This window comes from Chelonus insularis, unplaced genomic scaffold, assembly GCF_013357705.1.
Source record: "Chelonus insularis isolate UGA/USDA-ARS -01 unplaced genomic scaffold, ASM1335770v1 contig_30_pilon, whole genome shotgun sequence".
NCBI classification, from domain to species: domain Eukaryota; kingdom Metazoa; phylum Arthropoda; class Insecta; order Hymenoptera; family Braconidae; genus Chelonus; species Chelonus insularis.
Genome location: NW_023276482.1, coordinates 162,845 through 234,933, shown reverse-complemented (window position 1 = coordinate 234,933; position 72,089 = coordinate 162,845). Strand labels below are relative to the sequence as shown.

Here is a 72,089-nt window from a genome sequence, read left to right as displayed (position 1 = left end):
CCGGGATTGGTCACCTTTCTGAGTCGTCATTGGGTAGTTGAGCGGGCAGTCATGTATCTCCACATGACTGTCTCCCGATTAGGAAAAAATTCAAAGTTTTCAAGGAGATTGAAACTGTACTAAGTTTCAACAGAGACAGTTTCACTGTGCAGATAAATTTGGTTTATTTCGCAGATATGAATGCATTTGATTGTCATATAATTTTTCTATACAATAATACGAATTATTAGAGTAGATTTTGAATATAAAACTATACAAATTGCCTTAGAAGTATCATAATGAAGATAAATCTAGTTTATTTATCCTTTAAAAAGTAAATTTCTAATTTCTTTAAAGACGAAAAATTACCGATAATGAATCGCCAACTTGTAGAGTCATCAATATACATTGATTGATATACATATTTTTAAAGAATAATTCTGGCTTTATTGTATGTTCTATAATTTTATGAAGTAAGTAAAATTATAGAAAATCTGATACTTACACCCAATCATTGAATTGCGCTTATCTGTAATGTTATTTGTGTGAATAAAAAAACTTCTTCTATTGTAATATAGTTATAATTGTAACAAATACACCAATAATTAATATTATGATATAAAATTCATAATGCCATTAATTTATAGGTAAATATATGATAAAAATATATTTCTATCACAACATTATAGTATTTTTAAAATTTAAAAACTTTGGTTAAAAAAATTTGATTCGTTAGTTTCTAGCTTTAGAATGTTATTCTCTGTAGAGAAAAATTTTTGAATAAGCTTATTGAAATGCTTGAATTATAGTACAAAAATTGTTATTTTCGGTGGGTATTTCATTCATTCGCTGTAAATAATGCCATCAGGGTCACCTATCAACAAACTAACACACTAGTTTGAACTTTTTTCTCTTTTATCGAAGCGAGATAATTTATCATTGTTGCAACTGCTGAAAGTCATCATGCTTGCAGAAAAGTGGGAGCATAACTATTGTTAGGAAATAAAATATTTGAATAGAAGTTAAATGTTTGACAATAATAAACATTTATTATGAAGTATAATAAAAAATATAATAGATTTTTAAACGGATACAAATTAATGTAGAAATGCAAAAAGGCAGTATATTATAGAGTTTCAGCATAAATGATTTAGATTCTATATTTATTGGTTAAAATTGATCTGACGAGAGAATTGCTCTTGAGTGACATTAATTTGGGGATGGATGTCCCTCTCCCGTTTTTACGACAACTACAACTGAGCGTCGGTGATCGCCATTAGCAACTAAACGGCTATCGAGCTGCATCGGAAAAGTCCTAAGTTGTAAAGCCCGAGAGTTGGCGTCGTTGACGGGCTCTAATTGGTCCAAGTAATAAGTGATTTGATCGGTTACCGGTAGGGTGACCAGATTTAAATTTTTTAATTGAGTAAGGTTAACTAGTCGGTAATTAATTACTGAACAGATTTTACATATTTCTATGAACCTACTATGATGAAAAATTCGTGAGAATTTTATAGGTAATTGTTAATTTAAGATTTCATGATTCAGTTTCTTTTAGAAATAGCATATAAGGCATTTATGTAAACTATACTCGTCCGTGTACAAATTCAAGGTTAAAAATCTTTTCAGGTAAAATAGAACAATTTTTTATGTACATGAAATGAACGAATGTTGTTAATTGAGCTTTGATTAAAAAAAAAGAAAGAACATAAGAAACAAAAAAACTATATTACTTATGCATCAATATTTACATAACTTCACTATTATTGTCAGGTCAGCTACATTGATAGTTATAAAACAGCTAGTGATATTAAATATACTTATAAAACAATTACTGAAAGTAATAATAAACTTCGTTAACATATACATTGATCCATTTATTATTTACCCTGTGAGTGTCGAATAGTTACAAGTATTCTCTGTATACCCTGGTGGAATTATATCTACAACTTTTTATGCGACTCGACAACAAATTACAAATTTCTACAACATTTTGCGTAGTTGTAGAAAATTGTAGCTCATTACTACAATATTTTACGACATTCAACGTCTCACTGAAACTTATTCGATTTTCTTATGTAATAAATTATAACAAGTTGTGAAGCACTACAAATTTTTACAACGTGTTACTCTAAGACAATTGGGACTTGATAGAATGATTTCTAGTAAAACACGGCTCGCGTAATTTGTAGTAGTATTTCATGAAATACTACAACATTCTACAACTTCTCATGTCGTGTCCTAAAATTTAGAAGATAGCCTTCAAGTGTCTAGCGCGTAGTTTGGTATTGTATCTTGTAGAATACTACAAAATTCTACCACATTCTACAAGTTTTTATAACTTATCTAAAAATTTTCTCGGAATAACTACTTCGAAGGGTAATGGAATGGTTATATTTATTTAATCACTCAAACACCCAAACGGTATAGTATATATTCCTTTTTTTACGATGAATTTTAATTAATGCACAAGTTCAAATTAAATCACGTGGTTCATACATGTATATCGTTCTATTTGTCGCATTACACTCCTTAATGTGATTGAGCATAACATGAGCAGGAGATAAATTCGATTGCCGTAATTGAAAAATCTCAACCATCAAAATAATTTTTCGAAGACTTAACGTTTCAATTAAATATATTTTATTAATTCGTCCGATTTTACCATCATTAAATTCTACTATTATATCGTTAATTCTTTCACACTTTGTTTGTTGATAGAATGAAGTTGTGTATCTAACACCTTCATGTATTATTTTATCATACGATACACAAAGTTTTACAGATTCATCAAATAACAGTAACGTTTCATTTTCAACAGAAAGCATTGTACCATATCCTAACAACATAGTGTTCGAAATTGTAGTAACTAATTTTAATTCATTACCAATAATTGAACTACGAAAATGTTGTGTACTATTACTTATTGTAGCTTTATCGGAAAAACATGCCATATTTTGAACTGCTAATTTTTTTTCCGTAAATTGCTGTACAATACGAGCTGAGCTGTGATTATATTTTACTAACATTCTATTTTCGTTCTCAAAAGAAAATGTGTTATGAGCCCATAAAGGGCCATCACTTCTACAAAAATGCAAAATCAAATGGATATTATAGTTCATATTAGTTTTACTGTAGAGTGTTTGAAATTCTGTAGCAAATTCAATTAGTAAAGTTTCAGCATAATTCAATGAGTTCATTGCTATTGAATCCTGTAATAATATGTTCATTGCAACAACAAATATGGACCAATGATGTAAATATTTATCTGGAAGGACACCTCGTAGACATGGAAGAAAATAAAATTGTTGCCACGATCTATACTCTGAAGCTTTCCATAATGCTCGATCGGTCAAACTTCTTATCGTTCTAGTAATAACTATAGGTGTTGATATTGATAATAGTCGAGTATTAATTATTTGCAGATTCTGGATTACCAACATAATATTCTGTTCCAGTAGAAGTTAAAATCATATCAGTAAATTGACGTGTCACCTCAAGTAACATTGAATGCACTTAGTCGGGGGACAAACTCCCAACTATATCAAAATAATTAAAAATCATAAGAAATGATGGCCCTTTTACACCAAGAATATCGTTTACATTTAAAACATCACTCCTAAATAATTGTATCATACTTTTTTTGATACCATCACTTGTTGCATTTCAGGAACTCTAATATAAATAGGATGTTTCCGAACGCCGTTTATCGATTCAGTTGGATGTAGACAATATGTACACCCATACCGACCATTAAATTGGTTCATATTGAGTATTTTACAACGTGCAACGTAATCAACAGGAGCACGTATGGGAAAGAGACAAGTATTTATTGTTCCGTTATTAAGAGTCCATGTTATTCCTGAACTTGATAATTTATTCGCTTGGTTGACAAAAAAACGTCCAAACATATTCATATGTGGTTGGGATGAATCAACCCATAAACTTACAGGTATGATATATTTAAAACGCATTTTAGGCGGTAATTCGTTAATCATAACGTAAATTGGCGACAAGGCTGTATTCGAAGATTTTGCTAATTGACAGCCATCAATATTAGAATTATAAGACAAATTCCAGTTCTCTTTTAAAAAAGGATTTCTTTGATATTGTTCCCATCATAAATATCACGAATAAGATCACTGTGCCCTCTTTCAGTCTTATAATTTAAATTTTTCACCACAACATCATTCTTCAATAGTTTCTTCACTCCCTCCTCGAAATAAAATTCAACAAAAAAGGAGGTTTCTGCCCTATTACCATTTCTACTCCCACAAACACAATTCGAATTATTAACAGCAGAATTCTGAATGCCTATATACTGTGTACATCTCGAACAATACAAATGATAAGTTGCTGATTGGATATCTGAATGAAAATATTTACGAAGGAGATATTTCGTGTCAGGTACTACTCGCTTTTCAAATATCACGTTTATCATGTTCAATATGTCAACAATTGCGATCCAAGGTAAAGAGTGTCGTAGGCCGATTGTCATAGACATTAGTAACACTTCACCTATTGTTTTTGAGGTACACTCGCACAATCTCTCGTTCAAATATGGATCTTGAGTATTATTAATATTCATTTGTTCTAAAAAACGAAAATATATATTATAAAATAAAATTGAAATTTCGAAACTAATTAGGATTTAAAATGAAAAATGAATATGCAGAGATATGAATATGCTAATGTGAGTTCTATTGTGTTCTCCATTCAGGAAAATTTGAAATAACTGTAATTATAAACTGTTGATATTTTCTATTTCAAGGGAATACGTATATTTTTTACTTATTGAATCTTTTAGTTGATTTATTTACCATATCAGCTTTAATGTTTATGATTCCTTCTTTATCTCCTAAATTTATTTTCACTAATAACGTCATCATAATCAATTTCTTCTAAATGTGCAATTTCATTATCTATTAAGTAAAAATTTCATTTTTTCCGTACCACAGAATCTGTTGAAATTCATTATCATTAATTGGAATAATCGGATGATGATTTTGATTGAAAGTATTTTCACTATCATGAATTTCATTGTCTACACTTGCATCTACCTTCATGTCAACATTAGGAACATTCTCAGCCAAGTCCAAATGCTGAGAATCATCAATACCACCTTGAGAAGATACCTATAAAAGAGAACCAAATGAAACAATTAATAAAGAGATGTTATCAATATTTACAAGCTATCAATTGGCGTTAATTCCATTGCATTTTTAAGTCATTTCGTGCTCATATGATAGAAAATAGAACTTCATCAATGACATAAACTAAAAAAATTGGTTCAGCAAAGTGTAATTTTTTCCTTTTGAATCTAGATAAATAGTTTCAATGTAATCTTATTTAAATATACAAAATATAGCAATAATTGAGGTTATACTACCACTTGTTGATGATGAACACGTACAATTCTTTTTCGATGTTGGGTAGAGCGTGGGATTTTTTCAGTTAAGTTAGGTGTGAACACCTGTGATAAGGTCCTCGTTTTATTATAAAAAAATTTTCAATATTACAAATCGATATTATTTACACAATAAATAGTATTAATTTGTCACTAAGCTCAGCCATTTCTGTAAATTAAATGTTAAATAAACACTAATTCGTACAAAGGAATTGTATATAACTAATGAAGAATGAATTTTTTATGGTGATTATATTATAACACAAAGAAAGTTTTTATCAATTAATTAACGAACCTCAACCTCCAAAGTTGAACGCCTTTTCTAATTAAAAAACAAGCACGATGAGCAGGTACAACAAGTGACAACTGTTTTTACTGTTTTGCGCCGCGAGTAATAGCGATAAATTCAATTTGAAGTCCAATTTGCATACTGTCATCCAGCAATTTTATTCAGAAAAAATAGGAAGTTATACGTATTATTGATACAGCCGTACAATTGTAATTAAGATTTTTCATGTTTTCCAAATATAATTTTTAAATAATAGCATGTAATTCAATCTTTTATTTGAATTCGGCGCGATTACATGTGCTGCAAAATGGCGAATACGACACGTTCTGCACTCTGCTTGAAAGCCGAGTGACGTCACGTTGTTTAAACTGTAGACCTGTTGCTACAAATGCGGCCATTTTGCTGTATTAATGAGTTGGGTCACTTATGTACTATAAATAAAATACAAGAATGTGGGCTTTTATATACTATTTACAATCAAAAACTAGAAAGATTTGCGAAGCCGGTAACATTTTACGATTTTCTGTCGATGAACATGAAAATCACAAGGATCACTATCTAAAGAATCTATTTTTCACACGATGGCCAAATCAAGACCCGGCAAGTGAACAAGTTCCTATTTATGTACTTATTGTTGAAGGTATGTTAAAAATTCAATTGTCATCATTGTAGTTGTGAATTGATTAACTAGTTTGTTTTACTGAAATTTCTTTTAACTTATCCTTTTGACTCAAAGAAGACCATGGTAGTAGTCGTTACAATTTTGATTTGAAGTTGATTATCAGTAATAAATTGCAATCTTCAATAATTTTTCTAGAATATTTTTTATTACGAAACTGTTTCGAAACATCTCATACATTTCCACAGAAGCTTTAGAAACCATAATCAAACGGGAAAGACCAAAAATTCCTAAAATAAGACATTCTGCTCAATATGCAAAATACGAATCATCAGACGATGAAGATGATGATTTTTAAGACACAAGTAAACAAGTATGAAATTTATTTTTATTCAGTTAATTATCCGCAGTGTATTTAAATATAAAATTTACTTTTGCAATTTGTCATTGTGAAGAAGGAACGAAAGAAAGTAGCTGCTCAAAAAATAGAGAAGGCTGCTTTTATCGAAGCACATCTTAAATCCAAAAGAAATGATGTAAGATATCAATTCATACTATTTTATATCAAATGTGAAGACATAATTTATGATTATATATATTAGTACATACTAATAGTCTAACATTCGAAATTGTGATAATTTATGTATAATTTACTATGCTGTGTTCTGTATATTTTCGTGATGTTTTTTTTACATTTCAAATTATGTTAAAAAATTGACAGTCTAAACTCATATATAATTTTATGTTGATAAACAATTTACAATTTGTTGTAAACAATTGCTAGAATTTCCCATCAAAAATTAAAGCTTTGCAGTTCACGAAATGATTAAACAAAACAGATATCAGTAATTTTTAATTTATAAGACAGATATATCTAAAATATTTTTTTTTCTTTTCGCAGGGAACTTTTATTATCACAAATTAAACTGAATCGTTTACTTGATTCTTTTCTTTTAGCCATCACCACAAAAATCCTACAAAAAGGCAAACGTGAAGAATTCAGAAAAACACACTTCTAGCTCTAAGAGAGAGGTATGTAGAAGATAGTATTTTTTAGTGCATGTTAAAGAAAAGTTTCTAAAAACTCTATAATTTTGATTCTCATCAGTTAATATCTAATTATTCAATAAAAATAATTTTTATTGTTAATTCCTGAAGTAGACCATTTTTTTTGAATAAAGCAAATTTTTTAGCTACTGATGTCGATTTCATCAGAAACAATGAGCGGAGAATTGGAGGAAATTCTCGAGAAGTTGGAAAAAGCTAATAATGAATAAATCGTTAGAGACTGAAAATTTTATATTGAAAAAAAGGTAAACGACCAAACCACTTACTGAAAAGAGTCCAGTAGTTGTACAGTTACTAGAAAAAGTTAAGGAGATGCACAATTACTTCTTCAATAGTAAAATAATATTTACTTCAAGCAATATATATTCACATTATTAATTGTATTGAAATTATCTCCTCCCGAAGAATTGAAAAGAAAAGAACATATAAATAAAAGATCTACAAAGCTCGAAAAATTTACAAGTGATTGTGAGGCAAGTAATAATGGAACAAGTGATAAGGGGCTTGACTCGCATGATAAAGCCAATAAGTAACTTTTAATAACATATAAGTTTTATGCAAGTTTTTTTTTATAAATGAGCACTGTTAAATATTTATGTCTCATGCAGCAAAAATTCAAAATAATTGCAAGAATGTAGTAATTTCAAAAGTGTCAAAGTTAGTCATACTTTATCATTTATTTCACAGCTTATTATTGGACGAAAGGGTCTAAATTCATTAGAAATAATGAATTGTGACGTATATTATTACCACTAATCTAATAAAAACTAAAAAATTTAGTTTTTCAAATTATCTTTGTGATGCTTCATACATATATACTTAACAGCGTTCAGATAATAAGTGTGCCAAAAATTATTATAAAATTTTATAAAGTTATTTAAAAAAAGTATTATAAATGTTACAAAGTTTATTATTCGATGCGTTAAAAATCATAAGTGTAACGAAAGTATTATGTAACCAAAATAAGCAAAAGTTGTGCAAAAAAAAAATCTAATTAAGGATTCTTGAAATGCTGTATTCTTCATATAAAGAAAAAGAAAATTATTTTTTATCTCTTTGTTTTACCGTTTTTCATCTACAAGATTGTTGTACGATTGTACAACAATTTTGATTAAAATTACAGTGACCAGACAAAGAGTAGATTGATTTTGTTGTGAAAAGTTGTAGGAAATCGAAGTGACTAAATGAAGAGGAGGTTGACTTCATTGCAGAAAGTTGTAGAGAATTGTAGTGCCTATAGCATAGAATGTTGTAATATCTTTGAACATAACGTAGTTTGATCCCGTATAGTATTTACAACTTTTTACAACTATACACGAAATTATAAAATACTGTCCCAATCCGCGTACTTGATTATAGAAATTTGTTGAAATTAAACACAGTGAAGATAGGGTTAAGTAGTAGAAAGTTGTTAAATGTTGTAGCAATATATTGTAGAGAATTGTAGTTCGTTGTAGATATATTTTCACCGGGGTTTCTGAATCCACTTGTCAACAATATAACAATACCATTTTTTTTACGAATTTTTTTTTTTTGTTTATCCTCACGATTCTTTAATTTGAGGTAATATGAAGATTTTTTATTAATATCATATTGCTTGAATACTTCGAAATATGCGCAATGTCTTCAATTGTGAACTAAAAAAGCATCATCTCGAATATAATTTACGTATTCAACGTTATTTGCATTCACAATTATATTAATCAATTACTAGTTATGCCATCATGATTATTTATTGACATTTCAATATCTCATAATACTTCGTTGTCAATTACATTCTTTGTATATGTGTTCGAATTATGGCCGATAAATGATAAAAAGTCAGAAATATTTAGCAGTGATAATTTATATACTATAACTTAGTCATCTACCTTTATAAATAACATATAAAGCACGCGTAGATCGCCTGGTGACATTTACAGTTGTTAAGCTGGAATATTTTCAAAATAGATTATGTCCACGTATTTCAATGTTATCTAAAATGGAAAACAAAATAAAAAGAGTGATATTAATACAATATCTTTCTCTAGAACATTGTACTCAAAACTATTATAACCTGTTAAGGTCAAAATTGATGAATATACTCCTAGTTTAGAAGTCAAGACTCGTTTGTGACCTTCAGCAAGAATATTCATCCTAAATAACATATCAAATATAATAAAACGTTCAGGTCGGGTATCAATGATCAATTGTCACTGATAATAAGAGGTACATGTTTCAAAAATCAATGTAATGGGCTCTGAAATATGATTTACCAGCAATTGAAAATCTTCTCGAATCTCTTAAAGTAAAAGTAATGGTGATGCTATGAATTTCTTTACAATTATTTTACTAAACTTCTACTATTTTATGACAAATAATGTCAGTCGAATAAAAACGAAGAATTGACGAATAGAAATCAATGATTATGTGACTTTATTGATAAGTTTCAAATTAAATAATACATATACGTATATACTCTGCTTAAACTCGTCTTTTAAAAAAGTGACAATCTTATGGAAGATTCATCAAATCTGAATGAAAAAAGAGAAATGTTTACATAAAAAGCTGAGGAATTTTTGAATTTCGAAGAATGATTGATAAGGAGATCAGTAATTAATCATATTTCTTTGTAGAAGGGTGGCGACCTCTATTTGTCAGGCGAAAGTTATGAAAAACTTCTGCTTTTAAGGAACACATTCCGACCGTTACAGTCCTGAGCATTACTTTGCTATCCATCAGTGGATGCACTACAATGGGTAACTCTACTTCCATGTTTATCCGCAGCCACATCTGCTATACCATCACAAGCTTGGGAGCGAGTGGCGCAATAGCTAGGTAAGAGGCGGATCCTCTCAGAGGAGGAGGGGATGCTGGCTTCGAGGTACAAGAGCGTCGTGCCGCCAACCGAGCAGTGAGTTGGGCGACAGCCGCCATAAGTGTACGACGTGCACTTCAGAACGTTGATTATTAGTATTAGTCGAAAATTTCGACAGTATTAAAATTCCATTTAGTATTGTTTAGTCTTATTGCAAAATCGAGAAGGATTCGCTATTATTCATATATTCATTTTTATTGAAAATTCTGACATTGTTAAACTCCTATTAAAATAAGATTAAAATTGTTAAAAAGTCCAATAATATCCCATATTATTCAACAGAAAATTTTAGTATCTAGGCAATTCTCATAAAAATATAGCCAATCCCAGAGTTATGCCCTATAAGGCAAGGTACTCCAATATAATGTCATTCCCAGGACCGGGAAACAAGGAGCTACCTAGTGGCGTGTGCACGGATAAGATCAGCTATGATCGGACTATAACTATATATATATATATATATATATATGTAGATCCGCTCGTTTACAGTCAATCAAGTACCTGAAATAAATATCTTGTAAGGGAATATCTCTCATAACTCAGACATTTTTGAAGAAATTTTAGATTTGAATATATAGTAAATCTGGGTTTCTCCTGAGATTTCTAAAAAAATGTATAAAATTGTTGTATCGAAACGTCGGTTTTTTACTGAAAATTCCATCTATTCCTTACATCAAATACTTGAATTAATAATTATAGAAATAATCAAATTTTTTTACATGAAAAATTTATACAAACTCAGTTTTAGGAACTGTAATCACTATAATTTATATAAGAAGAACGTTGCTTAACTACATATATTTAGTACATGCATTATAAAAAATTATCATTGTGTTTTTTATTGCAAATAAATTGCCTGAGATAATTTCGGTTTTATTTAATGATTTTTAGGCTAAGAATAATGATAGCAGATGAGCTACGCCGTAGGCTGTGGTCAGAAAAGATGCACACACACAAAAGACACTTTTATTGAGCTTTATGATTGTTTTATTATAGAAATAGATTTTTTTTTAAGTTAACAATAACTTATTAACAATGTTAGAGCTCAACTGAACGTTGTTGAGCCTGAATAGAAGTTATCACGAGCTTAAAACAATTAGTTTATGCGAAAATAGAAAGAGCGGTAATCGAAGACGTGTACTTCAGTGTCGCGTGAGCGTTAATGGCTGCAAACACGTTTTGGACACCTATCATTGGCTAGGTTAAAGAGGACGAGCTGTGATTAGTTGAGCGCTACAGGAAGAGGTAGGATAGGGCGAGCTCGACTGAGCACGAGCTGGGACAGTCCGGCTTGTCCCGGACCTGTCCCGCTGACAGGTTGCGATTAACTTCTCGCAACATACTTCCCGTCTACCCCAACGTCCTTGCGGTACTCGTCTATTGGTAGAACAATGAGCTTGGTGATTGCTCTGGTAAGGGTGGTTTTTGTAGTCTTGAATGAGTCCATCCTGTCCTTCCTCCTCAAATGCCGGTTTAATTCTTGCTGGTAGCAGTTTTTGAAATAGCTTGGAAATACTGGGCGACAGACTAATTAGTCTGCATAAAGTTACCTCAATTAATGGTTTCCCTGGTTTAGCTATCATGATAATCTGCGCCGTCTTCAAATGATTTGGTCCGTATGACATCCCAATTACTGCATTAAACGAAGAGATTATATATACTGTAAAATAAGATCAAATAACAACTTCGGAAAATTATTAAATAAAAAAAAATGTTTATTAAAGAATGACACTAGCACTAGTGATTGACTCAAAAAGGAAAGATCTTAGAGAAAAGAATTAGAATAGCGTGTACATGTAAATGAGAACAGAAAAAGAATGGTGACAGGAACTTCATTGGTCAAGATGGACACTGAAAATTAGTCAAATAAGTGACTAGAAGAGCCCTATCTGACTCCCCCACTTTTTTTAAAATCTATAGATGCGCTTTTATCTTTATTTTCATATTTATTATAAAATTAAAATAAAAAACACAATTTTCATCAATAATTCTGAATTATTATTCAATACTTAGACCATTTGCATGGAAAAATACTAATTTCAAGAGGGCAAGCAACCCTCTTATTTAACTTAAATATGAGTTTGTGTTACATCTTATTGAATGTATCACAGCGTAATGGGTGGCCTGCCAGCCCTACGTCTGAAGGGTCACGGGTTCGATTCTCGTCGTATACATTTTTTTTTTTGTTATATTATTTTCTTTAGTGTTTTTTTCACCGAATCTCTATATTTAATTTCAGAATGGAAGAACAATTACTTATTTTTCAACATCAATATTGAGAAAATCGACAAGGTTCACAATCATTTTGATTTTCGACCAATATTTTATTCCTAAAATAAATTTAATAATAACTAAACAATCTTTAAATAAAAAAATTAGATGTTGTTAATAATTAAATACTAAGTTTATTTATTTTTTTATGAATTACAAAACATAAACTCATATTACATACTAACAAATTACAATTACTCATGATTAATAAATTACTCACTACAATCCATAAGATAAAGGAAAATAATATCACAATACAACAATATATCATTGGGCATAATTTTTAATAACAACGTGTTGTTATGATTATTGTAAAACCCTCCACATCAAAATAAAATTCAATATATTTTATAGCAAACTATAACTGCCTAAGTGCACATTATATTACTATAATTTTCTCATAGACATAAGATACTTTACTTTAAGGGTTATATTATAGTCCGTCAGCAAGACGTTGGGAGCTACAGGCTACTCAACGAGCAATTTAGTGTAAAGTTTTCAGATTAAATCTAGACTTGAAAGGAGCAACATCTCTGTATTTTTACTTCTACAAATATTCAATAAATCACTCAAATAAACCCAACTTCACAGTGTCGAAAATTGATTCATTACAATTGGTGTCAGAAGTGGGATCGCTCGAAGATAATACGAAAGTTAATCGAGCAATCGAATTTAATTTCGAATCAAGAAAACAGTGACAAGTTGTTGTACTTCAAGAGAATTCAGTGCGACTTATCAACTATATACTTCACTAAACCAACAGAACTGAAAGAAAATTGTTCAGCCTTACTAATTCCTAATCAGTGTAAAGATAAGCGCTGGTGCTGTGCAGTAAACATCAACCTTTGAAGCAGACAGCTGTAACAATATAACTTCTTGCTGTTAACCAGCCATCGAGTTGATAAAACCCTTCAACTCATCACCAGCCAAATTTTACACACGCATCATCCAGCCGTCGCACTATCCAACCTTCGCATTATCCAGTCTTCGCATCATTCAGTCTTCGCATCATCCAGCCTTCGCATCATCCAAACCTTACACAACTGAACCACCGTATCACCTACATCTGGACATCAAGAGCGAAGGATGATCAGCATCATCTTCCTGTAAGCTAACTTAATTGCCTATAGTTAATTTCACAAGTATCAAAAATAATATAACCTTCTTACAATCAAACTAAATTTAAATTAATCAAAATGGTCTCGATCGAACTCGCCGCGAAATTACTTACTACATTTAAAGGAGAAAAATCAACACTATTTGAATTCTGCGACAATTGTGACAAAGCAATAGAAATTACCGAGACAGAGGACCACGATTTCCTTTTTAAAATAATTCAAACCAAAATATCTGGGAATGCGCGAGCACTTATTTGTAATCGCACCTTCACTGATTGGGAATCCTTAAAATCTTATCTCATAGAAGCGTACTCTGAAAAACGATCTCACGCACAATGGCAACTCGAACTATCGTCATGCAGGCAAGGCCCAAAAGAGGACGTTTTATCCTTCCACGAAGGTTGAAAATTGTCTAATTAAACACACTGATAGTCTTGACCAAAGCCTGTCTACGACGGATCGAGCTGCTTGCGTTAAATTAATACAGAATAAAGCTATGAATGTATTCATCTTAGGATTGAATAGGGATCTTTCATTAGTTGTAAAAACTCAAAAACCTACTCCTTTGGAGGACGCAGTGCAATATGCTCTGGCGGAAGAAAGCGAACAGAAATCGCGTGAAGAAATGTCAAAATTTCATAACCTTAGTTTAGAAGAAACTCGATATTGTGAAAATTGTAATCGCGGGGGACATACTACCCTCCAATGTTTTCAACTCAAACCTCAGACAACATCAACACGATCTGAAACGCAAGTTAGACAAGTTCAAGCGCAAGTTGAAGGCGAAGCTAAATTTTGTAGATACTGTAAAAGAAGCGGACACGACATCTCCGAATGCCGTAAAAGGATGTATAATCATTCTAGAAGAGCTCAAAACCCACATAATAATACTAACCCCAATCAAAACCAAAGAATTAATAGTTTGAATACTAATAACGAACCTAACGCCATCAATTCCGAACCTTTAAACTTCGATACTACTCCGGTAGCTGCCGTACCGCGGAGTATAGACAATATCCAGGCAGAACAGTAAAAATAAACTATTTAATGAGTGTCACAATCTCCGTCAATCTTAAAATTATCCAAGCAAAAGAAAATCCACTCGAAATGCTTCTCGATAGTGGGGCTACCGTCTCAGTTATAAAACTCTTAAAACTACGCGGAGACACACCCTGTTATGATAACATAAAATTAACCATCAATGGACTTTCGAATGAAAATATAGAAACTCTAGGTTATTGTCACCTGGAGCTAACTATAGAAAACTCGAAATATCCAGTCGTTTTCTACGTAGTGAAAGACTCTTTTCCGATACCATTTGCTGGTATTCTCGGAAATGATATCCTCACTCAATTTAATACAAACGTTGATAACGCGCAAAACCAACTACGTTTTGCAAACGGCTCAATTCCTTTGATACATCATCCACAAAATCTAACTCCTCAATCCAACACTCAAATATCTCAAAATCCTTCAACTCAATCTCAAAAGAATCCGACTCTTCAATCAAATCCGCAAATATCACAAAATCCTCTAATTCAATCTCAGAAGAACCTAATTCCTCAATCAACCCACATTCACAGAATCAAAGCTAGAACGGAAACCATAGTTTCTTGAAAGTGAAAAATCAGGACGTCACAGGGGGTATAATCGACAGAAAAGAAATTCGCAACGGCGTTTACCTCTCTGGCAGTTTAGTTAGAGTCGATAAAAACGGATTCGCGAAAACCACTATTCTCAATACAACTGATACTGACTGTGAAATCAATATCCCGGAAACGGATATTAACCCAATGTCCGAGTATGATATAAGAATAATGAAACTACAATACCAAACCAACTCATCCATTAATCACGAATCTTCTCGACTATCTGCACTCATAGAAAGCATCCGTGTTGCTCACCTCAATCATGAGGAAATAGCTCACCTATTACCAATTTGTACTGATTTCAATCATTTATTCTGCCTAAAAGGAGATATACTCACAAACACTGATTCTTCAGACCATAAAATCCTGACAACTGACGACACACCAATAAACGAAAAAATGCACCGACTCCCCGAAGCTTTCAAAGATGAAGTAGCTAGACAGATCTCAGAGATGAAAAACGACGGCAGAGTAAGAAATTCTGAGTCTCCGTGGAAGGCACCGGTGTAAGTTGTGCCAAAAAAAAAAGGACACTTCTGGTGAACAAAAATGGCGTGTTGTTATTGACTACCGGAAATTAAATGACAAAACTATTGGCGACGCGTACCCGTTACCTAATATAACCGACATCCTTGACCAGCTAGGCGGGTCTAAATATTTCACAACACTAGATTTAGCTTCTGGATTCCATCAAATCCCTATTCGAGAACAAGATATAGCAAAAACAGCATTTTCGACCCCACAAGGTCATTACGAATTCACCAGAATGCCTTTTAGGCTAAAAAATGCCCCTGCAACCTTCCAGAGACTAATGAATATAGTTTTAGCTGGAATCCAAGGTCTCCGATGTCTAGTGTACCTCGACGATATAATCATTTTTGCTGACTCTTTGGAAACACACGGGAAACGATTACGAGAAGTATTTGAACGACTCTCACAACACAATCTAAAAATTCAACTTGATAAATGCGAATTTTTAAGACGCGAGGTAATGTATCTGGGACATAAAATATCCGAATCAGGCGTGCAACCCGATCCCGCTAAAGTTATAGCTGTTTTAAGATTTCCGGTCCCTAAAATACGTGAAGAAATTCAATCATTTCTCGGGCTTGCTGGTTACTACAGACGTTGTATAGAAAGCTTTAGTGATATAGTTAAACCGATGACTAGTTTATTAAAGAAAAACGCTAACTTTAAATGTACAAGCACACAACAAAAATCGTTCGAGATAATAAAGAATAAACTTACCTCCGAACCAATCCTCATATATCCAGACTTCACAAAAGAATTTATTCTCTCTACTGATGCGAGCAATTTTGCAATCGGTGCAGTATTATCCCAAGTACGTGGTGTCACCGACAAAGATAAAGAAATCCAAACCGATTTACCTATTGCTTATGCCAGTAGAACCCTAAACACTGCGGAGACAAACTATTCCACTATAGAGCGTGAATTACTAGCTATAGTTTGGGCTGTCAAACATTTTCGTTCTTATCTTCTAGGCAGAAAGTTTCGAATAGTCACCGATCACCAACCTCTGACTTGGCTATTTGGAGTCAAAGACCCTAGCTCTAGATTACTCAGATGGAGACTGAAACTAGAGGAGTATGATTATGAAATTCAATACTCAAGTAAATATTCACCAGATCCAATCGGATGGTTCGTACGAAGATTTTCTAGCATGTTTAGAATCGACAATTATCACTAATAACCAAGTAGAAGAATACGACGAAATTCTAAAATCATGGGACGACAACCGCGTAATACTTATCTCCGAAGATTTAAATTTCAATGACAACAATGTCGACGTTAGAACGCATTTCGAAGAATTAAAAGAAATAAATCCTAAAATACACGATGTGGTTTCATTACCATTAACGAAAATAAAATTATACTACGCTGTAATTAAATCGAATTCTTGGGATAAACCTACCCTAAAGGACATTTTTCTTACTCTTCTTAATCTGAAAAATCAATTATTAAAAGAAAACCAAACTTCCATTAATATTTCAAAACCAGCTAGTGAGTTTAAAACTCTTCGCTGGAACAAAATCCGCGCATTAATCAGATTTATTTTTAGACACTCTAACGTTCGAGTAAAATTATTTTCAAACAATTTCATAGAACCAAATCCTGACGAAATAAAAAATATTCTGGAGGAACACCATTCCACTCCAGCGGCAGGTCATACCGGTCGTCTAAAAACTTATAAAAGAATAAAAAAGTTATATAAATGGCCTAATATGAAGCAGGATATAAAAAACTTCGTAAACTCATGCGACTCATGTCAGAGAAACAAATTAAATCGAAGGAAAAACAAAAACCCAATGATAATCACGACAACTTCGGCTAAACCTTTTCAAAAAATTGCACTAGATATTGTAGGACCGTTGACACTCACAGAATCAGGAAATAAATACATTCTAACCCTTCAGGATGATCTAAGCAAGTTTTCTCAGGCGTATGCTATTCCTTACCAAGATTCAATAACCATCGCTCACGAAATAACTAGACAATTTATCTGTAAATTCGGACTACCAGAAGGAATACTAACCGATCAGGGAAAGGATTTTACCTCATCTTTACTAAAGGAAGTTGCAAAATTGTTTAAAATAAAACAAATTCAAACAACGGCTTACCACCCTCAATCGAACGGTGCACTAGAGAGAAGTCATGCCACCCTTGCTGACTACCTCAAACATTTCATAAATAGTAACCAAACAGACTGGGATAAATGGATAGATTTTGCAATGTTTGCTTATAACACTGCCGACCATTCGTCCACAAACTTCTCGCCCTATGAATTAATCTTTGGGCATCGCGCCATTTTACCAAGCGCTATTACCAAACCTGTCTTTAAGACTATTACAGGGAACCTCGACAACGACGACGCACGACGTTATGACTCGATGATATCTCGACTACAAAAAGACGAACACGAATTAGCTATAATACTCCTCTAGCACGTGATACGCTGTTTATTTTATACAATCTCATACCTTTTCCTTCACTACGTAATTCGAGCCAGTACGTTTTTATCCAGCCATCACACGAATATTTACTTGTCTCCGAAACAAAAAATCAGTACTCATGGATCGAAGACATATCACATTGTGAAAGCTCTGACCCAGATTTTTATATATGTAAATTATCATATCTAATCTACTCATTTTTCCCACCTCTTCCTTGCGAAATGGAATTATTATCAGTGAAAAAGAATATTCCAAAAAGTTGCGATTCTAGAATCGTACAAATTACCGATGAAAAATGGTATAAACTGAAGAATAAAAATATTTGGATCTATATATCACCATTACCAATTTCTGTTACTATTTCATGTGTATCATCCGAAGTAATTAACACTCGCCTTCAAGGAACTGGAATTTTTGAGTTGAAACCACATTGTAAAGCTTATACGCCAGTAACGTTACTTGCTGCGGAAAGCTCTTTCACGAGTAATTATACTATAAAAACCCTTCCTTTTAACATCACTCAAGACGACTGTTGCGATATAAAAAATTCTATCCCTTTCAGTATACCTGTAATGCAACAACTACCTAAAACAGATGTTTATTTAGATAATTTAAATATTGCTAGCCATAAGTTAACCGTAATATCAAACATGATAGACGACTTGGAGAAACAAAGTATGTTAGATTATAAGGTATCAGTTTTCACGTACATTGGTTATGTTGTATGTATTATGATTATCTTATATATTGTTCTTAGATGTTGCGGCTGCTGTAGAAAATATAACCTTTATCCATTTAATCGTAGACATAGTGATGAAAACCCAAACGAATGCTCTAAATTTGTAAACTGCCTTACTTTTAATATTTGTAACACTTCTAAAAAAGGAAGGAAACCTAGCTCTGTAGATGTACCATTAGAGCCTTTACCAGGTCGATCTTCTGAATTTGGTCCTGTACCAGAACCACGAAGACCTTTACGCTCTATTGGTGTAATTAAAGATAAGTTCTAATATAAAACATTACCTTTAACTTGAGGAGGGAGGTGTTATGATTATTGTAAAACCCTTCACATCGAAATAAAATTCAATCTATTTTATAGCAAACTATAACTGCCTAAGTGCACATATTATATTACTATAATTTTCTCATAGACATAAGATACTTTATTTTAAGGATTATATTGTAGTCCGTCAGCAAGACGTTGGGAGCTACAGGCTACTCAACGAGCAATTTAGTGTAAAGTTGTCAGATTAAATCTAGACTTAAAAGGAGCAACATCTCTGTATTTTTACTTCTACAAATATTCAATAAATCATATCAATAAACCCAACTTCACAGTGTCGAAAATTGATTCATTACAGTGTCATATATATATACTGTGTTTTTTTGATTGTGATTGTTTGTTATAAATAATTGAATCATCCGATAATAATAAAAATTATTTATGTTTTTGTGGAGTAGTAAACAAAGATGTAAATATTAATGATACAGTGATATAAAATTATTGAGTATCTCTTTAGTTAATTTATTTGAATTAATAGTGGATAACATGTATAGCCGGCGTATTTTATCACTGTGTTTGCATCAAGAAATTAATACAATAAAAAAGCAATTTTGATTTATTCGTCTCTATAGCTATGATCTCTTGAATTCCGTTCAATTAGGAATGTAAAAGTACCTAATTCTGCATACGTTCATTTTCTATTTAACATTTTATTTTGTCTATTATTTAATTATTTTTATATGCCTACACTATTGTAATTTATCTTATTCATTTACCCAATGAACGCAAAGCCATATTTTGGATTTTTTTTGCCTTTTTATCTGATCACGGTAACGCAGTGTTCTTTTCATTCTCTCTGTTTTACCTCTGTTTATTTTGCCCCGCCTACTTTCTCGACTCGAGCAAATAGTGCCTTCCCATTTGTTAACTTTCAATTGTTTATAAGTTAAAAAGTATTTGTTTAAGAAAATTTTCCTCTCGGAAATCGATTTATTTCATCGTTCTGAATATCTGATTTTTGGGAAATAAATATATCGTATGTCACCCTGTATATATATATATGTATGCCTAACGCATAGTTCAAGAACTCTTCCTAGTTCTAACGCATACACTGGAGACATTCTGATACTTTGAAGACAGGTCCAAAGTGTTCATGTGTTCAACGCATAGTTTGGAGACATTGGAGAAAACTATGTCTATCGCATATTTTTGGACTCTTTCTGTGTCATAATGTGTCATATAAAAGCATCATCAAGTATAAATAACGTATACTCCTGAATAATTACTGAGCATAGCAACAAAAATCTGTAGTGGTGATAGTTTAGGACATAGTTAATACAAGATGGTTGTAATGTATCGTCTGAGTATAAATGTCGTCCTGTCGCATATCGCGACTGTTTTGCAGTCCAGCATTTTAAGAACGCTGATATAATTCTATTTTTCAATAATAAATTACAAGTCGATAGCAGTTGACTAGAAACTTTAGGCTTATACTAATTTGTTTATTGAATAATTGAAATTCATATAAATCCAGTAAAACACAGTCTGACTATTATTTGTTAGAGGAATTAATTGTTTAAACGTTGACAGACTAGCATTTTAAGAACGCTGATGTAATTCTATTCTTTAATAATAAATTACAATTCGATGGCAGTTGATGCAAATATCATACTTACACCATCGTTTTCTTTGCAAAATTTTCGATCTAATGATCTATAAATCATTACTTTGGCCTTCGCAAATAAAAATTATCCTGTTTTCCTCATTTTGCTAGACTATTAGTACCTGAGCGACCTTTTTTTATTTTTCGCTGTGGACAATACAACTCTTATTGTAACAGCAATTTCAATTTCTTGAACAATGGAGACACCTGAAAGTCCCATCTTCTGTAGTGAGTGAAAGTGAGACCACTAAGAAAATAGTTTATTTTCTCTGTTGTGTAGGGTAAGCCCACCTTACCTAACCAATGAAATATTTGTTTAAAGTTAGAAGCACAAATAGTCTTGAAGATCTCTTTGAAGAACCAATAATAATCATCCTTTGGCAGGTCAACTTTTAAGGTAATGAGCTGTTGAACTTGCTAACAAAAATGACGTGCATCAGTCTTCTGTCGAATTTGACACTGTACTTATCTATACTGATCGAATCGTGAATTTATTAAAGAGTTATTGTGAAAATTCAAAAAATGCCGCAAAAAATTGTAATAACCATGGATGAGTTGGTAGAAACCCTGTTCCATACGTCTGGACATCAATCATCAAGTGATATTATAAAAAATTATTTAAGTTCATACAGAGTAAAAAAGTGTGCGCTTGAATATGTTTGCCGGGAAATTTAAAAAAAAACATAATCATAATAGTCCTTATCGCGAAACGCTGCAGCAATACACAACTAGATGCTACAGATTGTGGTATGACCGTCAAAAGAAATTCAAAGACTGTAATGATTTTTTTTTTTTAATATTAACATGAACAACAACAGGCCGCATAATGAAGGAGAAAATATCTCAAGTAACTGCAGTATTAACGGAGGAAATGATATTATAATTATTGATGATGATTACTCAATTGAAAATAGCAGTGAATTAGTGATATCTACACCAGCTGTTATATCACAACCTATCGAAGAATTGGAATTATCATTCGGAGAAAACACTTATCCATTAGATTTTCCGAATATCGAGAAGAAGGAGTATGTTGTGCAGAGAGAATTCCTCAACCTTTGAAGAGGGAAAAGAGTTAGATAACAACATAATGAACTTCACCTTTGGATTATTCGAAAATATGGAAAGAAAAACTGGCATGAAAATACTGACATTCCAGACATTCTATGCTTCGGATTTCATTCAATACGAAACGATTAAAGGTGGATTTCGGAAGTGGACGAAAGCAGTTAATGTCAACAATTTTGATATTTGGGTAATTCCAATAAACTACTCGAGACACTGGATACTTCTGATCATAATAAAAAAACACAAAATTATGATGTATATGGATTCGTTAAGCGTTCAAATACCGCCTCACGTTATAAGCGGATTTCAACAAATTATAGAAATCTATAACCCAAGTGCAGAACCAATCCAGTGGCACGAGTGGAGGCTGTACCGTCTACGAGACATACCACAGCAAAAATCGACTAATCGTCCAACAGCGAACAACTGCGAAGTGCATGTCATTACATGGGCATATTTGCTTGTGAAAGGCGTGAATAGAGAATTTACTGAAGACCAGATGTACGACATTAGAAAAGGCATAGCCAACTTATTAAGGAATACAACAACAACAGGAAGTGTAAAGTCAACAACAAAACATCTCAAAAGAACTACCTTAAAGAATATAAAGGCGAATAAAACAGAAAATGGGAGAGAAATGAAAATATCATGTGATATACCAAATGAAAATTTGCGTACATTTAATTACATGGTCCTATGCGTTTTGATCCGCAGACAAAATATCTAAGACAAAATTTCCTCGGACAAAATATCCTAGGATAAAATATTCCCAGAACAGAATATCCTTAAGAGAAAATATCCACCGACAAAATATATTCGCAAGAAATATCCGATAATGATAATAATTTTCCCAAAAAAAGTACATACAAAAAATTTTCTTAACTGTCCTACAAATAATAATCAAATGAATTGAGTTTCAAAAATTATAAAAAATTAATAAACAAAAAAAAAAAGATATCATACAATGACTACTTTTATTACAGCAATTTCAACATGGGAATTTTTGACACATCAACTTACATCTTTTTTTAATTAAACAGCATATACATATTTATCCATTAATTAACTCATCATAGTATTAATTAAACTTAAGTTATTCCAATTGACGTCAGGTACAAAAATATATATCTACGTTAGTATTTAAATTAATTATAATTGATATCGTAATATTTATTTTGAATAATTACTCACATATAGAATATTATTTTTATAATGAATATTTTCACAGTCATGTTGTCAATACTTTTATACTTTTAATATTTTGTTAAATATCTATGATTTTTCAACAACTTAACTTGATTAAAATCTACTTAAATTGCATATTTTTACAATCACAATAAGAAATAATATCAATATTAACTTTAACGATGAGCGTCAAAATTAGTATGTGTCAAGTATTTGATGGTCAAAAAATATCAACACAAAACAAAATTAATGATCAATATAACATAAAAATGTATCTCTAATATCAAAAAATAATAATAATTGCAATTGTAACATCAACGCCTGGCATTGATGGATATTATTTTGGCAATGCTTCTCAAGTATCCTAATTTATCGCTAGAATCATAATTCATGACAACCTTCTTCAGTCGAACATTGTAATCTCGATAAGTCTTAGGCTGAGTGACAACGTTCAACCCGGTATCTATTTGCGATATTAACGCTTCATTACGAGACTGCTCATCTTTTAGTTTATTTAAAAACAATCCAATTGAAGCATGTGAAACACCCACACGTCGATTAAAACCACTGTGCCATCCTTCGATTGGATTATTTGATCGTAAAAGATCATTAATCACGGCTTGATAGCAATTCAACATACTGATATCAAATAATGGCTTCTTACGTTTTTTTTTATTATGGCATAATTGACCAATCCAAGTCATTTCGAAGTAGGCAAGTAAATCTTCCAAATCGTCGCTATTGCATTTATAAAAATCACAACCAACAATCAATTCATAGCCTTCAATCACATCCTTTGGTGGAATAAACGCAAGCGCCATGAGTAGACGTAAATTAGCAGCAAAAATGACATCTTGATTATATCGGCTTTGAAGACCGCAGGACTGAATCCGACGCCGAAAGCATTGGTTAAAATGAAAATTACAACCGGTAATTTTAGTGCTTTTAAATACTTCTCGAAAAGCCTCAATAAATGCTGGCTCAAAGTCTACCATGATTAAACTAGGAGAAAAATTTGGCATATTTTGTCTCAGAACGGTCAAGAATTGTAAATATATTTTTTTAGATTTATTAGGTAATAACGCATACACAAGTGGAATGGATTTGCCGTCAATAAAGCCATGCACAGTATATAACTGTGAAAATATACTTGGCACAGCATTAAATGTGCCATCGCTCAACCATTGCTGACATTTCTTCAAAACGTCTAAGTTTTTTGGAGTGGAAAATACCAAAAACCGTTTTTTATTGCCACCGCTGTCATGCAGTAAAAACATATCACCCTTGTGTGTTTGTTTCCATTCACCCCTCAATTCCAATTGGCTCCGTGATGGTGGATCCAGTAATTGCGGATTATTTTTACATCGAATACGGTTCACAGTTCGAGTCATAGATGCGAGCTTAGGTAATAATGCAGAAACAGGTGATAAAACACCACGTAATACACTTGATATGATAATACTCGGCTTTGCATCATTCCGTTTAGCCTTTTTTACAACTTTTGCTTTTATGATTTTAGATTGCACGGCAGCAATATCACCAGCATGTTCATGCCTCGGGATTACACCAACTATATTTCCTATATAACGAATTACTTAATTAATACTTTAAAAAAAATTGAAGAAAAAAAAAACCAAATTGAATAAATACCAGTTTTTGTATCTGTATCCGTATGAATTAAAACACTGCAATTCACATTAGACGTACAACGCCATGTAATAGTATTTTTATTAATTGTTTTTTTGGAATACAAATATCCCTCATGGAGCAGTAATTTTTTACCTTTTTGTGATGGCACAAAAGACAACGGCATCATAAATAATGAATAAAAAACTTTAACATTAGTAACTATATTTAAAATTAATTAATACTGAATATTACAAAAATGATGCTCCAGATATTACAAAGCACAAATGGCGTGGATAATTAAACATTAGTAATTCAACATGGATAATAAGATCAACAAGTAACCAAAACACACACATTTAATATACTTTGTCTTTGATTAACAATTGCAGATTGGGCACTCGTTTATGCCCACCAACTTATAGGCTCCGAAGCGCCGTCTAGCAACTTTAATTGTAAACTAGTAGTAACAGTACCATCATATGTAATTCTTAGCGGCAGAATACAAAATATATTAATATGTAAACAGAACTTACTTCATTTTACAACTATTTTATAAAAAAAATATTTTGTCTACGTATATTTTATCGCAAAGATATTTCATCTAAGGTTATTTTATCCAGAGATATTCTGCCTCGCGGATATGTTTTCCGGGGATATTTCGTCGAGGATATTTTGTCCGCGGACCAAAACGCCTATTACATACCATCATCAAAACATTTGCAATAAATGATACTTCAACATGTAAAAACATTGTAAATAAAATAAATATTGTGTGTTGATTGTAAATAAATTTATTGTGTAGATTATTAATAATAAAATGAAAGAAAAAACGAAATTCTCAAATGTTTCATGATTATTTTTTTCCAGTTACAACTGAGTCTGATTAATTATTGTAAGAAAGAAGAATTAGTGAACTTCAACAGACAAGATTAATTCATACGTTAATCTAATTTTATCTTTCATTAGCAAATTACAAGTAAGTAGCAATTGACTGAAAATGTTAAGTTTATACTAATATGTTCATTTTATAATTTAAATGTATACATATAAATCACCTCACAAGTCCGTCTGATAATTTTTTATAGCCGAAATTGATTGTTTAAACGTCGATAGACTAGCATTTCAAGAACGCTGATATAATTCTATTTTTCAATAATAAATTACAAGTCGATGGCAGTTGATAAAAAATATCAGGCTAATACTAATTTGTTTATTTATTTATTGAAATTAATATAAATTCAGTTACAACTCAGTCTGACTATTACTTGTTATAAAAATTGATTGAATAAACGTCGACCGACTGGACTTATCAGTACATTAATGAAATACAATTTTTCAATTGTAAATTACAAGTCAATGGCAGTTGACTGAAAATATCAGGCTGATACTAAATTTGTTTATTGAATGATAAAAATTTATATAAACCCAGTTACAACTCAGTCTGACTAAAAGGACTTTAAGAGGACTCATATATATATAGATGGGGTTCCTATTTTCATTGTTAATAATAATTTAAAACTTATTTTTTTAATATTTCTATGATCAATAATTACTTGTTAGTAACAATGTTCAATTGTTATGAACACAATTCCATATTATTGACAATTATTATTGACTATTATAGCGTCTTTAATGCTGTTTTCTCAATCCTGACACGAGTTTAAAATTCTTTCAGTGCTGATTTTGTTTTTTAAAATTTTTTTTTTTCGATGAAATATTGTCATCATATTTTCATACAAGTATTCTAATTATTTAACATTCATATTTTTTTAAAGATTTTGAAATTTTGTCTAAAAAATGGTATAATTTATAAGTTGAGAAATTCAGGTCATTTTCCGTTTTTGCTAGTTTTTTGCTTCTGCAAAAAAATGGCTCGACCGATTTTGTTGAAAATTTAATTGGTTCTAAGTTACATAATTACGCGTCGAATGCAATTGGTCCCACATCGATATCATTTTTTGTTCTCGAGATGATCGAGGCGAAAAATAATTCCAAACGCACATACGTACATACACACACACAGACGTCCACTGGAAAACGATCGTATTCGACTCTGGGGACCTTAAAACGTGGAGATATGTCAAAAATCGGGATTCGCAAAATCGGACCCATTACTGTAACTTCTTACTGGGAAGTTAATTAAATATGTAAAGTACTTATTTTGGAACTTCTTGATAACTATATAGAGTGGGAAATTATTTAGTGAAGGAATTTAGAGGATGATGAGAGGTCATGAAATGAAGAGTTAGAGAAAAGTTGAGTTCAAATGATGAATGAAGATGTGAGAGAATAAAAAATTTATGACAAAGGATAATAAAAAATTTATGAATAAACTCATTGTTCTTTTGAAGAATATTATCTGAATTAATTTTTTATAACATTATATACTGTATTATGACGTTCTATCTATAACTCACAGTATATATATTCCATTTTACAACTCATATTTATTACTGATACGAAAAATAGGAAAAACAAAAAGATCAATCATAGCTTTGAGAATAAGTTTAGTTTTATAATAATAATCACAATCATATTTTTAAAATTTTATAATTTTTGATTTAATTGCATGAAGTATTACTGATAATATTTAAAATCATTTTCAGACTGAAGATGGTAAAGAACTGTAAATAATTTTACAAGTAAAATTAAGAGAAAAGTTTAATTATTTAGAAAATCACATGATTGCGTGAAAAATTTAAGTATTTATAAGATCATGAAGTGTAGAGATAAAAGAAAAATCTTCTTACAACGAAAAATCGTTAAGACTATCAGACTGTCTTATACATTTTTTATAAAATAATTTTACCCACGAAAGAAAAATATTCTCTTATCACAACAGATCAAAGATCACTTTTCCACGTATACGGATAATGATTGGTAGTCGAAATATACTATTATAGTTATAGGAATACTCATTATTATTATTAATTAAAAAAAAAAATTTTTTTTGTTTTATGTTTATTCTTTTTCTACGTTATTATTTTTTTTTTTAATTTTTATATCTAATCACTGAAGAATTTCATTTTGGAGAATTTCTACTTCGATGTTAATTAAGTTGAATCTTCTAATAATGGACAATAGGAGCAAAATTGGATATTTGAAACAGCTAAAAATTCATTTACTTCATTACTGAAATTAATTGAAAATTGCAAAATTTTTAAGGTTTGACATTAAGTTATCCAACATGTTATATAATAATTATTAATAGTTTGAAATACCAATAGAACTTCAATATCATTGTGATAGTGAATAATTACTGAATATTCAAACACTTCGTCATTGCGTCGATAGTTCGATATATAAAATAAGTATTGATGGTTGTATAGCAGATAGTAATCTGTTAAACATATGGCCGGAAGTGCAGAGCATGTAAATTTTGGCCTTTTCCTTTTTACGCATATATTTTATAAACTATTTGCTGAAGATGTAAGGAAAAAATAATACTAATGAATGATTTTTATACCCGACAATGTCTTATAAATTTTCATTCACGTATCACGAATGCAGTGACTGCTAGATTTAGTAAATGATAAGTAGATATTTTCAACAGTTCGTTGTGAAATAAAAACATTCAAGTTGATTTACCAATCATACAGTTATTTAAGTGAGCTTAAATAAGCACGACTGTACAATATTCACACTGAACCGTTTGATAAATTAACCACGGCAGACCCCGATCACGCGACAGTAGTATGAGCACGTGCTTCGTGTTATAATAACGTCGATACTCATCCGCGGAATTCCATCTATATTGTAGCAATGTAAAATGAATAATCGCAACGGGGCCATCTGACTTACAACCTAAGATTATTCTGATTTACAAACTGAAACAATTCAATAGATTTTATAAAACAGCTGCTTTTAATTTTCCTTATTCAAGTAAATCAGAAAATGTACAAGAACAAGATCAAAAAAATTTGCATCAGTCAAGAAATAAAATAAAAAATTAATTCTACTGAATTAATAGAACAAGTGTTAATATTCATTCTAGTAGTGTTGTTTTCTGGGATGATTGATTTTTTAAATGTACTTATAATAAATATATTATTCAGACAATTCATCGTCGAGTGTGATGTAAATATGAATGCAATGAATGTTTTATACACAGGAAAATTCTTCATATCATTTTGTATGTTTTAAGACTCTGGTATGATGCCGAAAAATTGGCGACAAGCATTCTCTTCTTTTTTCCAGCTCTTTGATAAAGCTTGTCTACTCAATAGCATATTTTTGTTTGAAATAAAAAATTATTCCCTGTATCCTATACATATTTATAATTAGAAGTAGATGACATACTTGTTGCTTCATGATTTGGTATGAAACTTTTCAAAAAGAAAATCAATGTCATGACCTTAGTAAATGAAAAAAAATATTGTGGTTTAGCAATCATTTTGAGGTTTATTCTAACAATAGATGTGACGGTACGGTTAATAACCAGAATAACATGATGTGTCCTAAAAGAGAATACTATTTTCACACTTGACAAATGATTCTGAAATAGTAGGCAATAAATTAGATCTTTTCTATTTTTTTTAGAAAAGACTGTTTATTCTGGACTAATCTAGTTTTTATTATATATCTTCACGTCATCGTATGACTATATTAAGAAAAACAGCATTGTAAAGAGAGAGATTCAATACTTACATCAATAGATGGGAATTCTTGTCACAGTGTTGTCTGGCAAAGCTTGTGACAAAGATGGGGGCGGTCTCCTATTTCTTTGCAAGTACTAGCAGGACGTTCTCATTCAATATCTATTATTCATTTTGAACCGCAGCGTCTCCGTCAAATAGACACACCGTGTAGATGTGCCTTGGTCGGCGTCCTGGTGCCGAGAAGAATTATTATTATTATTATATTATATGGCGTCGAAGGGTTCGCTTTGTACAGCCGTAACTCCCTGGTGGAAAATTTCGTGATTTGTAAGTAGTCGACTGAACAATAAATGGTCCAGAACCTTATCGATTGTTGAGGAAGATTTTATAATTAAAGTTTACAAATTTTAAAGTAGTTACAGATGGTTTGGATTAAGCGTGGAGCGGGATATTTGAAGAGCTGATGAATGTCACAAGGGAACTTGAAGGTGGTCTTGGAGAGAGCGTTGAGCAAATGTTGACGTTGAGAGGTGTATAGAGAGCGATCACATAAGGTATGTCTTAAATCTTGCTGAAGGTGGCCACATGAGCATCCGGGGTGAGCGGTCAGGTTCTTTCGATGAAGGGAGTCGTTGAGGTTATAATGGTTGCTGCGGATTCTGTTGATGGACACTATCTCTTTTCTCTCCAGCCTTTTGTGGAACCACGGTTTAGGAGAGTCTTGGTAGTAGTGCTTAAAGAGACGGTGCCTTTGCGTAGTCGTTGGGTGCAGAGTAATGATTTGGGTTTTTGAAGAGTTCTTGACTTGAGGTGGGTGTAGAAGTCGGTATGAGGTATTTCACACTGAATTCTTGTACCGGAGCTTCTCGCTGCGTTGGCTAGATCGTCCACTGTTTCGTAACCGGCAATGTTGGAGTGACCGGGGATCCAGATTAGTCTAACGTTAAAAGATGAGTTAAGTAGTTCATGTAAGGTGTGAACGACCAGGTAAGCAAAAGGTGAAGACTGCGTTGGGTTAATGTAAAGCAAGGATTGAAGGCAACTTTTGAAGTCGGATGGTATAAGGGCCATTTCCATTTATGATGGAAATTTCCAAGGATAGGCCTGCGCTTAGATCTTCATCCGATAGGTCTGAAGGTATATTATTATTTTCTTTCTGGACAAAAATCAATCATATGTTAATCCATCCTTAGGATAGAGCGCCTTCTTGGATAACAATAATAAAAATTATATACTATATATGCACGTTCTCAGCCTTAAATATTTTAATATATTACAAGAAGTCGTTTAGTATATGAAAAATTATTCAACATGTTTGCACATTTTGCATTAACAATTTGTATGCTATAAATCTTGTATGTTAAAACTAAGAATTAACATTTTGTTTTTATCATAATTGTTGCTTTCTTTTTTACACAATTAAGAGCATTCTTTATCGGTTGTTGAACTGTCCGATAAACATATTTTATTTAAAGTGGACCATATCTGTGTGTCGGACAAGGGATGATATAGTGCTATATTTTCTAGTCCTACATATACCGCAATAATAAAAATGTTTATGATTATGATACGAATGATCAGCCGCTTTCGGAATGATGTAAGTTGTAAAGTTACAATTTTCTGATTTACATTTATAGCGACTCAAACGACGCCTTCCACAGTTGTTAAACGGATAAAGCATCCGATGCTTAATATAACTCGAGTGAACATATATTTCATATACATTACCGTTATCGTAAGTATATATATCTCGTACATAATCGACTTTAACGATAGAAACTTAAGATTGATCATCCGCAGAAAGGTCTTCTACAATTTAGAAAATATTTTTTAGCACGCAAAGATAGATAAATTATATGAAAAACAGGGTCTAAGAGTGACTAAGTTTTTTTTCTCATTTGCGGCCGTTACCTCGATTGTCAACCAGATAAGGTTGAGAAGGATCCGAAAGCGTTGAGACGGGTGACAGCGGCAGAGGGTATGCCGCTGCTGTTTCCTCGACACGAGCTATTAATTGATCATGATACACATCATCATCACCGGTCAAATCAACTATTGAGACGATGACGTCTGGTCTTTGTTCTACAATTTTGAAAACGTTTATGTGAGATATGTTAATAACAGGATCTAAAAGTAAATTTTTCTTTTATATAGTCAATCTGAGAAAAGTAGCAATTTTCATTTACATTGATTTTGCATGAATGAGGTCATTTTCAGTTTTAAAAAAGGTTTTAGTATTTGAATTATTTATTATAAATCGTAATTCGTAAGATAAGTAACTATTAAGTAAAATAGTTATATATGGCTTTATTAAGTTATTATTTCCATTAAAATACAATTTTATTCTTACTCAAACATATTCGATCAAATTGAAGCCCTTCCCCCATAAATGTATTTTTATTGAATTTTAAGCGTTTCTTTTTCATAAAGTTCTTATAATATTCACTTACAATTTCATTTTTTTCGAAATATTTTCAACTAAAGCAAGATAACAAGCCGCTGAGTGGATAATTAATAGATATAGCATGCAAAAACATGATACAATATTGACCGCAAACTTGAGAATCTTCCTGTTATAGATATTTGACGGAGCAGCGGGAGTATCGACAACTCTCTCGAAGTCTCTTAAGGTGTTCTGGAATAATTGTTGGTAGTCCAGAGCTGTCGAACTAGTAGCCGGTGTCATCTCGATTGACGTACATGGCAACCCAATATTGCCCTGGTTGTTTGTGACTATCGGTATTAACTACAAATGCTGTCGGTTTCGTCCACACCTTTGGAATTTTTTCTGCTGGATATACGCTTATTGAATGAGCCGGGATGTACTGAAGAGCTTCTATTAGCCACAGTTAGAGTGGCTGAAGATTTAAGGCGCATTGATGAATTTTTTTGTAGCCAACTACGGTAACAATAAGCAGCTGACATTGAACAGCCTATAAACACGTACGTCAGAGCAGAGTAATATAAACAAACGATCTCTACGGTTGACGGACAGTAAATGACGGTCTATCAAACTTGTCGTTGATATTCATAATTTTTTTTTACACAACCGTTTCTAATGGGCGTTTTTGTATGAAGCCTCGTGTATAAATCTGCTCAGCATTTTGTGTAATAGACCGTAAATTAGTATATACAGCTTTCATTGTTAAAGAGCCTTCATACCATGGAATACCATGTTGTGATGTCAATAAAATATGTGCTTGTTGTTTTGATTCCGATAATATTGAATAAGAAAGATCAGGAGCAATTATCCAATGGCCAATAATATTAGCTTCTAAAAAAATCAGGGCAATTTCTTTTGGTAGAAAATCAGCGTCGTTCATGAAAAAGCCTTGTATATCAATTACAAACTTCATCTTGAGTAAAAATGACGCTTACTACTTGAAACGTGTTACACAACCGACGGTTAGCTCAATACTGAGCTCTTTGTTGAACAACATGTCTCTACTTTATGAAAAATATACTTCTCCAGCAAAATCCACAATAGTTTGCCGCGATGCACCAATTTCAAGTATATTTTCATATTCAGCATAAATAATACAATTTAGAGTTGAAACTAAAGCGTCATTAAAGCGTACTTCTAAATGTACACTACCATGTTTGATCAAATTCCAGTATGTATTGCTATTTGCAGAAAGATCAGATCTCGAATCAAAAGCACATAAGCAGTGGATATTTGGATAGTCCGTGCGATTAATGTCGTTTCCTTCATTAAGAAAATGCCTGTTCCTGAGAATAACGTGTGATAACAATCAACATACAAAGAATTCTCAGTAAACTCTGGTTGGAGTGATTTCGAAGGAATTTGACGGCCGTCGACATATAAGGACATATAATCAATTTTATAATGATGAAAATTAAAAGGATTCAATTTCGTATCGTCGTTAAAAGCTTTGTTATCAACAAAACTTATAATTATTTGGCGTGGTAATTGCCTTGAAATAACATTGTCAATAGTTTTACCATGAACACTACCATGTATAGAAACAGCCTTAACTTCCGCGCGTATTAAAGGATATTTAGCGGTAATTTTCGTAAGGACTCGAGCATGTGAAAGCAGAGTACTCGGGGATATTTTCATACGTCACATTATCAAAGAGGCTTCAATTATTTCAACTTTGCATTTAACAGTTAAATTATTTATTAAACAAAATGAATCTCGAGATTTTGTTAAACGTAACCGTGTTTCAACACCGTTTATCAAAAAACGCTCTTGATTAAATACATTACAATGTAGATAGCCAAGTAAATCAAAGGTTTTTCCATATAGTAAATATTGATACCGTTTTTTCAAGCCTTCATTTTCACCTATAAGACTATCCATTCTATCAGCTGTGTCTTGAGACCAGCCAACAGTACTGAGATAAGAATTTTTTGCATCGCGACCATAATTTGAGTGTTTTTAAGTGTTTCAATGTATGTTCTAAAAGCGTATAAATGATTAGGCGGTGACACACATTTTTGATGGGAATAGACATCAACTTAATTGAACATAGAATGCATAAAATTATATTTAGGGCCAACATTAATATCTGGCGTCGTTTTTAGATCAGCCTGTAAAGCCACTCGAGATGTAATTTTGACTTTTAAATTCAACATAGTATGTGCAAGATCAAAATATTTATTGCATTGTCCTTGTAAAACAAATTCGATAGGTGAATTATCTGTTAATGATGAAATCGGTTTACAAAATACCCATTGAGAGCCTTCAAGTGTTGTTTGTGTAGGTGGAACAGAAAATAATTCTAATTCTGTTTTTGGACACTTACTAGAATGAACATGAAGAAAAGCCATTATGATTATTTAAATATATTTGCTATAGATCATAATTTCTTACACGAGTGTTTCGTGGTCTTTTTTGTCTTCTTCGTCTTATTTCTTTTTACCTTTAGGACTTCACTCTACTTCTTTTTTCCTTTAGGAATCTGTTCTTTTGCTTTTTTGACTTGTCTTACAGAGCGTTTTTTTCTCTTTTGAGAACTGATGTTCTCTGCACGGCTGTCAAGGGACAACTGTTGATTTAGCGATGAACCTAGTGGTATATAGCCCGAGCCGCTCATTAAGCAATTAATGTTTTTAGAGGCTTTTCGTTTTGTATTTCGTCCAGACTTTCGTAAACGAGCTCGAGCAGATTCTATGAATGATACGCCATCATCAAGGACATCATCGGCAATATTCGAATCTGACTTCAAAGCTTCTTTACCTATAATTTGTGCACCACTTTTCAGAAAAGGCAGTACAGATCTGAATAAGCCTCCTAAAAAATTTGACTAATACTACTGTATCCACCACGCCCAAACCCGTCTTGTAGAATATTATAGACAATTTTTTGATACATGTTTATTTTAATTTTTTGGAATGTAACGTTACAATTAACGTGCCGTTTTCCAATGGTATAGCTTGGCCAAATTCATCTCTTGTATCTACTTCTATGGTACGAATATCTGCCTTCAGGAGAGGGATATAGTGCATTGTTGAAAACGATTATATTCGCATTGAACCATGTGTATAATTATGCATGTCAAGGGGCACAATGCGTAATAATGGTATCTGTACGTCACCTGTTACATAATTCTCACAAATATCTGTGTGAACAAATAAGCTACACGGGATAGACGCATATATGTTTGCTGGCTGGGTGCTTTTTAGAAGCGGCAATAATACAGGTTCATCTTCAGCTAAAAATCCAAGAATCTGTTGGAGATATGGTGCTAACTGAACTAGTAAAGCTTTTGCTTTCCTGACACGAACGAGATCACCAACACTATATTTAGGCTTTTTGGATGATTTTTTACAGCCCTTATTGTACTCATATTTATACTGTTAACTCATTGTTGAAATCAATTTTAACGGGCGTAAGTTTTGTAGCACTATGTTTAGTATCATTGTAAGCGGAGACAATTTTTTGTAGAACGTCGATAAATCGTTTCGTATGTGTGTATGTAAAATAACGCCAGATTCGTTTTTTTGAAGTAAGATTGAATCGTCAACAACAGCCGCTTCGACATGTGGATTTCTTACAGTTCTAGAAATAATTTCTTTTTTAATCAAAATTTTTTTTAAATCAGAGCCCAAAAATTCTCTACCACGATCTGTCTGTAGTATGCGTGGTAATCTTTTATTACTCCGTCTAAAAATACGCCCCATTGCCTGAGCAACACTAAAACTTGTTTCGTTAAGTAATGGCTTAACCCATACAAATTTACACAAAACATCAAAAACAATTAATAAATATCAGTGCTCTGCAGTGGTCCGGGTAAAACCCGAAAGGTCCACACAAACAACTTACCAGTAGAAAAAATGAAAAAACACCTCGGAAAAACTCGATTCCAATTGTTTATAACAGATATAATTGTGATAAATAGAAAAAGTAAGTTCCTATTTATTTCATAAGGTTGGTAGCTTTTTTTTAGTAAAAGAAAAAATTACGCGTCGGAAGAATTGAAATGTATCGCATGGATCTCTTTTTTCATCATTTATAATAAATTTCATGGTTATGAACAAAGATGCATGTTTTATTTAGGTCATACAGCTAGTGACTTTTTTTCAGTAAAAAAAAATTACACGTTGGAAGTACTCATATATATAGCATAAATCCCTAATTTTATTGTTTATAACAATTCAAAACTTTTTATTTAAATATTACTTTGATTTTCTATTTAAAATCACTGTGATCAATAATCATTTGTTAGTAACAATGTTCGATTGTTATAGACACAATTCCATATTATTTACATCTATTATTGACTATTATAGCGTCTTTAATGCTGTGTTCTCAATCCTGACACGAGTTTAAAATTCTTTCATTGCTGATTTTGTTTTTAAAAATTTTTTTTTTCGATGAGATATTGTCAACTTATTTTTATGCAAGTATTATAATCATTTGATATTCATATTTTTTCTAAGATTTCGAAATTTTGTCTAAAAAATGGTATAATTTATAAATTAAGAAATTCAGGTCATTTTCTATTTTTGTTAGTTTTTTGGTTCTGCAAAAAAAATGGCTGAACCGATTTTGCTGAAAATCTAATTAGTTTTAAGTTACATAATTACGCGTTAAAGGCGTTTGGTCTCAAATCGATATGGTTTTTTGTTCTCGAGATAATCGACCAGGAAAATTCCGAACGAACGTACGCACATACATACATACACACAGACAGACGTCCACTGGAAACGATCCTATTCGACTCTAGAGACCTTAAAACGTGGAGATATGTCAAAATTCGAGATTCGCAAAATCGGACCCATTACTATAAATTCCCACTCGGCAGTTAAATATGTAATGTTATCATTATAAGTATCAATATTACGTAGATCAACTGAATTTGCTTCCCATACATCGTCAACATGTGAAACATTATATGTGCGCCTTAAAAAATGCCGCCTCGTTGGACGGTGTAACGCGTAAGCATCTTGATTTTCTAGCCTTCTATCCCCATTATCCCTGTGTATATTTCCTGTATAATTTAGGAATTGGTTTGGACTAGCAAAACCTGCCGGATGTTCAGGACTGTAACATATCTTTTTAAGAGCAGCAATCACTCAATCGAAAATTTTAGCCATTTATCTTTACACTTTTGCTTTGAAACTCCAGAGCCTATTTGAGATTTATTGCTACTAGCACTCAAAAAATCAACAGCATCAGACGACTCTGACTCACATTGTGATTTCATTGATGAAGATCCTTCGTGATATACCTGTCGGCGTTTCTACTTTTTCCGGATAAAATAACTCTTTATTCCCTATGTACTCTCGTGGCACGTAGCCGTTATGTACAAACATGTACAAACTGGTCTCTTTCTATAGCATATTCATTTTTTCTAGCTCTCATGGCGTCATTCAGAAGATCTATAATATTATCTTGGTATAACTCGCCCCTTTGATACTAACAAGCCCTGTGTTATCCCACGAGATAATATTATCGGGCATGTTTCTTAAGCGTCTATAGAGAAATTTTGCTTTTGACCGGAATTTCTTCGGCACACTATAAATCACCGATTGATCAATTATATGATTAGGCGATTTATAGATTGATTCCCCTGTTTTGTCACCATATGTCGACGATTTTTCATTATCGTTTTAAGTCAAATGCTGCCCTACTGCAGGTCAGCTTACATTGTTGATCAACCGCAAATAACTTTCCAGTACTTGTGAATAGGCATTCCTCATCTTACGTTCATTTTGTAAAACTATAGAACATAATATTTCATTCATTTCTTGATAAAAGTGCGTCAATACGAAATCATAACTTTTATCTAACCTGCCCGTTAATGATATCATATCGGGCTCTTGAAAATTTTTTACGGTCTCTTCAGGTATTGAAACTATTTTTTTAGTATTGTAAAATATTTGTATGTCGCCATCTAATGACTATTAGACTAACGACAGTTTGTTAGTTAACAACGATTGCTTGACGATTAGATTGTTTATAGTAACGAGGGGAGAGTTTGTTTATCTCCAGTTTTTGACTGTGACTTGAGTTGACCGCACGGATTCTTTCTTTTTTTAATTGCTGTCAATCATTAATAAACATTTTTATTTATTTTCTAATTTTCCGAAGTTGTTATTGAGTCTTATTTTACAGTATGTTCCATTTTCAGCCGTTGATCAACTTTGATATTAAGCTGCCCAGAATAAGTGCCACAAGAATCGGTAAAAAAACTCCACACTTTTTGTAAAATGATCTTCTTTTTACCCTTAGCACTTCCACGCGAAGCTAAGAGCCGTAAGAGAGTAACGCGCCGTTTTAATTCACGTTTTTGATCTGCTGTCAATGACACGTTGCCGTGTAAAATGTTAAGAGCACATTCGCATATGTATCGCACCAGCTGAGGATCAGCTTCCTTCAATATAGTTTTTCGTTGTTCTTAGCTTAGATAGAATAAAGCACTGAGTATTGCTGCTTGTTACTTGCATAATGCATTTAACGCCATAACTTATTAATAACTAGTGAATCGTGATTATGTGTGCTCTTATTCATAGATTTGCGTTGTACGTAAACATAATACTTCGGGTCCTCTAAAAAATGCACGTGCGGAATCGACAATTTTTAAGTGTTGATTGTTTTAAGTCTGGCAATAAGTAACTATGTGGCTGAGCGGTTGCATTATAATATATTTCATGGAAAAAACGTATATATTATACAAAGACTTGCCGAGCTAAATGCTGGATCTGTAAACGATTACGGGAGTTTTCAAAAATTACGATGTAGTAAGCATTCAAAGAAATGTCACGTTGTCCTTTTCCCTAATGAAATAAGTTTCGTGTTATAAATTTAAAAATTAAATTACGACGATGACTACCCTTTGTAAAAAGATCAATAATTGTACTGCTTGATGATTCACGCATAAGCTTGTCAATAATAATCAATTCCGGTGTGCGATCAGCCGTAAAATCGTTGCTAGTTGGTAATCCTTCTTTAAATTCAACAAAAAAACTTTGGATAATTATTATAATCTTTTTGCCATTCAACAGAATGAAATATTATTTTTGAGAAACGCGTATCACTCATGTGATGTATAGTACGAAGGAATCTTTTTACGAAATCAGTTTTACAGCAACCTGTAGGACCACAAATAATTGGAGTCCACGGATGTTTCCAGCGTGAATTGATAATTATAAATGTCCCCTACTAAAAAGTGACTACTATTTTCATGTTATACAAGTTTCAAGAGATATATACCATTACATGACCGTCAGCATCTTTTTGTTGACGGTCATCATAGGCCTTATCACCATGGTTATATGATCTCTTAGAACAGGCTCTATACAGCCTTAATTTTTTCTCGATGATAAATTAATGTAAAGAAAGAGCATTCGAAGAAAATACGCTTTCATAAAGTTCAAAGCAATAAAACTGTTATTTAAAAATGTTCTGATTTGTGATAAACAGCTTCATTCTTACATTTATGAGGTACGTCGTGCACTGTATGTGGTTAATACTCGATATTTGATGTGATGAATAAACTGTGCTGAAATATCAGCAAAAATTTAATCATTTCTTGGCTGATTCAACAATAAAAAATTTACGGCAGTGTGAGGCATTCATTTATTGGGCTTGTAGTGTGATAATCTTGCCAATAAAGGCCGTTTTTGTCATTACAATGAGAGAATACGGCGATTAATACATGATCACTATCGCTTCGTGTGGAACTTTCCGTCTCTTACCTCGAATATTCGAGGTGATGAAGACGTAGCCGATGGTAGAAAGGCTGCAATCGAGTGCGAGCTGGCTATGAGAAAGGTGTACGAACATAAATTTAGATTTAAAGAGGATTATGGCCATGAAAAGTGGAAGATCAATAAACTAGACCTCGTGAGGCGTGACCCGGCATTGATGTGGAATCGTGTATACTACAACCAAGATGGTCACGACCGTATCATGCAGAGTCTTTATCTAGATCCTGTGAAGAGGCGCGATGATTTCTATAATGCTCTTAGCTGGAAGCCGCAGAAAAAACATTCAGACATTAAGTTAAACAAAGAGGCAATCAACACATACTTTTTTGACTACTACCTATACGGCTGTGGGAGCCCCAAAGATGTTGTGGCCAGGCATTATGACCTCTTCACAGACATGTAGTGTTTAAAGAAATTTTTAATCAATTTTCAACAGCTAAATTATTTGTCAGGATCTCTGAGGCGTCGTGGTTCGCCGAAATTTCTAATTGTATTTCTATATTCAATTATTTCATGTATATTATATATATTTTATATTATATAATTAATAGAGAGGATTTAATAAACTTTATTCAACGATTTTCGTTTTTAATTCATAAAATACCTCGTATTATTTATATATAAAATATCTTTAGACATTGAAATTGAATGAAATGAAAATATAACAAAAATCATATTACTTCTAATATTTAGTTCCGTTTGCTAAGCTTATATCTTAAAGTTGATGAGTTAGAAGGAAGATGTCATACTGGCCATCTTTTCTTATGAACTGATTCGTTTGATAAAACAAGAACAATATTAAAACGTTGTAATATAGATACTATAGGAGTGTATTGTGGTAAATAAAAGAATAGATAATTGATTGAATTATAATTTTAGAATGCTCACATAAGTGATAGCAACGAATGGGCGAAGCGCACAACCAAGTTGCTTGTCAAAATCACTTGCTATAAGTACGTGTATATGCGGCGGCCATCACGCCTCGATGCTAAGCAACGGCGTCAAACGTTGTTGGGCAATATACGTGACTCATAGCATCAAATGTAAGCCTATCTTTTTCTGTGCCTTTATGTTTTGCTGTGTTGTTGTGCTATCACTTGCACAATTTATAGCTCCAGCGCCATGCCTGCAACTAAGAGGAAGTTGGAAAATTCATATCTGCGCGTAGTGGCTGTAAATACGGCAACGCGTTCGTGTGCAGCTTCCTTCAATCTTATCTTCCCACGCGGCGAGCGGCAGCAACAAACCCCCTCGTGCCTAGGCCCTGGCTGGGCAAGACTGAGCGCTTGAAACAGCATTCAGGGAGCGTGAATCGAACTCAGTCTTACCACGCGCCCGCTCCACCACTTTTACTCTCAAGCATGGTAATATAGCGGCCCGTACTACCACAGTCAATCGCTGAAAAGCTCGCCGAGGCCCTTTAGCCGAAGCATACCAAGTACGACCCTGTACGCATGCTTCAATAAGCGGTGTGCTCGACAAGAAAACAATTATCACACGGTTATTTCACGAAAATTCAAAAGTAGCGTTATTGAAATTCATTTTTATGTAATATATCACAAGCAGAGCAACCGGAAATTAATGCTGAAATTAAAGTCCTAAAATTTCTGGGTTAGTTGAAAAATGTTTCTATTGACATTTAATTACTACAGTTGTTTCACACATGAATGTTCACATGAAATTATTTGTAATCGTTTTACATGTTATAATAAAAATATTTCTTAATAATTCTTAAAGCATTGCTTTACGTACAACACGTTCATTAAAAAGGTAGCACAATTCTTGAGCGATGATTTCGACGTCCATAACTGATACATCCGGGGATGTTTTGCAGACAGTGGCCAGTTGCTCGAAAATTGCTGTTATTATTGTCTCTCGTTGAAGATGAATAGCTCCAAATGTACACATTAAGGGGACAGGCAATTGCATAGTATTGATAGTATGTTGAATTGCCGGTATTTCATTTTTTAGAGCGGTGACGATCAACCCCATGCATTCAGTAATTACAGGTATGGTTGCTTGGAGTTGTTCTAGGCGTTTTTGAATCAAATTCTTTGTATGTATAACGTATTCAAGAGTACTTCTTTGTATGAAGAATTGGCAAGACGCGTTACGATTCAAGATTGCATTTTAGTGATCTTCAACTATGTAACTCAAACCTCTAAAAACGCTGATTTCTGCAACGATACCAGCTTTTAAGACTCTGTATTCTATGAAAACGAGCACAAGGAATAACCTCGACGATGATCGTTGCAAACTTAAGAATTTTTAAAAAATTATTTTTAATCTTAATTTTGTTAGTATAAAAATATGTACTGATGATTCATATAATTAAGCATTCATAAGAATTGTTAGAAGAGAATATAATATTTCTTTTCTTTAGAGAAATAAATATGGACAATATGGAAACATTTGCTGCTGCATTTTCAAACATAATTTTTTAATCGCCAGTACCTAAAGAGCTTCGAAGTGCGTGCATTCTCTAACTGATAATTAGCTGTAAAAATGTATCTATTATTATTTAACATGGTTAAGTCAAACGCGACGCCTCTCATGATTGCTTTGTTAACGCTTGGCGTTTTTTTTGTGATCGATCACCAGCGATTGCTCTGTTTTATCCCGAGTCTAGACTTGAACGATGGACTAATTTATCACGCCCGTGTTTATTGAGACTATTTAGATGGATTATATTACTTCATATTTATATTATATATTTATTAGCCCGTGCACATACAGGCACTTTGTTAACATCGAATTTGACGATTATGCATGAAGCCGCTGAGGCGTTAATGAGCAGTATGAAAGGAAATATCACGTGTGTTTCCTTTTCTCAGTTATTATGGTAAGATGTTCTTAATTTATTATCTACCAGTTAAACAATGTACATTTTTTAAAAGGCTTTGTATTACAGAGCGACGATACAAGCTCTGTAATACGGTAGCTCTAAAGCTAACGAGATGAAAATTAAAGAAAACGAACATGTGGCTAAAGTTAAAAATCCTCAGCCATTTACTTCTACTAATATTGTTAACATTAAACAGCCTCAACCATCAACTTCAACCGCTACTTGTGTCTCTTATGATGCTGTGTTAGACAATTGAATTCAAGTACGCGGCTTACCACCTTTAGCCGTAAAACCTGAAGATATATCTTTGAATCTTAGAAAAGGGCAATGGTTCAACGTTGATTACGGCGATAAAATTATTACAGAGTTTTATGGTCTTTGGAACGTCGATGGTGACAGTACGCCATCTACAACATCCTGTTCATATTCACAGTGTAGCTGTGATATCAGTATTCTTTATAGACTTGATACTAAAGAAGAGACGATATGCCTTCAGACGGCTTACACCCACCTTTCGAGTCATCATCATTGTCAAGCGTGTCATTAGTCGATGCTTTTGAGGAAAGCGATGATTAAGTGACGGTTTTAGAAAGGGATAACAATGCTGATCGCCCTTGTCAACCAAGGTCATCATCCTCAGAAAGTAAATATTTTTGAATTCCTTTACGTTAAATTTATGTCTATTACAATTATTAAATTTATGAAGGTTTTGAATATTACGATTGGAGCTCTCGTAAAGAATAATGCTGTTTAAAACTATCAAATTAACTATAGATATTCAGAGAGGCGGTGCTGCAATCAGATCTACAGCAAAGAAAATTCTTGATTCAAACGTCAAGGTCAACGTTTTATCAAACACCTCATCAGACAGCTTTGCGGCTATCTATTCACCGGGCCATCGTTTAATTATCAACAGAAAACAGGTAAAAAATTTCGAAAAGTTTCAAATTACAGGTAAAGAATGTGTAATAAAAATCCTCCCACCACCCCAGTATCAAAATCATAGCAATAGTTTGAGGGCACTTTAGCTGATATTACCACATACAGCATACAAGGTTGTACATCGCGTGATAGAATAGCCTTTACTATTAATTATGAAAAGCTGACAAGTGGACCAACATGGACTCGCTTTAGGCTACCACAACAATATACAAGTAACGATTTGTGGGAGCTACTTTGCAAAATTGCCCATAGTGCTGGTCGTTTTAATAGTAACAATAACATTGTTGAGACGGTTTCAATTGTTCAGGAGTAGAAGGATTTGTACGTAATAAGCTGACTTGCGAAGTTATTTTTAAGCGTTCTATATTAAGTATCACGAAAAATGATAATTTATGCTTTCCACGCTCACTCGTTGTCGCTGAACTTTATGCTGACCGCGGCGAAGTTCATACCTGTAATCTACATTAACGCGAGAAGATAATGTGTGACCAACGGTGTAACTTGCAACATGAAGCAGCCTTAGAACTAGTAGGCAGATCAAGCGTTGAAATACCTCGTCTAGGCTGTGGCCTTGAAGAAATCAGTATAAAAATATACAGTACATCTGAAACAAAAGAGCATGTGTGTAACGAAGCTTTTTGCCGTATTTGTAATTGTAGCTGTCCAATGAATCATCGCTGCTATATAAGTCCACTTAAACCAACGAGGCCTCAAGAAATAGTATTTTTATTCTACGATTTCGAAACACAACAGCACGAGCATGTCAAAGGTGATATAATGACAAAACTACATGTCCCTAATCTTTGTGTTGTTTGGAAAGTATGCGTGTATTGTGCTGGCAATAATAATTTATCACAAAACTGTGCTTTTTGTGGTGAACGTAAATATTTACTTCATGATAATTCGATCGATAATCTTGTAGATCTTGCATTTCAAACATATAAATCGTTTTCTAAAATAATATTTATTGTTCATAATGCACGTAATTGTTATGCACAATTTATTCTTTGTTATTGGATAGAAAACAAAAAAACACGTATTTCAAAGCTTATTTCAAAAAGAAGTGAGATTATTGTCATGACAATAGATAATTTTACATTTTTAGATACCTTAAATTATTGACAAATGCCTCCAAGGGCTCTGCCTAAGTCGTTTGATTTTGACAACGAGATAACTAAAAGCTTCTACCCACATTTATTTAACAAGCCTGAAAACATTAATTACGAAGGACCTCTTCCTGATATGAAATATTATTTTCCTGATACAATGCCTGATAAAGAACATGAGTGTTTTATAACACAGTATAATGAAAAGGAACAAGCTAACTATTTTTTTTAATTTTCAAAAAAAATCCATTCACTATTGTCGTGCTGATGCTATAGTGTTACGGTAAGCCTGCATAGCTTTCAGAACTATAATACTTAAATGTGGTGACGTTTGTCCTTTCTCTAAATGTTATATATTAGCATCGACATTCTCAAAAATTTTTAGAAAAAAATTTTTAAAAGCTAATACAATTGGTATCTTACCACCGCGCGGTCCATATCGGTGGTCATCCAAGCAATCATCAATTGCGATATCGTGGTTTATATTTCAGGTAAAAAAACGCTGGCACATTAGAGATCACGCAGCACGCCGTTATGAGATCCAGTTACCTTGTGGTACTCTAGTTGACGGTTATTATCATAATCCAGAAACTCAGGAAAAAATTGTATTTGAATTTCACAGCTGCTATCGGCATGGCTATCCTCTGTGTTTTCGTGTAAATAGAGAAAAACTTTGCCACGGTGACACCTTTGATCAGCGGTTAGAATGAATACGTGCTACTTCAGAAAGAATACGCTCATTGGGTGATACATTGATAGAAGATTGAGGATGCAGTTACAGACATATGCCTAAGTTATTTCTATGCCTTTATGTTTTGCTGTGTTGTTGTGCTACCACTTGTACAATTTACAGCTCAAGCGCCACGCCTGCAACTTAGACGAAGTTGGAACATTCATATCTGCGCGTAGCGGCTGTAAATACAGGTACGCGTTCGTGTGCAGCTTGCTTCAATCTTATCTTCCCACTCCGCGAGCGGCAGCAACAAACCCCCTCGTGCGTAGGCCCTGGCTGGGCAAGAATGAGCGCTTGAAACAGCATTCAGGGTGCGTGAATCGAACTCAGTCTCACCACGCGCCAGCTCCACCAATTTTACGCTCGACCGTGGTAACACCGTGTCTGCTTACGGTATAATAGCCGAGAACCATACCACTGCAGTTAACCGATCAATAGCCGTCAAGGCCTTTTAGCCAAACTACGCCTGCTGCGACAATATACGCATATCCTGATAATAAAATCTGACCAAAGCGCATAATACTGGTATTACGGTAGACCGAAATCCAAGCCCGCATCCGGGGCTGCAACGTTGGAAAACGACATGCAGAGAACCAGGCGCTTTCGGTCAATTGAGGTTGGACTTGTAGTGGTATGTTGTAAGGCCTTGGGCTAGATGCGTGTATTCTCGTGCCTTTCTAAAGGCGCAAGAATATTACGTCCAAAGTAACGCCGTCACTAGATGTAGAGCTATTCCCAGAGTTATGCCCTATAAGGTGAGGTACTCAAACGGAATGTACTTCTCAGGACAGGGAAACAAGGCCCCAATAATAAATATTCGAATGTCTTTGTAATTCGAGAAGAATTACATTATAATTATTAAATAAAAATCAAACACTTATATTTAAATTATCAAATACATTATAATCGTTAAATAACAATTAAAATTGTTCATTCAAATAATAATTACAATTAACAACTGTTTTATATTCTTTATCCCCCACCCGCGATCTAGCCGCCTCACGCAGCGCTACGCATCTACCCCCACTTCCTGTGAAACCGCTTTGGCTGACACAAATTCAATCCCATTTTATGGTGGGGATGAAAGTGGGGTCCGCCAAAGTGGCAGCATTGTACTAACGCTGTTTTATTAATGACTAAAACAAAATAGAAAATTTTTCAGGATTCTTTCTGTCTTTTTTTTTTCATTTTATGGGTTCGAAAGTTATTTATATCTGACTTAAACTCAATAGATGTGTCTTTTCGTGATATTATGAATTTATGAACCATAGTGTATTTTAAACTGCTGAGAAAGTCAAAACAATTGATATAATTCGATCATTTTTTTTGTATATTGAATAATCCATTATGTCGTAAACAATTATTTTTCATTATTTAAAAATCTTCTCTATCAATTCACCTTTTGATACATAGTGTTAAGAAGTAATTATACTTAATTATTAAATAATATGTTTATCTAAAAAATATGGTAGAAATGAATCAATTAAAAAAAAATTAATTTTAATCATTCGTAAACAAGCTACCCTCTATGCGTTAAAAGAAATATAGTGGCGAAGATTTTTCGAAATCAAAATGGTGACTAAACAAAACTCAGTTCTTTACGATCATTTTCCCTTAAATAACAGCCTCTTACTTAAAATGAATATATTATTAGATATATTTGTACGACACCTTACAAGTCGGTCTAGTTTCTATTTAATTTTCGTAGTGATCGGCTAAAGGAGTACGAATCTTTTTTTTTCTGTATAACAATTATTATTAACTAGAAAAATTAAAACTTATATTACCTAATGAAAATGTTATGCTCTCTAAACTCTGTTGCTAGAACACTCGAGAGACCAGGTCAGTTTTGATCACCAATGCACAATAATGATGTCTTACCAGTACCACTTTTACCACATGTGATAATAAGTGATTTTGTGGTCGATTTTATATTTTCGATTAAGCTCTCAATAACTTCTGATGAATTGTCTGACTTTATATTTAGTTGACAATTATTAACAATCGCATCTTTAGAAAATCCGTATAATGTAGCCGAAAACACCATCGTTAGAATTGATTTGCAAAGACAACTTATCATACTACAATGCAAGTTAAGTTCAAAAAGAAATACAGAGCAGTCTAAAAGCTAAGAAATCCAAAATCTTGCAGAGAAGTTCAAGAAATCGCTCAAACCGTAACATATATATTCTTTATCTCTCAAGATAATGTATGAAGGTTTATTAATATCAAGTTTAAAGTTTCAACTTGATCAGCTTTTATAAAAAAAAATAGACTGAACCGCGCGCCCAGAGTTAGCATGAGCGCAGAATTGTCTACACTTCTACAAAAGAAACTGAAAAATTCCAGTCCGATCTAAAAAAGTCTCTATGAAACCCTGGATCTTAGAAGCTTCGCATCATCCAGTTAGCTAATCTAGTTATCGAGAACAGTCATCTGATAAGTTACCGGACATCCAATGTTAGTAACCAAGATCTGTTTACTTAATATAAATGACCGTAGAGTACGATCTCGCGAGTCAGCTAACTTTACTAAAGTTGTCACCAAGTACTTAGTACTAGCGTCATTAGTAAAACGACAAACTTTACAATTATGTCTTACATTGTATGTCATGTATGTGAATTATGAATTTATTGGAAGAGAGAAAGACCATTGTTCGAATGAACTACAAAGATTGACGTAATGATTTGACGACAAGAATAAGACTTTCTTGCTCATAAAAATCTTTTTTTTCAATCTACGAAAATAATACGTTGCAATCATGTTTGTTTTTATCAATACATTGATTTGCGATTCTAAACACATTGTTAGTGATATAAATTATTATTTAACTAAATAATTATATAAATCTATTTTTTATGTAATTCTCTTAATTAATGTAATTTGATCCATACAGAGTTATTAACTAGGGCATTCATTTAATATCCTGTAAACAATTTTACGAATTTGTTGTATACGTACCAATTTTTTATTTGCTTTCACTTGAAGTAATACACCTAGGATCACTTACAGCAATGAAATAGTATCTTGATAGCCTAAACGTGTGGATCCCGACATTCCAAGGATTAACAAATTCCTTTCCCTAAAAAATCCTTCTTTTTATCAACAATAAGAAAACTCACTCTATCTCTCATTTTCCTCCCTTCTCTCCGGAATTAGTATCCTTTCTATAACCCTACCTCTAGGATATAGGTTCTAAATCCTTAGGCAAGTACCTTAATAAATAAATTACCTCGAAAATCAAGGAATCCAACAAAATTTGGCGACGACGATAGGATTCTAGTTTGACGTTTCGCGAAAATTTAGTGATAATAGTGCATCTAGCGAGTGCATCCTAAAAGAAACAACAATTTCAATTGGAATCAGACTGACTTCGAGGGACCAGTCGTCAAGGCAGAAGGTTGAATCAACTGGGGACTGGGTCGATAACCAATCGACCAAACAATCAATAATTCTTAATTTAGTCAATCATTTGACCTATTCTCAATGTCCCTTTTGACTAATAAAGTTCCTGTCGCCATTGTTGCACTGTTCTCGTTCACGTGTACACGCCATTCACATTCTCTTCTAACAAATCTCAAAGTTTTGAGACAATCATCAGTACTAGTGCTATTGTAAATCATCAGAAACATTCAGGCTTTATTCTGAAACTAAAATCAAGAACTATTTCAAGACAGATCATTGAAAATTCAAGACATTTCATCAAAATGCATTTTGCATTACATTGAAAGGCTAACGCCACGTGCACAATCACATTCTTGCTCAACTTGAGAAGCGTGCTGAGCTCATGTGGGAGGTCAATAATACCGAACACACCAAGTTGAGTATTTTTTGGACATTCACTTCAGATTCAATAATTGAAATAGACATTCAGTGATTTTGAGCGACATTCAGTCTTCCTATTTAATAACACAAAGTTGTCAGTGTATTTAGTATACCTGTTAGTGCTGAAAATAAAAATATTTTATTTTTCATAAAACCTGACTTCCGTTTGCTCTGTTCCGGCACAATCATCCCTATCCTTAAACGGTTAGGTTAAATTCACAAGTTGAGATTTTATCAACACATACATTTTCCGCAGATGGTGACTAACATAAAATAGCAGGTAAAGTCTTACTAATAATTGAAATGACGTTCAATGGATTCGTACATCATTGTCACCCCAAGAACTTCCCAGATGTTATCGCGATTTCAAACCATAAATCAAGCGCTCACTGTTGGTCTCGCAGAAGAGGAAGCTCTTTATTTAACAAATTTTAATGATAGGAAATCTGAAATTTGCCATAAAACTAATGAGTGTTATAGAAATAAAAGACATGATAATCGGCATCGCGTTTATTCAGTAAATCAGGTCATAAAACAAAACTTATGTCGTTATTATAGAGGCTTGGGTCATTCGACTGAACAACGCCGAAAACGGCAATACAATAATCTCAAGAAACAAGGTGGCGGTAACTATCATGGCCCAAATTAATTTCCTAATTCTTATTCTAATCAAAATCCTATGTCAAGTCCTGCGAATTCTAATTCTATACACAATTCCTCGCCAAGTATTAATATTTAAATTCCTAAATCTCAGATCTATAATTACTAAGTCTATAACGATTCTCATCAAAATCAAATTCTACTCCATGACCATCATAACAATCCTAATTCAACAAACTCGGGTCCGAATCATCTAAGTTCAAGTGATAGAATAAGCGAACTCCTTAGAGCATTTTCAAAAACAACCATTCTGTTTGATACAAATGACCTATCTTATGTTTCATTCAAATCACCTCAATCAAAATCAGTTAATAATACGCTTAAATTATCAATAGATACAGGTGCTCCAATATCTTTATTAAGGAACGAAACTTATATTCGCCTACGTTGATAAATAATAAATCGACAATTTTATATTGAATAAGCCCTAACGCACTGCGCATTACTCTTGGAAAAACCGAAATCCCTTTATCAATACATAATCACGATTTAGTTCTCAAAGCTCAACTGATAGACGATCAAACAAACATAGCCTTCGACAGTCTCTTAGGGCAAGATTTCTTCAAAACACGAAATTGCGATATCAGCTATAAAAAATCATCTATGACACTCGATTCACTACCATTCCAAATTCCCATCATTAATCTAAGCCCAAGAAGCGAAATAACAGTTAAAATCAACGTCCACAACCACAATCTTGAAGAGGGCATAGTAGAAGCACAAATAACTATGGAAAGTTTTGGATGCTCAGTCTTTAGTAATTTGAGACCACATGAGTCTTCAGCTCCAATTACAGGTCATGAAAATGTAGTATCGTTCGACTGAACTTCATAAATCGTTATTGTTTTAGTTTCTTATTTTTGAGCTAACCTTTTATATAATGTTGAATTCGTCTCGGACGTTGCATTCCTCAATGTCTAATACAGATATCGTTGTCATATTAACGACTTGGAACCACAAGCATACCTAATAATGGCTTGAACTGCTCCAACTATAATCGACAATGACAAAACTTGGAATCCTTGCATTGTTCCTGTAAAAATAAAACAAACAACCAAAGTTAATTTCGATCATTCGAATCCTTCTCCTCGATTATTCGTTTTTTCGACTTTGTTAATTGTTCTTTAGCTTCTATTTTCGGTTTATTCTTGATTAGTGTTTTAACATTTTCATTTGGATATATTTCTAAAACTTCAAATGGTCCATCATAATGATTACCCAATTTATTGGGCTTCGGACCTTTTTCTAAGAAAACATTATCTCCTACATGTAACTCGATAGGTTTCATCCTTCTATCATAATACTCCTTCGACGCAAGTCCTTGAGGTGTACATTTCGTACCTTCATGAACACTTGTATTATATCACATGGCTAACCACTTGTCCCATTTGTTATCTTTACGTTCGAATTGTTTCAAATTTTTTCGCAGCACATGGTGGGATCTCTCAAAGAATCATTTGATTGTGGCCTAAACGTGGTTGTCTGCAACTTTTCTATTTTTAATTTCTTCATTATTCTTTGCATAAAAGAACACACAAATACATCTTCTCATAAATGTATCCGCGACCGAAATCGCGACACTATACGTTGGCAACTGATCCTAAATTGCCAACATATATTCTATTCCTCGTGATGTAACTAGTAAGGACCTACTAGTAGTATGGAGCATCCTTAGCAGATCCCACTCCTGTCCCCACCACAAATCGAGGATGAATTTGTGTCCAGCGGAGCCGTGATGCTGGTGGTGGTGGTAGGCGTGTAGCGCGGAGTAAGAGTTTATATTCACATGTGTGAACATAATTATGCAAATAATTACCCTCTTTAATTAAAATGTTTATTGAAATTAGCCTTGTTTTCAACTATAAGGAGTATCTTGAGTAGTTCAATTACATACAGTTATTTTGATAATTTTTATATTTATGTATTATTGACACATACGCATAACGGAGGCCTTATATTGCAATTTAAAGCCTGAAATGCATTAAAGAGCATTGACGTGCCATCTAACGTTGAAAAATATAATGCACGACTCAACGGGTACGCTAGCAGTACCTGGGTCTAGGCCGTTACACGGGAGCAAGTGGTGAGGACGACGAGTTGTGGGACTGATCCTATCGCTGCAAGCTGACTGAGCGCAGTTTTCATCGTTCAGACCCGCTCGGCCAGGGTTTATGTACGGATAGGGTGTTATTGCCGCTCCGTCCAAGAGTTTCCTTCGTCCTTCCGAGATTTTCATTTAATGATCTATTTTATTGTTGCACACATTTTTACATTTCTTCATTTTTACATAAACATGTTTGATAAAATTTTACTCCTTTACCCACAAAATCATTTTTAGCATATTTAACACAATTTCTTCTCATAAAAGACTTATAATATTCACTTATAATATTTCACTTACAATTTCGAAATATTTTCAACTGAATCAAGATAACAAGCCGCTAAGTGGATAATTAACAGATATAGCATGCAAAAACATGATACAATATTGGCTGCAAACTTGAGAATATTCTTGTTGTAAAAGTTTGATGGAGTGTCCGAATTATCTTTGATTCTCTCTGAGTCGTCTAAGGTGCTCTGGAATAATTGGTGGCAGCCCATAGCTGTCAGAGTACCAGCCGAGTCAATCTCGATTGACGTACATGGCAACCCAATGTTGCCACGGTTGCTTGTGGCTATCAGTATAAACGACAAGTGCTGTCGATTTCGTCCACACCTGTAAGATCTTGTTAGCTGAATATACGTCTGTAGTATGCTCTGGAATACACTGGAGGGCTTCTATGATTTGTAGCGTATTCATTACATGTTTCGCAGTTAGTGACGTGACAGTTTATATTTTGCTTGACTGTTAGAGTGGCTGAAGATTCAGGGCACATTGATGAATTATTTTGTAGCTAAATACGGTAATAATTAGCAGCTGACGTTGAACAGTGGCCTTTTAAAAACGTACGGCAAAGTGAGTATAAAGGTGGACCCCTCCTCGTGGATGTACCTGGTAACTCTGCCCTTATTATAACGGGACAGAGGCTAAGAGCCACCATCACCACTACCTCCTTATGTGTCCACAATCAAAGCTCCGCCTTGATGTGGAGTCCTTTACAGGTGTGTGTGTGTGGGAGAAAATGTATTAGAAGAGAGAATGTAATATGAAAGAATGGCAATGCAATTGCAAATATATATATTTTTTTTTTTATTTTATAAATGATACCAAGTTTCATGGCAGAAACGGCAGACAGAAATGAAGAAGGCAGTTAAATAAATTAATGAGTAAACATAATAAATGTAAACTTTTGGCACAATTCCTACATATGAATACATGAACAAATAAATATATAAGTAAACAAACGGATCCAAACCATGTTCACGATCGCAAGAAGTCACCTCAGGAGGTCAGCTGGTCCCTGCCATTATACTGGACCAACCAAGTAAGACAAGAACAAATATCAAAACATGCGGAGATTGAACGCTGAAGTAGGGTAGTAAGGTTCTCCCTAGGCACGGACGATCTAGCGTGCCCCTACCCCCGGAGAGTTCCAAGCTGCCTTGTTGTCATGCAATAGGTCTCTTAAGAAGGCATGTTGGTATTGAGTTCTTAATAACCCAAGTGTCAGTCGTCGGCCAGTGCGGGGTGTGATGATCTAGTCCACGGGGGTGGTTAGAAAGTCGCACGCAGACCGCTTACCGGGATTCCGTCCTTCTCCCGAAAATATTGTAAGACGTTACTGCGAAGATTATTCCATCTTTCATATTTAATTGGTCGTGAACGAGGGTTCACCCTTTGGTTTTTCTAGTTTACAAAGGTGTTCCTCGAGACCTTGACCGGCCCCTTTACTGTGGCTCCTGTGATGCGGGCAAGGGAATGTATTAGGCTTGCCTGTCCCTGTTTTTCTTTTTTTTTACTTTTTTAGAAAGCAATACGTACCTATAAAAGTACGCCATGGTACTTGTCCAATATTGTTTTGTTTTTCTACTTTACTATGTCTACTATATTTATATTATCATAAATGCGTCATTTCCACACAAGAATGCACATAAGCTAACCGCCTAGTTACTTTATGTTTTTCAGAACCAATGCGTACCTCTATACAACTCACTTATCATACCTGTCTAACCACATATAGGGGGTACTTTCTGTCGGTGATTGCTCATGCGTCCCCGGCATGAAGCGATTTGTGCAATGCTAAAGATTGGCTGACGCTTGCGGCCACACAGAGGAGTGTCTTGGAAGTCGCATGCTCGCGCATCCAGGATGGCGTAGTTTCCACCCTCGCCTACCGACGTGATGCTATGCACGAGCAACTCGAGGACTCAAGATGCCGAGTTTGCCACGGTGATGTAGACGCTATTTCATGTATTATCGGCTTGCTCGATATTAGCGCGCTCAGCCTACATTCACCGGCATAACGCCGCCCTAAGAGTGCTGTATTACCACCTTCGGCACTCTTATGGAATAGACGAGACACCAGTGCTGCCCTATGTGCCCGGTAAAATTGAGTCAGTCGTAGAGAACGGGAGAGCGCAAATTCTTTGGAATTACCCGCTCTCTACGCCTCAACGTATTGAACACAACAAGCCGGATATTACTCTTTTCGACCATACAACCAAGCACGATATTACATTGAGTTCCCAGCCCCGGCTGAGACAAATATCCGTGCAAAAGAAAAGGGTAAACGGGAGCGCTACAGAGAGTTCATGGAGGTCATGAGAAATGTCCATCACGAATGGACAGCGCACGTGATAGTCCTGGTGATTGGCGCCCTCGGAGAGATGAGGGACCGCTTTCTGACACAGCTTCAAACAATACCAGTCTGCCACAGTCAGGCTGAGATTCTCACGGCTCGCATGCAGAAGGCGGTCATCCTTGGTTCTCTCTAAATCCTGAGACGACTGAAAATAAATGACTGAACGGCTGCAGCCCCGGCGCACCCTCAAACCTAAGGAAATCGGGTGTCTGCAGGATAATCTCGTCTGGTCAGGCCCCAGGTGGGTTGGAGCCGTGGAGCCTAGAAAACGGGCTAAACATGAAAATTCAACAGACTTTTCAAATGATTTGGATAGGCTGGTCAAATTCTATCTATCCTTCGGTTTTTTTTAAAGAGAGAGATAGAATTACTGGTTTGCAATTCATTTCTGGATTAAAAAAATTGAAGTTACAATCTTCTCTTCGTTCAAAGAGAATTGAGTCTCTTCAGTTAGCAACTCAGAGAGCTTTAGAGCTTGAGTCGATTGAAGATTCGACCTTTAGAGGTCCGAATAATAATAAATTTAACAATAAAAATGATAATAATTTTAGTAAATATAATAATAATTTCAATGAAAATAATAATTTTACAAATAATTGCAGTGATCTGGGTGCGACCCAAAAGGTCCATACGACCAACTTCCCAGTGGAAAAAATTGAAAAACAATTCGAATAGAACCCGTTTCTATTCTTTATAACAAACTGAATTGTTATAAACGAAATGAGTGTGTTTTTATTCATTTGATATGGTTAGTTACTTTATTTCAGTGAAAGAAAAAATTATGCGTTAGAAGTACTTATATAGAGAAAGGGTCCCTATTTTTATTGTTTATAATAATTTAAAACTTATTTTTTTAATATTTCTATGATCAATAATTACTTGTTAGTAACAATGTTCAATTGTTATGAACACAATTCCATATTATTGACAATTATTATTGACTATTATAGCGTCTTTAATGCTGTTTTCTCAATCCTGACACGAGTTTAAAATTCTTTCATTGCTGATTTTGTTTTTTAAAATTTTTTTTTTCGATGAAATATTGTCATCATATTTTCATACAAGTATTCTAATTATTTAACATTCATATTTTTTTAAAGATTTTGAAATTTTGTCTAAAAAATGGTATAATTTATAAGTTGAGAAATTCAGGTCATTTTCCATTTTTGCTAGTTTTTTGCTTCTGCAAAAAAATGGCTCGACCGATTTTGTTGAAAATTCAATTAGTTCTAAGTTACATAATTACGCGTCGAATGCAATTGGTCCCACATCGATATCATTTTTTGTTCTCGAGATGATCGAGGCCAAAAATAATTCCGAACGCGCATACGTACACTGAGAACTTTTTCTTTTATATTTTACTGAGCGGCCCAGTAGAATGTACTGGGCAACCCAGTAAAAATTCGTAGGTAAAAAAATTTTTCCGGCCCTAAAAATTTTACTGCACCATCACCTTCACCATTGCAAGATTTAACAAATCAATCTGTAGAAAATTCATCCGTTGTTTAAGCAGGAAAAAAATCAGATAATAAAAATACAGTAATTATAAAATTTTTGTTTTATATATTCCAACATGAATGCACAATAAAGTGTCTGTATTTGAAACACACATATCGCCAAATTTTCTTGGTGAATTATTTTATTTTTTTCTCACTAGTTACTGTATCGATTATTAGCAAAAAATGGAAAAGGACTCATGATCTTAAATGCTGAACAGAAATCTGGCAAATTTTTTACAAATCAAACTCGCAATAGACTCACACGATTCATAATTCAACTTGAAATGGATGATGCAGTTAAAAACGATTTCATTAATGACAAGTTGATGACTTGGACGTAAGAAGTTAATTATTTATTTTTAATTTCAAATATTTCATAAAAACGTCCCTTTCTAGATTAAGTACTAAACGGTTAGTAAAGTGGTCTGAAGAAATTTTAAAAACTTTCCCATATGAAAATCCAGACGCAATCTGATGATAAATTAAAACTGTCGCAATCAAAAGTCGACCCATGGTCAGAAGTGGTAGATTTATGGAAAGAGACATATGAGGCAAGACGACGAATGTTAAAAAATGACGATATAAGCGTTATCGCATACATAAATTTTTTTGCATATCTTCATTGCCAACAAGCACCGCATTAGTAGTAGATATATAATATTTATTTTTTTGAATCAATCACTGCGCTACTTACTATCATGATCAATTATTAATATATTTTAACAGTGGGAGGCAGATTTTGAAAAATTATTTTCTGAGTCATTATCATTATTTGAAGATAACTGGCCTAAAACTAGGAGTTATTTCATTGAAAAATTAGAGCGAGCTCCCACCAAAAATCCTCAACATCTTAGTTTTATAAATTCGATGCCAAACTTGAATTTCGGTATTTATTGAATTCCAGAAAAATATTGCATAATGTATTATGAAATGGTTGGCTTTTATATATGTATATATCTATTAATTACTTTTCAATTGCAGACATTCAAGACATCTTGATTTTTTATTTACTCCCATATTTAATTAAAGGACGAAGCAATCGAGGAAGAAAACGAAAACACACTAACTCTACAGATACAGAGAATAATTCACCAGTTGGTACCACAAAAAAACAGACATTTCAGGAACGTCAAGATGCGTTCATTGTGAATATTACAGTATGTTTATTTATTTATTTATGTATGATAGTTTCGTTCTTCCAATATTAAAGACATTACTCTGTAGATATGACTGCAAACTGATAAAAACTGAATTACTGACTATATAATATCTATTATGTCAATTTTTATTCAGAATGTGATCGAGATCGAGAAAATAATTAAAGGAGCTGGAAAGAGATCTTTAGCAGCCACTTTTAATCATCAACCAGTTTCAGTTGTAGTAGAAAATCTCATCAATCCTTCTACAATTTATGTAATCTTAAATAATAAGTCATACGAGACAAGCAATGTATTGAATGCGATTGATATTGTTTTTAAATCCTGCTGGGCTTTAGATTGCAAATATCCAGTAAATGCGGTGGGTTTATAGTTATTTATTCAGAAAGCCTTCTATAATATTGATAAAAAAACAAAACTGCCCAGTAGAGTTGATTCTATGATAGGATAAGTAAAAGGACTGATTTAATCATCATAGATCCTAGTGCAATTGATATTAATTTTAAACAATAAAAAAATGATTTGTTGCAACTTTTGTAAAGCAATTTTTTCATCTAATAAATATTTATTAAGTCATATAAAATATATCCATTCTCAAGCGAAAATATATCAATGTTTTGAAGAGAATTGTACTCGTACATTTTCAATATTTCGATCGTTTCGGAGACATCGTTATAATGTTCATGGCTGTGATAAAGACCAAAAAACTGTACAAGAGTCATATGAAATGCCTCTATCGCTTTCCGAGTTGGAAGCAACTGACTCGAATTTTGATCATTTTCTAAATAATAACACTAAAAATAATTCAGTAGATGCAATATTTTCCGGTCATCATAAAGATGGACATAAAGATCAAGAAAACATATTCATAGATAGATTTGTTAATCCGAGTGATGATTTTAATCTATTAGTTGATAATGTAAAACTGTTTCATGAACAATTATTAGTTTTTATCGGACAATTGTATAGTAATGAGGACATTCCAAGGAGTATAATTGATGTTATTATTGAAAGCGTTTTTACATTGTTTACGTCCACTTTACTTAACGTTAAAATAAATATAACTTAGCTTTTACAATTATCTGAAAAACATAATAATCTCAACCTCGAAGTCTGTAACATTTTTGAAAGGTATATGAATAAATTTAGTTTGTTAGATACCGAAAAAACAGGTTAGATTATTTTAAAAACTTGAAAACATATATTCCACCTGTACAACGAATTATCGGTGAACGTGAGGAATTGAAAGAAAATTATGGATTTGTAGTGTACGAACATGTGCCAGTATCTATTCAAATTATTCCGTTATCAAAAACATTTAAATAATTTTTTAAATTACCTGGAATGTATGATCGGATAATTGATTATGTTAACGAATTGGATAAATCTTCGCAAATTATTTCAAATTATATTCAAGGTAGTGCATGGCAAAGCAAAAAAAAAAATTTGAAAATAAAATTGTCTTTCCTTTTTTTCTGTATCATGATGATTATGAGCCAAATAATGCTCTTGGAAATCATCAAGGAATATCGAAGATCGAGACACTTTATGCTAATATTCCGTGTATCCCTACTGAATTGCAATCGAAAGTGGAAAATATTTTTCTTGTTATGCTCTTTAACACGCTTGATAAACAAGTATTTGGAAGTAAAAAGATATTTCCAGAATCAATAGCAGATATAAATCAATTACAATGAGATGGTCTTATTATTAATTACAATGGCAAAGAAATTCACATTTATTTTTCATTCGAACTTATTATTGGAGATAATCTATGGATGCATTCTTTATTCGGATTTTATGAGTCTTTTCGTTCTAATTATCCATGCAGCTTTTGCTTAGTAAATAAGGATCACTTGAATAAAATATGCTATGAAGCTGAATGTATCTTGAGAAACATTGACAATTACAATTCCCCTATCGAAAATCCGAATCCGTCATCCAGTGGTATCAAAGAAGTATGTGTTTTCCATAAGGTGAAATCTTTTCATTTAATAGAAAATCGTAATGTTGACATAATGCACGATCTGTTAGAGGGTGTATGCCAATATGATTTAGGATTTTTACTTAATCATTTTCTTTATAAGGATAAAACTATAGATTTAACATTATTATCGCTTAATATGTTGTTACAAAGTTATTGTTATGATGTCAATGATAAATTTCGTTTTGAAGAACTTTTATTGAAGGACATGGATATTTGTGCGAAAAATTCTTTTGATTTAGGAAAGTGCAAAATTTTACAACATAAAATTAATGTTGAAAATGCACTTCCTATTAAACAGGCTCCTTGTCGTATTCCTTTACATTATTGGGATAAAGTTGACTCAGTTATGGAAGAAATGAAACAACAGAATGCAATAAAACCTTGTAATGGTCCTTGGGCTTTACCTGTTGTTCTTGTTCCAAAAAAAGGTGATGAAATTAGATTTTGTGTTGACTATCGTAAATTAAACGATGTCGCAGTTAAGGATTCAACACCAATTCCTCATCAAGAAGACATATTGAATATGGTTCTTGGTGCTTAATGGTTTTCTACCGTTGATTTAAAAAGTGGATATTGGTAAGTTGAAGATGCTCCGGAGGATAGATCTAAAACTGCTTTTTGTATTTGGAATGAGGTTTGGCAATTTAAGGTTCTTCTTTTTGGTTTGTGTAATGCTCCTGCTACCTCCGTTAAACTTATGAATGTAGTTTTAAAAGGTCTTCTCGGTAAAATTTGTTTAGTTTATTTGGACGATATTATTATTTTCAGTAAAAGTATTGATAAACATTTTATTCATCTTCAAAATGTTTTTGAAAGACTTTTACAAGCTTCTCTTGAGATAAATCTTAAGAAATGTATATTTTTCCAAGAAGAAGTTATTTTCCTTGGACGTGTAGTTTCTGGTGAAGGACTGAAAAGTTCTCCAGATAAAATTTCTGCTATTATTAATTGGCCTGTTCCGAAGAATAAATCTGAACTTAGAAGTTTTCTAGGTCTCTGTTCTTATTACAGGAAATTCGTCAAAGATTTTGCTACTATTGCAAAACCTTTATATCTTATTAGTCAGGAAAAGAAAGATTTTATTTGGGATGATTTAGCTTTTCAAACGTTTCAAAAATTGAAACAAATTTTGACTTCTACTTCAATTTTGGGTTATCCTGATCCAAATCATCCTCTTATTCTTGATACTGATGCTTCGAATGTTGGCATTGGTGCTGTGTTATCTCAAAAGATTCCAGTTACTAGAAATGGTGTGACTGTTTATAAAGAAAAAGGTATTGCTTACTTTAGTAAGACTTTAAGTAATCGAGAACGTAACTATTGTGTTACTAGGGAAGAATTATTAGCTGTTGTTATTTCTGTTGGACATTTTTGTCATTTTCTTCTTGGCAAAAGGTTTACTATCAAAACTGATCATGCCTCTCTCACTTGGTTACTTTCGTTCAAAAATCCTCAAGATCAAATAGCTCGTTGGTTTGAAATCTTATTTCAATATGATTTCGAAGTTCAACATAGACCTGGTCATAAACATGGCAATGCTGATGGTCTTTCTCGGCGTCCATGTGATTGTAAAAAATGTCTGAAAATAGATTCTGATGAAAAATGTGATAGTAGGCATATTTTCCGTGTCATTTGTGAAATTAATAATGATTCTGATTGGATCAAATTTCAAAATGATGATAACATTTTGAGTTTAATTATTAAATTCAAAAAGGAAAATAAAGTTCCCGAGTTTAGTGATGTTTCACATTTGGATTCTACTTTTAAAATTTATTTACTTTATTGGAATTCTTTAGAACTAAAAAATGGTGTTTTAGTTGAACGTTGGGAAGCTCCAAATTTTTCTCATGTTGTTTTTCAGGTTGTCATTCCTCGAGCTAAAGTGAATGAAATAATTCATGAGGCTCATAATTCTCCTTCTGGTGGTCATTTTGGTATTAATAAAACGATTTCAAAAATTCGTCAACGATTTTTCTGGGCAACTCTTAAGCAAGATGTTGAGATTTGGTGTAAAAAATGCAAAGTTTGTTTCGCTAAAAAGGTTCCCCATAAAAAGTCTTGTGATCAACTTCAAATTTATAATGTTGGTTCTCCTTTTGAAAGGGTTGCCATTGATATTCTTGGTCCTCTTACTAAAACCTCTTCTGGAAATAAATTTTTACTTGTTGTTACAGATTATTTTACTAGATGGCCTGAGGCGATTCCTCTGCCTAATCATTAGGCTTCTACTATTGCTGAGGCTTTAGTAACTCAAATATTCTGTAGATATGGTGTTTCTATTGAAATTCATTCTGATCAGGGTCGAGAATTTGAATCTGCAATCTTCAAGGAGATCATGAGTCTCATTGGTATTAAGAAGACGAGAACCACACCTCTTCATTCTCAATCAAATGGTTTAGTTGAAAGGTGACATAGGATTATTCTTCAATATTTGTCCAAATTTATTAGTAAGAATCAAAATGATTGGGATAAGTGGATTTCGTTATTTTTATTGGCCTATCGTTCTTCAAGACATGAAACTACTAAGTATTCTCCAGCTTTTTTGACGTAAGGTCGTACGTTAAGGTTGCTGTTCAGTAATTAATTACTGAAGAGCTAACCTTACTCAATTCCATAATTCAAATCTGGTCACCTGGCCGGTAACCAATCAGAACACTCATCATTCGGACCAATTAGGACCCCTCAATGACGCCGACTTTCGGGCTTCACGAATTTTCTCGATAAAACTCGATTGTCGACGAGTTGTTGCCGAACCGCGCTCACCGGCGCTAGATCGTAGCTGTCGTGCACGCACTCATTTTTCTTTGGGCATTCATTCTACTTAAGTAATCATCGAGATCAACATTAGTGCTCAACAATTAACTTCGGTAGCTCACTGAACTCATCTTGTGCTCAATACACTCATAGATACTAGTATTCATAATTCTTGAACTCATTGTGAACGGCGCGGACTTACAACCCACGTCGTAGTACATTCAAACATTCATTCACTAGTGTAACTACCGTGCTCATCATTTCCATGAACTCATAAACTCATTTACTTTAAACTGTGATTACCGTTGCCTATTGTTTAATGAAGTTTATCTGTGTTGAATAATTCTAGTACATCCATGATTGAGTTAACCCAGCATTTTTACTCATCTTATCTCATTATTAAACAGTTGCCTATTGATCTTCTTAGAGGAATAAATCCTTCAGATAACTCTGCTGAGGATAATTCAACAACTGATTTCGTTTTCAATCTTCATGAACAATTCGAGATTGTTCATGATTATATACGTGATAAGTTGCAAATTAAATCAGAAAAAATTAAGTGTATGTATGATTTGAAATCTGATATTCTTTCTTTTGATGTCGGTCAAAAGATTTGGTTATTTTCCCCTAAAAGAGTTAAAAGATAGTGTCCAAAACTTCAATGTGAGTGGGAAGGTCTATATATTATGAAAAACAAACTTAATGATGTTGTATTTCGAATTCATAGACTTCCGAATGGTCGTTTGAAAGTTGTTCATGTGAATAGACTCGCTCCTTATGAAGATGATTAGTTATTTTGACTCTTTCTGGATTCCTAATTTCTGTTGAATTTAGGGTTTTTGTAACTCCCAGTTACAAATGTTGGCTCTCATTGATTATTTGATTCGAAATTTATAGAAATACTTATTTCTCCCAAGGATACGCCCTACTCCCCAGGATATTTTAGAAAATGTGATAATTGTGTGATATTTTCGAGAAAATAATTCATACCGCTAATACCAGGTAAAATTATGTGAAACTCGTCTTATTGCAGTGTCATTTTTATTTTCTCGATTTTTGACCCTCTCTTTACAGCTCTCCCTCATGAAAAATACCTTCTACATTATGATAGTTCAAATCTTAAAGTATATATACTAGCGGCCGACGAAATTTTGACACACGAATTATTAAAAAAAATTTTCCACTCTAGCCGCTTGTATAACCTTTCATAAGAGCGGCCTTCGCTTTACTGATGCGGACTAGATCACCTACGTTATATTCAGACATTTTCGATACTTTTTTATGCCACCTATTATTACCATAACGATGTTACATATTCTGGAAAGCTACTAATTTATTCTCAGTATCAATTTTAGAAGGCATAAATTTCGTTGCACGTTGATTAGTATTATTGTAAGCTGAGACAATTTTTTTTAGAACATCAATGGATTTTTTTGGGGGAGCATACGTAAAATAACGCTACATTCGCTCTTTTAACGTGCGATTAAAGCGTTCAACAATAGCTGCTTCAACGTCAGGATTCCTCACTTCTCTGAAAACATTTTCTTTCTTATTTAAAACTTTTTAAAAATCGCTGCCCAGAAATTCTTTACTACAATCTGATTGTAATATGCGCGGCAATCTTCTATCACTATTTTGAAAAATTCGTGGCATTGCTCGAGCAAAAGCTAAGCTTGTTTTGTCTCGTTATGCTTCAATCCATATAAATTTACTAATAAACTGATAAATGCTAAATATTGTCATTATAAGCAGCAACATTACGTAGATTAACTAAATCTGCTTCCCATACATCACCTACATGTGTAATGTTATATGTTCGCCTTAGAAAACGAAGCCTCGTTTTACATCAAAATCACAATTTATTCTTATTTTAAAGACATTCTTTTGTCTCAGCTTCTATTAAAAGAATTTCAATAAGTATTTTATGAGTCTCACTTTGATGCCAAAACGTTCTTCTAGGTGTTTTTGAAAATAATTGCAATTGTTTTAGAAGCTAAGCAAATGAGATCTGGAAATACACCAATCCTTTCAAGAAGGCCCATTCACTCAATTTGGTTAGCATCTAAAATTCTGCGTCCTGAACAGCAAGAAAGAGAGCTAAGGAAGAAGTTCGAAAAGCATTTATACAGGAAGTATCGCAACAGTCGAAAGTATCATTAGACAGTATGTTCAATACTGGAAACAGGAAAAAGGTTTTGGAAGACATTTTCAATAGTGGTTCTTGCATTGAAGTAAAAAACGTGGCGCAAATAATTATGTCGATGAGAGCTATAAAATTTTGATCACAATTTCAGCCAGGAACTTGAACTAGCACACGTTACCAGAGCCAAACGAATGGTTGAGGACATGACAGACAATATCTACAAACAATCGAGAACAAAGATCTGTTTCATCAATTCATTAAGGCAGTTTATTGAAAAAATCATGTTGTAATGTTACGTACCTTTCATAATTAACCATATGTGACTCAATTATATTGGAAAAATGATTTATAATTAGACCAGGAAATTTTGGAGCAATCAAATTTTTCTTTATTTTCACCTAAGTTCTATCATTTGCAATGATAAGCGATACAATGGAGCTGTTGAATCATTCGTTTTTAGAGAGTGAATTTAAACAGCTCAAGAACAATGATATAATATGATGAAGAGCAATAAACAGATGTCCATACAGACATTGCAGAATAGATAACTGTATACAGCCTTTAGTACAAATTTAATGAATAGAGTGTGAGTCCTTGTGCACTGATTTGAAGTTTCACCATACACGATACTTATTTAACACTTTCAGCAATCAATAGAGTGGTCAGTCTAGGTGTTTCAGGTACATATTTAATTGTCAATTCAACAACTAGTAAAGCAGCTGTCTGGTGGAGATTTCAAGGGAAAAATATATCTCCACTTTCTACTTCTCAGTTTTAATTCTTTACTTAAAAATCCAATTGTAAATAAATGGATTGTTACAGCCTTGACGACAAAGTATATTTTTTTAGTTGAACGGTATTAGCCGATGTGACAGAAGTCAACACTGTTATAAAAAAATGAAATAATTTCAGTATTTATGTTTTAGATTAACTATCAAATGGATCAATGATGATAAATAATTCACACATACCTCTTCTTCCAGTACCCGATGTGAGAGAGAGGCTGAAATTTATAATTTTTAAAACTTCCAAATGTTAGGGATAAATAATGTTAAGTAAAAATAATTACCTTCTGTTTTGTTGACATATTTTGTACGTATACATTGTGCCATGAATAATGAAGTTGCAGTAATTCGATCTGTATTATATATGGTTGAAATGAGATTTTGATGTAACAAAGTCTTCTGAAAATTCTATATATATAAAATACTCACAATGAATTACATTGAAATTCAACATAGAATTCCTTTACAATAATCATTTCTTCAACGCCACACTTGGATTGCATATATTTGCTAATATGCTTGATTCCTCGGGTGATCAGCAAGTAATAATTCGACGAGAGCTTCTGGTGTATTGCAGTAGAATAAATAAGCAAAACCTCTTTCTTTCGCAGTCGGATAACAATTGCTGGCATTGACACAATGAGAATTGAGAAGGAAACAAGAATTTGACGATACATTCATTTTAAATGTAACTATTTGTGCATTTCCCATAAAGAGGAATCCATGGGTATCCAGCTCTGGCTCAAATATTTCGATGTATGTCTAAAGAGCATCGACAAGGGTATGTAATGATGACAATTGACCTTGGATGTACTGATCAATTTCAATTATCACATTTTCTGTCAAATTTTATATTTTAAGATCTTAAAAAATTGGTACAAAAAAAGAAAGAATTAGAAGTGTGTGCTATGTGACGTGTCTCCTGTAGCGAGATTTCTATCCTTGTGATAGATTGGTGGTAATGCAGTGTGTATGTCATTATAGTTGCCATTTTTTAGGTAAAAACAGTTCAATGCATAGAAACAAAGGAGTGCAAAAATCATGCTACAGGAGATTTGTTTTGAAAAAGTCATCTTATTCCGAGTTTCCGAAATACAATGAAATAATTTCGTTGCAGTGAAATAAAATAATACAATAAAAAAGTAAGAAGAAGGTAATTGTATCGTTGAAGCCCTACAGCTCTAATAACTTTGAAAATTTTGTATGTTGTAGAGGTGATTATACTACTTAATTTAATATGCATATATAGGGTGCAGAAAGCACATAATCGGTTTATGGTAAAAATGACAATCGTGGCACTAATTTTAGTAATTTATCAATACAATAATTTTTTAGAGTAATGGAACTATATGTATGAAATATACCATTTTGCCTCGATTATATATGTCTTCATCGTTTATATATATCGTTGACAGAAATAAGTCAATGGATACATGTTTTTTTTAGCATAACAACTATACGACATAATAAACTTTCAAGATGATCAAAGATGAAGTGATTAACCGATGCAATTACCAAATAGAATTATATAAATTATAAAAGAGAAATCTATGCACCTGATCTCCGTAAGTAGTAAGGCAATAGTTACAGTGCGACCTAAAATACGCAAGCAAGGCCGAATGCATCCAAATGCAGCAGGAGCAGAATAATCTTCATATAAGAAAAGCATGATTAAGTTTTGTGAACAATTGTAGTGCGATGTTATAAGATATGATGATTTTACTGACATTATTTTGAACGATTTATGCATAATTATATATTGCGTTGAGTTGAATTTCTTGGCAAATTGGTTGCAAATAAGAAAAAAATAATTAAAAGTGTTTGTAAAACTACATAAAATAAAGAAAAATTTCTATTTAAACATCAATTATCGATATGTTCATTGAAAAGTAGTCTAATTACAATTTTAAATATTCCAAGATTAATAAAGTAGAGTATTTTAAAAATTTCAACTCACATACTTTACAAGTATGCACACAAGTTATCTATTAACATTAACTTCATCGTCTTTAATGAAGCAAATTCACAAAAAAAAGAACAGTGTGGGTTTTGTGTTAAATTATATCAATAAGAAATATTATTAGAAAAATCGTGAACTTATGTTGAGCACATAAAGTGTAGATAAGGTTGATGATTTGATCCTGGACTTCCTTTTTTATTTTTCTCTTGCTCACTGATTCAGGCCGTTCTTTTCCTGGTGTATCGAACATTCCATTAGCTTCACCAGTAGCCACATATTCATCCACCGATTTCACGCTGATTTTCAAGGCACATGCTACTCTTTCTCTATGAAAAATTTTTTGCTATTAATTGTTGAACAAACCAACCAAAAGTGACAAGTCACATATACAAAAATTAGTAATTAATTTCAATAATGAAATGTAAAAGTTACCTGACACGATGAATTGGGATAATTGGTCAATGGTTTTTTAATTCTGCAGTCATAAAATCATAAACTGCAAAAATGTTAGCCTGCATTTGGCGATTGAAACTTCATCCTTGCTGAAGCTGTTGATGATGTCCATGCTGTCCTCTTCTGATGCTTCTTACAATCTATAATTACCTAATTCATATTTACTAAGATAAGAACTCAAAAAAATGATTAATTAGCAGCAGCAAATGGACGTGCAAAATGGTCAAAACCTTATAAAATATTGGAGCAGCTATCAATAGGTTATTAATGGAAGCACTTAAAATCTAAGGTAAAATTAATTTCAATCTATGTTATTTCTACTTTTAAGCAATAAAATGAAAAGCAGGAAGTAAAAAATAGGAAAAAAGAGAGATAAAAAAAAAAGAAAAGCGATGCTGATATAGCAGCCGAGAGGGTTAGAATGAAAAGTATTGAAATAAACGTTAATTTAAGCAAGCAAATAGTATTGTAATATATATTAGATAATGAAAGTATTAATAGAAAATAAAATAAAATATGGATCTCGCTTTGGAAAGGTTTTTTAAGCTTTTTTCACACAGAGAATCAAAAGCGTAGCGATAGCTACTGGAAACCAGAAGAAGGACTGCTTTTTGATTGGATGGTATGTATTTCCTACGCGCCGATTGGTTGTAGAGGTCGTTGGAGCTTGCAGCATTAGAATGGAAAATTACACAACATAAATGGAACATAAAGTAAATTGTTTTTAAATTAAATGATTCTACATGAAATAAAATAATTGAATGTAAATATAGGTACAAAACAAAATATAACCAGTACAGTTCATTGCTTTGATTTTATTTAATTTTGATAGAAAATTTTATGCAATAAAAGTTTCATGGCAAATTAAATCAGGAATCAGTGAAAGAGAAATTAAATAAGTACATTCCATATATACATAGACAAGAATTTAAATCCAAAATAATATAAGTAACTTAATCAATTTTTTCTACAATAAATATTCTTATAAAAGTAGCATATTTTATTTCATAACAGATCTCACACAATATGAGCTTTCAAGACGATGTCCATGATGTAATGTTCTCTGGTAAGACTCATAAACAATTTATCAGCACTATAAATAAAATACATGTCGAAATGAACTTTCGTCTTAAAGGTATGTTATGAGTACAAATCCTATTATCAACTACAATACTAACAACAGCAGTTTCTGAGTTGCTTGTGTTAGCAGGTTCATAACATTTAGTAGGCAAGAATTCTTACCCAGTTACAAACATGCTGTAAGCACCAGGAACATAAAGAGCACGTGCAGGCTGAATGCAATAAAAATATCAACAGTTTCAGAAAACATTGTTCCAACGGCACCAAATGTTCTATCATCTGATATAGCCATTGCTGATAAAGTTTCTTTAAACTCTACTGACTCAACAATAGAACTCTGATTAACACCCCACAATTGAAGATAACTTGGATTTTTCGCTAGAATTGCATTCGATAGCATAAACAATTTAGTACGCATGAGCAACTTACTGCCTGTTATTCTTTTGATTTTTTTATCTCGATTCATTCAGTCAATTTTAAAGCAGAATATTTTGAGAATAGGAAGAATAGAAATGAGTACAATTTTTTGCAAACAATGTAATTGCTGAAATGTGTCGGATTTCAGACAAAATACAAACCTGGACTGAATGATATGCAGCATTATCCATAATAATGACAGATGGTTGAGTTAAGTTGAGGATTATCCTCTCTTTTAACCACTTCATGAACATTTCGGCATTCATGTCTCCATGGTAGTCATCTTTCTTTCTAGGTTTTTTCGATGAGCATATAAACAGTACAATTTTTATTCACATTTATCACCGAGATTAACATATTTGCCTTTGTTGTTTCCTCTTTTGTTTTATTAATCATTTTTGCAATTTTTAAGTAGAATTAAGTTTTTTAAGATTTATCGATTGATATGACGACTGTTTTTATTATTTACCTTATAAGCTTCCCAATGTAGATAATTTTATTTCATCAACGTGATATAATTTAATGAACAGACATCCTTTTGCCTAAATTAATTCGAAAAAAATATTCGTCTTCGCGACCCTACGATTCAATCAGTTTATTGTTGTGAAGTATTATTGATTATTGCCTTTGTTGTGAATTAATTGCAAATTCCTGACCCCTAGAGGCTTGTAGTATGTGTGGAATTCTGTTGAGGTCGAGTTTACATAAGAGACTAAAAACTCCAATGACATACCACATTTTCCTCCACTTTTTCCACTCTACTCCACCCTTGGCAGTCGAGAATAGCTTTCGCAATGTATCATTTTTTTTATCCTGAAAATTTCCAGCATCTTCTTTGTGAAGTTTTGATGTCCGACTATTGTCACTGTCTGAATTATTCGGCGATGTAACTTGTTTTTTTGTTAGAGACTCTGTAAACTTACTTTGCTTTATTGGTATTCTTCTCCAACGAGGATCGTCTTCAGACCCACTATTTTTATTAGTTCTTCCATCTTTTCTTGATGAAAAACTTAATCGAGATCTTCGTTTCTCAGCTGGAATAACTGGCACCGGAGAAATTCTTGTCGATTGTTCACATTCTGAATCACTCAATCTGTCCTGTGATCTTGAATCTTTTTCTTCATCACTATTATCAATTGTAAGTCTTGATATATGTGCTTGCTTTATATCTGGCATTTGTTTTCAAGAGCTGATGATTAACCACCAAATCCATAGAGTGTACGTCCTTGACACTTGAATGCGTAGACTACATCCATAGCCGTGACACTCTTACGCTTAGCGTACTCAGTATAAGTGACTGCATCGCGGATCACGTTTTCAAGGAAAACTTTCAAGACTCCACGAGTTTCTTCGTAGATCAATCCAGAGATACGTTTTACACCACCTCGACGAGCAAGACGACGGATGGCAGGTTTCGTGGTTCCTTGGATGTGATCACGAAGCACTTTACGATGTCGCTTAGCGCCCTCCTTTCCTCCCTTTCTACGAGCTGTCATGATGATTCAGTTTGGTTTATCTTGTAACTGAGATCTCTGCTCTTGAACTTTTTTTTTATTTTCTCAATCAGAGTTTTGCTCATTATTACTTACCACTCCTATCATTTTTGTACTCTTCAATGGGTCATTCATCTCCCAGTCGTTATTCATGTGATTTGTTTCAAATCTTCCACTCCGTATCTCATGAGAAGCTTCTTTAAGAGAACTGTGACGTCGAGTAGCTTCACCCTAATTCAAAAAACCAAATGATTTTATTATAAAAATTCTTTTAAAAAATTATAGGCATGCGCAAATATAAATTTGAGTAGTGGGGACGATCGAGAGTGGGAGTCTCCGGCTCTGCCAAACATCTGAGGAACTCTCTTCTCAGTTCGACGATACTGGATTTAAGGGCTTTTACGCTTTCGCTTAATAAACAATGTAAAATTATTTTATTATGGAATTTATTTTAGTTATTATGAAGAATATAATTTCGCTCCATGATTGTTACAATATCGTTCGGATAGTTTGTTATAATAACTTGAATTTTTTAGCAACAATCAGCCAGCCATTTTCATACAAATGGAGGGAGAACGATACTTAGTAGCGTCCACACTTCTTCTAACAGTGATACAAATAATTAAACGTCGACTATTCTTCTATTCTATTTTGTTATTTGTTATGATTTAATAGATAAATTGACATAAAAACCAAAACAAATAACTATCTTAGCATTACATAATATCGATTGGTATTGTAAGTTTTTAGGATTGCAATTCAAAACTCGTTCATTTTCTATATAATGGTGGTTGCAAACATCAACTTGATGTCGTTTTGTTTATCATTTATACTTGGTTTCGAATGAGTGATTTGAAACGTCAGCATTTAACATAAGAGAGTCGGCAGAGGTTGTACAGAAATTAGTGTTGAAACTCTTGTTGATGTATCATTTTTATTCAAAAGCTGTTTGTTTCCTCCTTATGATTAATATTTTGTAACAGTGAGTCAACTTGAAATGAATTAAAGTAACTTAAGAAAATCTGCATAATTGATGCTTTACATTTGTGAAACAGAAAGGTGTTACCTGTTGAGGTAAACCATTAAATTGACATTGTCAATATTTATATTTCACAAATAATTTTTCATAAACCGAACGTAGTTTTCATACAGAATGATAATTGCGTATTCTGATAGTATGAATCGTATCACGACTTAAGTCAATATCTTTAACTTGCAACATACAAATACTTTATCGCTTTGCCCTAAGAATTATTTTGCTAAACGTAAGTAAAAATAATCACGTAAGTAATACCTTCAAATACCCAAATAAGGTAATAGTTATTACTCGAGAAGCACTGGAGTAAAATTATAACTTATTATAATTAAGAATTCAGTGTTGAAGAAAAATTCTTTAACTTTTATTTCTTTTACATTATTTTGTTTTTTATTAACGATTAATAAAATAATTTTCGACGTGTACATCAGCACAACTATTTGTCATGACTTTATAAACGTTTTTATGACGATGCTATCCTGCATAGTTCATTTATTATAAGTTCTATTTCGAAGATTATTAAATTTTAACTAACAATAATTTAGTATTCATTAAAATTGTACTGATTTATAATTATTCATTATAAACAGAAGTTTCCATATGACTACTATTAGCATAGCATTCAACATCTTGGACTACCCATTATTCCATTTTGCTGAAGTTTTTATCTAATTTTAGAAAAAAAAACCTAGTAACACCTATTCATAGAAGTATATTTTTTTTCCATTAAAATGAATAAAACATAGCAAATTTTTTAATTTGCTTCCAATTTTACATACTTCCGATACAAATAGCTCGTAGTTTAATGAGACCATGAAGTTCAATTGTTTCATAAAATATATCAGAAACGATATATTTTTTTGAGGGAAATTAACAAAGTATTAGTTACCTTATCATATATTTCAAATTCAAGCTTGA

At 32.9% G+C, this 72,089-nt stretch overlaps 2 protein-coding genes across 2 annotated transcripts; both read right to left on the bottom strand.

Annotated features, from left to right (window-relative positions):
* Nucleotides 1–23,462: 23,462 nt before the first annotated feature.
* On the bottom strand, nt 23,463–31,586 carry LOC118065355 (uncharacterized). Its single transcript, XM_035080559.1, has 3 exons — nt 31,562–31,586; nt 31,287–31,502; nt 23,463–24,727 (listed from the first exon to the last, which is right to left on the bottom strand). Exons 1-3 carry the CDS (start codon nt 31,584–31,586, stop codon nt 23,463–23,465), a joined length of 1,506 nt encoding a protein of 501 aa, XP_034936450.1.
* A 38,252-nt stretch (nt 31,587–69,838) lies between these two features.
* LOC118065345 (histone H4-like) lies at nt 69,839–70,138 on the bottom strand. The gene has a single exon (XM_035080550.1). It carries the CDS (start codon nt 70,136–70,138, stop codon nt 69,839–69,841), a length of 300 nt encoding a protein of 99 aa, XP_034936441.1.
* Between the last annotated feature and the right edge of the window lie 1,951 nt (nt 70,139–72,089).

What these genes read in the sequence shown, in the direction of transcription:
- LOC118065345 (XM_035080550.1), bottom strand. Translation starts at nt 70,138, where the DNA reads ATGACAGCTCGTAGAAAGGGAGGAAAGGAGGGCGCTAAGCGACATCGT.
- LOC118065355 (XM_035080559.1), bottom strand. Translation starts at nt 31,586, where the DNA reads ATGACCTCATTCATGCAAAATCAAT. An exon ending in CTCATTCATGCAAAATCAAT is followed by an intron (nt 31,503 to 31,561) that starts GTAAATGAAAAT and finishes ATTTACTTTTAG; the next exon opens with ATCCTGTTATTAACATATCT. An exon ending in TTATCTGGTTGACAATCGAG is followed by an intron (nt 24,728 to 31,286) that starts GTAACGGCCGCA and finishes TTCGTTATATAG; the next exon opens with GAAATATAGTTGGTGTAATC.